The following is a 72,089-nucleotide window of genomic DNA, read 5'->3' as shown; positions in this document are numbered from 1 at the left end:
AGGTATTAATAAAGGATTGGATCATAGCAGGCACTTTCCTGGCCACATGAAAGGATGTAAAGTAAGCTTCCTCCCCCACCATTTTTATGGCCTGCTTAAAAGCATAATGCATTTCCTCTCTTTTCATTATTACAGTGGGGTGCTCTTTTCCCTAAATCACTGGTTTAAAAACTATCTCCTTCCACGAAACCCTTCCTACATCAATGGCTTCACCAAGGGACGCCTACATCTCTTCCAAGTAGCCCTTGCTTATTGCAAAGGTTCTGGGCCATATCCTTCGGTGCCCCACTCAGTCAATGTGGGGCACTGGCCAGGACTTACTTGGCCTCACTTTGCCTTATTCAAACTGACAATGGGCCAGGTCAGATGAAGAATGAATGAGTGCTACATGTGAGGAGGATGGGGTTGTGCTGAGAGTGTACCCATCCTGAGGTCACTGAAAGCCTCCCGATGTGCTGTTTGAACAGGGTTTGGGAGCACATTAAGAGGAGCAATTCAGATGAACATCATCCTCATGTGATTAAAGGACATCCCAACAACCATATGAGATATCCTTCAGTGGTGTCAAGATGTGCACGCTTTTGGCACAATCTTGTCCCATGTAGCAGCTGTTGTTCATCTAAGCCAGACCAGTGTGACTTGGCACAGTGCCCTGAGTCACTGTGTAGACAATACAGAGTAAGATTGGTCATTCTGGGCAGCCTGTTTTTCAGGGAGTCTTGCCTGTTGTTGATATTCCCATTGAGGAAGTGAAGAGGCTTATCAAAAACCCCAGGATACCTGGAATACAATGGAACCATCACTGCCCTAGAGCTGTTAAAGACAGAAAGAGTCAAGAGAATCATCTTAGCTCCAGCCAATGGGATGTCAAATCCATACATGCAGAGAATTCAAAAGAAAACAGCTTGTTAGGTTTTTCCTTCTGGGATCTTTAATTTATTGCTTGACAGTTGGTTATGTTTTGTTTTCTAAAATTAGCTGCTTCAATAAATGGCCACTCCTTGGGTGTTTAGAGAATGTTCGCATATCAGCTACACAGCCTCCACTCATACTACTCTACTTTATGACATGCTTGTTTTTTTCATTATATACAACTGGGGAATGTGACATTGATTATTTGTTGGTCATCTCTTGAAGACTGTACCCAAGACAGCAGATGGGCAACCTTGGCTCACCAGCTGTGGTTGAACTACAACTCCCATCATCCCCAGTCACTATTTATTTTGCCTGAGGATGAAAAGAGTTGTAGTTCAAGAACAGCTGAAGATCTAAGGTTGCTTACTGCCCCAGTGCAGCTTCAACTGTGCCAGCAAGCCCCACTTCCCAGGTAAAGACCTTTTTGTTCACTCAGGCCTTTTACATTTTGATTTTTAAAATTTGATTTTTAACTTATTTTTAAAGAGTTGCTTTGTATTGTATTTATATATCCCCCCCCCATTGGTCTGTTATGATTTAATGTGTTGCATGTTTTTATTTCACATTTTAATGTTGTGTTGTGAACTGCCCAGAGAACAATTTGTTATGGGGTGGCTAACAAATAAAGATGATGATGGTGGTGGTGGTGGTGGTGGTTGTTATTTATCATCATCATATCATCATCATCATCCCATGCCAATGCTGTACCTGGAAATCTCAAAGTCATTTCATATAGATAAATGTGATCCCACAGTATCTTTCAGAAGCATTGTAAGAAATTGGGTTGACTTTTAGGGGCCAAGATTTTGGTAGCATTAAGAGAAGGTGAATGGAATCATTGCAGATATATCAATTCTGCACAATTTGTGACCCATGAAGCTGAGCATAGGCCATTAACCAGTTATTATTTTTCAGTCCTGGGTAGGAAGTAAAATCAGAAAATTTATAATACACTATGCAACAAGGATACATTTAGCTTGAAGAGTCATGCAGACCTGCAGCTTATGGTTTAAGCATTCACTGAATGCCATGTTTCTCTTGTTTTTAAAAGACATTTAAAAATGCATTTAAAATGTAATTTACTCTGAACCTTACAGGTACCTTGGGAGAGAAATTCAAATTAATGTATTATTAATGAAGTACAAGCTGTGATTATCACATTCTGACCTGGAAATTGGTTGAACTGTGGAAGAAGCCACTCTGAATATTTGATGTTGAGTGCAGGACTTTAGAAATCATGGTTGTATATTCTGAAATAATGGGTGATTCAGTAAAGTAATTAGTACAATGCTTTTATCATTTCTAAAAAATGAGTGAAAGGACATGTACAATAATGAGCAGAGAAAGAATCGTATATTGGGAATTGTTCTTCAACTTTTCAGGACTAAGGATTCAAGTTTGGACAGAAAAAGGATTTGATGTCCCTCCCATGTCAGTGCCTAATATTCCCTCTCCATCACAGATGCTAACCTAATTCCCAAGCCCTCCTGCTGCATGTTTCTTAGACCTTACTGTCAGTCTCAACTTTTTGGATCACTGCCCAAACTGGGCATAGTTAGGATACATATTGCATGACACATATCCATGAGCTTTAACACTAACTGTCCAAGTAAGTGGGGAGGGGGGTGGGGTTTCCCACTTCATTTTTAATTTTAAGCTTGAAAGGTTTTCCTGCTCGGAAATTTAGTAGGATGCTCAATTTACTTTTTTTACTTTAGTGCCATGCACAGCTTTGTTCCGCATGAAAGGAGAATAAACACTGACCATCTTTCCAGCCATAACTCTTCTGGGGCAATATAGCCTAAACACCATCTGCAAGCGGGAACAAATCTACAAATACACATGGAAAAAACCCGACTGGCGTTATCAATGAATAGGCAGTGGAAGGGGATTCTGATTGATCAGAAGTTCAAAGAACTCTCAGGTAGGGATATGCATGGACTGATTCGGAGGCCCTTTTATGGGCTTGAACATCCGGTAGTTCAGCCGGTTTGAAGGTGCTGGGGATATCTTTAAAGACAGGGGAGGGTGCTCTTACCCCTCCCACCATATTTTCCCCACCAGTACTGTCTTTTAAAGTAGCCCGGCAGGGCATCAGTGTACCTCCTTGCCGCCCTGGTGCCTCCTCGGACCGGAAGTACCCGGTGCGCATGCAAACGTGGTGTGTGCGATGCACAACGTGCACACATGCACAGTTCACACAATGCACTTCTGACCACTTTCGGTCAGAGGAGGCACCGGGGCAGCAAGGAGGTATGCTGCCGTCCTGCCAGACCATTTTAAAAGGCAGCGCCAATGGGGAAATGCGGCAGGAGGGGTAAGAGCACCTTCCCCATTCCTTAAAGATATGCCCCCCACCTTTGAACCTGCAGGTGCTGGTTCCGTGCACACCTCTACTCCCAGGCAGACTTAAGAGCCAATGGCAATATGTAAAAACTTGCATGTTTTTTCTTTTTTCTTATTTATATTTTTAAAATCAATGTTGTTTTGCACAGAGTAGTATTTCATAGGAGTATTCAGGCACCTATTTCCAAGGTCTGTTTCCTTATTTTCCAAAGTATTATGAGGCAATTCTTTACAGGAGATTGACTAGAAATATTTGTTGGGAAATGGAATAAGGATCATTAGCAATGAGTCTTATGTCATATCACAAACCAGTTTGCGTTGATTGAATGAGGCGGAGTAATCATTTAATGAAAGAAGTCATTTTTACATAATAACTTAATTCAACGATCTGATCCTAGAAACCACTTATGGGACCAAGAGCCTCAGTGCTAGATCAAGGTATGATGCTGTTTTAAGTATTGCTGTTTAAATATTTTAATAATTACAATTCTTTGATGTGCTTTATTAGTTTGCTTTATTGCTAGTAGCTGCCTTGAACACATATATCATGGAAGAGTACATCTATGAGATAATAAAATAATGAAATCAAATGCCTAGCTTTACCTTGAGATAAGGTGTACTGTCTTGGCTTAAACATCTGTTAGAATTCATGAAGGTATAGGATAAAAAGTTAAGAGATGGAAAAGGACTATGAATGTGACATGTTTTTGGCTGAGAGACAGAAAACAAAAATTAACAAATATGTACAGTGCATCATTAAACAGAAAACTGAGGGATGTGACCTTGTGAATGGAGCAGTGAGTACCCAAAGGGCACTATTAAAGATATTTACAAAGTGGTTCAAATTTTCAGTCTAGGATAAAAGTTTTTCCTCAGGGCTATGTTCCCTGACATTTATATTAAATTAATTCAACTTTTATTTACTTGCTCATAGCAATCGTTATGCATTTGTGCGCTCTTGCAGCTAACTAAAGTGGTCTGGTTTTAAAAGGTCTTCAGAAGCTACTTTCCACAGACTGAAAAGACAGCAACACATCATTAAATCAATCTTGCAGAACCCCCACATCACCATCTTTACAAGGGAAATTTTGCAAACTAAGTGTGGGGAATGTTGAAGTCTATGCCAACATATATAAATTCTGCTTTTCATATTTCTTCTCAATGCCTCCCACTTTGTCCAACTCTCAGTTATATAATTATGATTTTTCAAATATGAAAAGCAGAATGTATATATGTTGGCTTAGACTCCAACATGTCCCAAACTTAGTTTGCACCATTTTGCAACCAAAGCTCTAGTTTGCAACAAAATAGACTCTCAGTCCTTCTGCTTTGGGTTCAAGACTAGGACTTCTGCATACATCTTATTCGTGCCAGCCATGTGTATCTTATGAATGTAAACCTGAATTTAATTAAAGCTTCAGCTCTAATAATGAATTCATTTTCTAGCCTATATAGAGATCCATGTCTGGGATGTAGACATTTAAATATCCTCCATGGAGATAATAACCATATTTTAAATTAAAAACACTTCACTGTGTGGATAAGACTAATCATTGACACAATTAGATGAGGCCAAGTACTTTATGATTCTTACCTCAAATGTTACATAAGGCAGCTAAGCACAGAATGAAATGAATGTTTAATCGAGCTTGAAAAGTAAACTTTGGAGATTGCATAAAAGATACAACTTTCATAATTCCAAAAGATTTCATTCCCATGACAGACATGATATGCTGAGTAAGCAATTCAAACAGTGACAGTGGAAGAATGTGGACACTTGCAATTAATTAGATGTCAGCATAAATGATAAGGATTGAACTTCTGACTACTGCTTCATGCATGCTTCTAACAACAGCATGCGTGAGTGATGTCACTCACACTTCCAAAGTGTAGCTGCTCTTGCACAAGAGTGTGATTACTTTTGGTGCTGCTCATCCCATACTCCAGAGGCACTCTGTTACCAAGGAAACATGTCCCTTTCCACTGTAACAGAGCACTTCTGTTATAAAATCCTCATTGTATTCTTAATATCCATGACATACCACCCTCTGGCTTTGTCAGTTCATTGCATACTCCTTCAGGTTACTGGTGGAGTTTGCTTCCTGGGTTCAGGGTAGATCCCTTGCCCCACATGCAGTGGTTCCAACCATGTGTCTGCTTCCATAAATGCTTTTGGCACTCCATGAGGGGAAAGTGGCTTCAGGGTTATTTGGCATAGAGATGTGGTGGATGAGGAAATCACTGTTCCAGTACCACTTCCAAAGCTGCTTTTCTTTCTAAGAACAATTGTTGCTAAGATCCACAATGAAGCTTTTGTTATTATACAGGATCTGTTCATGGCACCCTGTCCCTTCAGAAATCCTCGGGGGTGCCTCATCAGAATCCACAGTTCTCAGCTTGCTTCCTCTGGGTTTTCAGTGATAGAGGGAGAGAGTTACAGCCACCTACACTCTTCATACCCATACTCCAATGCACTGCCTTCTGACAGAAATACAGAGAACTCCTCCTTTGACCAAGTCTGCCCAACTTTAATTGATGGCAGGCCTCCCAGCTTCCCAGCTACTTGCTACTGAAAGACACATGGGGTTCCAAAAGCAGAGGTCCAGATCCCATGGCAAGGTAACTATGGCCCTCAGACCTTACTGGTCTTTTCTCCCACTTTGCCCTGGTTACTTGGGCAGCTGGCATTGTGTCAGCCACAGGCCTCGTGACTTCCCTCTACTACCACTACTGGCCAAGATCTTCCAGGTGGCTGGAGCCCAAAGTGGAGAGTCAAGAGCAGAAACCTGGGCAGTTAGACATGTGTGTATGTAGTGTGTAGTTCTGCCCTAACTGATTATTTCCCCCAAATGTCAGAATATACAAGAGTTGTAAGGAGCCCAAAGAGAGAGAACAACGGACTTTAGATAGCCTAAAGGAAGAAATTGCACATATTAACTTTGACAAGTCTTACTGAAGCTCATTTCACTTTCCTCAAAAATGGTTGATGTTTTTTCTCTCAGGCAGGAATGTTCACCCTTGCCTTAAAATTTCACTTTAGGCAAAATTCAAAAAGCAACTTCTGTTAATTGAGCAAAGAGGTAGCTTTTAAAGCAGTGGTTCTCTTATATTTAGCAACCTCTGTTCAACCCAGCATAGCAGCTAAGTGGCTGCTGATGGTGCCGTGTGTGTGTGTGTGTGTGTGTGTGTGCGTGCAAGTGTTTAGATTGTGAGGCTTTTTGAGACGTGGAATTATTTTAATTCCTTTTGCTATGTACGCTCCTCTGAAAATGTTTTGTTGAAATGAAGTATATAATATAAACACTTTTCATAATAATTATAACTGACATTCTGACTAATGCAGCAGGAAGGGCATATGTAGCTGTTGTGCTACAGAGTAATGCAGTGTAGTAGGAATGTGCAAACAGGTTTTACGTCGAACGTGTTCGACACTGAACTGGTTCGGTTCAACCATTCAGGGTTGAACCGAATGATCCTCTGTTCAGTCCGACCCCGGACCAAACACCCCCTGACTGTTCAGGGGGTTCATAGTTTGTTTTTTAATCATTTTTTCCTTACCCCCTTTGGGGGAGTTGTTGGAGGCAGCAGGGGGGTCCGTGGAGGTTCCCCCTCCACCTGCTGGCCTCCCTTATTGCTGCCACCAGCTGTTCGACTGGCTCTTCAGCCTGTTTGGGTCTTCCCCCTCTGGCATGGTGGCCATTTTGGAGGCCGCCATGCCTGCGCAGTTGGCCTCTGCGTGACCCCCAAAGGCAGTAAGTCATATATATGTGTGTGTGTGTGTGTGTGTGTGTATAGTTTGTGAACCCACTCCGGACCAGACCAAACTGGGGGGGGGAGGGGTTTGAGGGTGTGCTGGGCCAAACTGGCCCGGTCTGGTTCGGGTCTGGTCCGGACTTGAACCGAACTGGACTAGCCGGTTCCATGCACACCCCTGCAGTGTAGTCATTCATGTTTGATAATTATTTTTGTCAGTTTCTCCTTCCCTCTGAAGCACTCTGTGCCACCCTGAGCATTGCACAGCCCTCAAGGACATATTTTTGGGTGTCATACACTGATTTAAAGGGAAGGAGAGATTGGTGAAAATCACCCCTCCACAAGTACCCATGATACTTTAATCTGGAAGGCAGCAGCTGTGGATGTAATCTCCCGTGCTGCATAAATTCTGTGTTAGGATGTGAGTCAATCACTTTAGTCCCAGCTCTTCACAATTTTCCAACGAAAAATGAGTTTTTCATCACTACTGAAGAAAGGATACAGTACTGAAGAAGAACTGATGGCGAGAGGCAAAGTGCACACCCTCCCACACACAACTTATTTATAATAACCTACATGGATGGGATTTGGGGTGTGTGTGTGTGTGAATCCCATGTGGAACATCACTAAGTAATTGTACTAGTTTTATCAAAAGTATTTTTGTTCCGTTGAAATTCCTTGGATTTTCATGTTTAGGTGAATTGTAGTGGCAACTCTAGAGGGTTGAGGGACTAAATATGACATAATATGATGTGGGAGTTGGAGACAGGTAAATACCAAGAATATAACATTATGAGGAACTTAGACCCAGTGGAGGAAATATAAACCTCCTCAAGATTAAGGTAGCAATATGTTTTTAAAAGATAAATTTTACCTTTTGTTCAGTCTTTGTCAATAAACATTTTTTGACTAGGGTTGCTGAATAGGAGGAAGGTACAGTCATGGGATTCAAAGGAGTAACCAAAGAGGTCAAACAAAAAGAGAATCCTTAAGAATCTAAAATGTATAAAGGAAAGTATATATAATTTAGACTCATTTTTCAAGAACAAATCATAGAAACATGGGAATTGTAGGGCTCTAAGGAAACAGAATAGAATTTAATCCTACTTTCTACTCTCATAGAACCATCCATGCTATTCCATCCAAACTTGCTGCCCTAAAAGATATTAGGAAGGGACAAGTTTCACCATATCTGAAATATGCCTTTAGCAAAACACATCCAGATGGTTCAAGCAAGTTATGCCATTGGGAGAGGTTAATCTCAGCTGGGTTGATATCCTTCATCAATCTGAAATGATCTGCATACATAATCCATCTGTTAAATCTTCCATTTCTCTCCCCCACCCACAGATATTTTGCTAGGCTTAGATTCTCTGTAATACCAATACCAGCATGCAGTGCTGAATGACATGGTCATAATTCCAGAGGACAAACAGTTCCCAGAATTCAAAGTCCTAGTTAGGTTCTATAGCTAGAGAGAAAAGTCACAGGCAGTAGTACTAATGGAAAGAGAGCAACAAGATAGACCAACAAGTGACATTGCCTGGCATGGAAAATGCTGAACTGTTGGTTCCCAAAGCATGCTGGGACGGTTAGACCCACATTGGACATGTTGTTCGAATCTGCCAGTGGTGGCATATTCTGCCTTACATGCAGTGCTAAATCCAACATCTGTAAAGGTAAGGTGTGCTGCCAAGTTGATTTCGACTCCTGGCACCCACAGAGCCCTGTGGTTTTCTTACAGATGTCAGATTCAGAATTTCAAGTAGGGCAGAATATGTACGAATACAAATAAATATACCGTTCTCTCTCTCTCTCTCCCTACCTACCTACCTATCTCCATCCCTGTCCTCAAAGGGCTCACAATCTAAACAAGAAACATAAAAAAGAGAGACACCAGCAACAGCCTACTGGAAGGATGCTATGCTGGGGCTGGATAAGGCCAGTAGCTCTTTCCCTGCTCAATAAATAAAGTCACCACTTTAAAAAGGTGCCTCTTTGCTCAGTCAGCAGGGGACCAGGTTTGAAAGACATGGCAAATGTCATCATATTGCCCCACACAGACTAGGGGTGTACACGGAAGCACTCTGGGCAGTCCATATTGAATTTGAACTGAACCACCAGTCAATGAACCAGTTTGTTAGCACCAGCCGGCAGACATGCAATCAAACCTGGTTGAACTGGTTTGGCCTGATTTGACCTCATTCGGGATGCTTATAAAGGGGAATCTTGTGAGCATCCCCCATTATAAGCAAAGGAGATTCCTAACTCTAAAGGGGGGTTGAAAGGGCTGGTGAGGATCGGGGTGAGAGGGCACTTTACCTGCAGTGGCGGCGGCTCATCTAGGCCCCCCTAGCAGCACAGGCCAATGTTTGCCTAACAAGCAGCACCCTAGTGCACCTGTTGCAGCGGTAAAGGCTAAGGAGAAAGAGGAAATGTATAGATGCAGGAGGGGGTTGGGATATCAACCATAGGACTGCAGCCTCAGTGAATAGAGCTGTAGCAATATTTCAGAAGCCTCATAGGGAAGTATCATGCCCGAAAGCTAGGAAGCTTTGGGTTTCCTAGCTGCTGTAGGAGCCAATAGCAATGTAGCTCAGTGTGCTTTTCCGAGAACAATTTTCATCCTCTTGCACTTATGATGGGTAGGCCCCTGGGACATAGATATTTTTAGGGCACCCCTGGAGAGACTGGCATCTAAGTCACAATGACTTTGGTGACTGCACACTTAAAAGAACTTGAGGCTATCCATGGTGTTGCCTTAGGCTAATTCATGTTGCTGAACTGTGAATAACTGTTATCCATCAGAATGCTTGCTATGAGAAACTATGAGTAAAATTTTCGCTACAGAAACCTTTGCATAACTTGAAGTTGACTGGATGTATACTCTAAAGTGCCTTATTTCATATCTTACTAAATGTCAGTAGAATAATTATATTTGGGGGCAAAACACACAGACAATTGTTATAAAGCTTTAAATGTGTATATATGTCAGATTAGAATATTCTATCATCATACTAAAAAATCCAGATATTAATCTGATAAATATGGCTGCCACTTGGCATTGGTGCCAATCATTCTTAATAATATGTACGCATTACTTTTATATATATTTGTTTCAGGAACAACTCATGTTGCTGGTCACACACTCAATTTGGCCTTTTGTTCGGATCAGGGGGTGTTCCATGGGTGGGGAATCTTGTGGTTTCCCCATTGTCATGGATGGCCCACCGGTTAATGTTGATTTCACGGCTGCAACCCAGCCCTGCAGGGGTGGAGGACCTATTAAGATGGTCTGCCTGAGATGGCTGTTGGATCCAGTAGGATTCCAAAAAGCCTTGGAGGGTTCTGATGTTGGTCTTGCCAGTGATTCTGTTGATGCCCTGGTGGGAACCTGGAATAGGGAAGTCACCAGGGCAATAGACATGATCGCTCCTAAACATCCCTTCCAACCTGCTTTAAAAGTGGCTCCTTGGTAAACAAAGGAGTTGCAGGATCTGAAACAGCAAGGTAGGCGACCAGAGCGCAAGTGGAGGAGAACTTGGCTTGAATTTGACAGGACACAGCATAGAGCCCGTTTGAAGGTTTATTCAGAAGCAGCGCATGCAGAAAAAACCAATTCTGGTCTGCGCGCATTGCTATTGCAGATTGTGTTCAGCTTGTGAGAAGCTTGATCCAGGCTTCTTCCATTTCAAGCCAGTCCCCAGAGACTATGTTCTGCTGTGATGTCTTTAATGGGTTCATTGCAGACAAAATCTCTTGTTTTCAGGCTGACTTGGACTCCACTATTTTTGCAGAGTCTATTAAGGTGGTGTCCAGCAATCCCTCTTGCAGTATTAGATTGGATCAGTTTCAATCCATGGACAAGCTACTTGGGGCAGTGTAGCCTACCACTTGTTCTTGGGATCTTTGCCCAACTTGGCTGCTTCTCTCCAGCAGGGAAATTTCTGGAGATGGCCTAGTTAATATCATTAACCCGTCGCTGCGGGAGGGTAAGATGCCTTCTTGTTTGAAGGAGGCAATGATTAGACCACTTCTTAAGAAGCCTCCCTAGATCCCTCAGCTATGGATAGTTATAGGCCAATCTCCCATGGTTGGGCAAGATGATTGAAAGAATGGTAGCTACCTAGCTCCAGGCAGTTTTGGAGGAAACCAATTATCCAGAACCATTTCAAACTGGCGTTAAAGCAGGCTAGGAGGTTGAGATGGCTTTGATCAGCCTGTTGGATGACCTTTACTAGGGAATCGACAGAGGGAGTGTGACTTCGTTGGTTCTTTAGGATCTCTCAGCAGCGTTCAATACCATTGACCATGGTATCCTCCTGGAACACCTGAGGGAACTGGGGATAGGATGTTTTGCAGTGGTTTGGCTCCTATCCCTCAGGAAGATTCCAAGTGGTGGAATATGGTGACAGTTGCTCTTCAAAACAGGAGCTATTATATGGAGTCCTTCAGGGCTCCATTCTGTCACCAGTGCTGTTTAACATCTACATTAAACCTCTGGGTGCAGTCATCAGGAGATTATGACACCCAAATTAGGGATGTGCAAAAAATTTCGGGCATAGATTGATCTGTGCCAGAAACGAGCAATTTCGGGGCTGAACTGAATCACCCCCGATGCCCCCTGATATTTTTCAGGGCCGAGCCGAATAAGCCAAATTTTGGGGCTGAAAAATTTGGGTGATTCGGCTCATGACCGATTTTTGGGGAATTTTTGAAGTTTTAGTGACTTTGGGGCAGTTCGGGGGCATAGCATTGAATCTGGGCAAAAAGAGTGGGGTGGGGTGGTAGTGCCTAATGGGTGCAGGCTACCACCCCAATTTCAGGGGGATTGGGCAAAGGGCTGATTTTTGCGGAATTTCTGAAGTTTTCGTGTCTTTGGGGCAGATTGGGGCAGATTGGGGTAGAAAGTGGGGCCTGGGACAGAAGAGTGGGGTGGGGTGGCTGTTCCCAAAGGGTGGAGGCTATCACTCTAATTTCAGGGGGATTGGACAAAAGGCTGACTTTTTGGGAATTTTTGAAATTTTAGTGACTTTGGGGAAGTCTGGGGGCAGAAAGTGTATCTGCCCCAAAAGAGTGGGGTGGGGTGGTAGTGCCCAATGGGTGGAGGCTACCACCCCAATTTCAGGGGGATTGGGCAGAGGGCTGATTTTTTGGGAATTTTTGAAGTTGTGGTGTCTTTGGGGCAGATTGGGGGCAGAAAGTGGATCTGCCCCAAAAGAGTGGGCTGGGCTGGTAGATAGTGCCTAATGGGTGGAGGCTACCACCCATCCCCAATTTCAGAGTGATAGGGCAGAGGGCTGAATTTTGGTGAATTTCTGAGGTTTTTCTTCAGAAGGTGCAGTGTGCTAGATTGATCCAATCATCATATTCTTAATAAATGAGTGTGAAAAAGTGAAAGTGGGGTCATGAGAGTTGTTTAATTGAAAAAAATCTCATTTGCTATCATAGAATGAGAATTCACACCTCAGAAAATAAGGGAATAACATCCCTTCAGAAAAACTTCTGAGGGGATGGGTGAAATTGGGTAGCTGAGGTAGATGAGACGGGCCAGGTTGAAGGTTCAGGATCAGAAGGCTCATCAGGAGTAGAGGAAATGGGGGTTGGAAGGCCAAACCCTGAGCCGGAGGATGATCAACCATTAACCCCCCAAGAGCGGAGATGTGCAAAACGCTGACAGCAGGTGCAGGCACTCATAGGGATGTGCAAAAAATTTCGGGCACAGAACGATCTGTGCCCGAAACGAACAATTTCGGGTGATTCGGGGCCGAACCGAATCACCCCCGATGTCCCCCGATATTTTTCGGGCACGAGCCGAATCACCCGAATTTCGGACCTGAAAAATTCGGGTGATTCGGTTCATGGTTGATATTTGGCAATTTTTTTGAAGTTTTAGTGACTTTGGGGCAGTTCGGGGGCATAGCATGGGATCTGGGCAAAAGGAGTGGGGTGGGGTGGTAGTGCCTAATGGGTGCAGGCTACCACCCCAATTTCAGGGGGATTGGGCAAAGGGCTGATTTTTGGGAAATTTCTGAAATTTTCATGTCTTTGGGGCAGATTGGGGCAGAAAGTGATGCCTGGGGAAGAATAGTGGGGTGGGGTGGTAGTGCCTAATGGGTGGAGGCTACCACCCCAATTTCAGGGGGTTTGGACAAAGGGGTGATTTTTTGAGAATTTTTGAAGTTTTAGTGACTTTGGGGCAGTTTGGGGGCAGAAAGTGGATCTGCCCCAAAATAGTGGGGTGGGATGGTAGTGCCTAATGGGTCGAGGCTACCACCCCAATTTCAGGGGGATTGGGCAGAGGGCTGATTTTTTGGGAATATTTGAAGTTTGGGTATCTTTGGGGCAGATTGGGGGCAGAAAGTGGATCTGCCCCAAAGGAGTGGGGTGGGCTGGTAGATAGTACCTAATGGGTGGAGGCTACCACCCATCCCCAATTTATGAGTTATTGGGCAGAGGGGTGAATTTTGGAGAATTTATTTTTATGAGGTTTGTCTTCATAAGGTGAAGTGTGCTAAATTGATTACTTCTTCATATTATTCATAGTAATTGAGGTGTGAAAAAGTGAAAGTGGGGTCATGAGAGTTGTTTAATTGAAAAAAATCTCATTTGCTATGATAGAATGAGAATTCACACCTCAGAAAAAACTTCTTGGTAGGCACTACCACCCCACCCCACTCCTTTTGCCCAGATCCCATGCTATGCCCCCGAACTGCCCCAAAGTCACTAAAACTTCAAAAATTCACCAAAAATCAGGACTTTGCCCAATCCCGCTGAAATTGGGGTGGCAGACTCTACCCATTGGCCACTACCACCCCACCCCAAAATTTTGCCCCTGGGCCCCTTTTTACCACCCCGAATCGATTCAGATTCAGATTCGGATTAAATCCGAATCCGAACTGAATCAAGGGTGATTCGGGTGACCCAGATTCAGGCACAAAACAGAACAGGGGTGATTCGGTTCGGGTCCGAGCCGAATCACCCAAAAACCCGAATTGCACACCCATAGGCACTCAGAAGAAGTCAGCGCCTCCTCGGCTGGCAAGATAAGCACTGAATCTCTAACAGCTGGCTGAGGGAGGAGAGCAATTAAGCCAAGGACTATAAATCAGCTGGCAGGCAACAAACAAGCCGCTGGAAGCAATGTGTCGGTTAAACTTCCTGCATACCAAACCTTCTTTTATGTGGAATTCTGAGCTTCGTGGTGGAACTCTTGAGTCCCAAGCTTCCCCTACTTGTAACCTGATCCCTGAGCTGGGCACTGGACGACTTCATCTGGGACGGGCTGCTGCTGATGCCTTGGACCCTTGGCTCAGGATGTTTGGGATCCAGTGAGTGACCTGGGGGACTCAGTTTGGACTAGGTACTCCATAGTGATTTGTTCTTTTGTGCTTCTTTGCAGATGCGGAGCGACTCCTGAGCGACCAGCTTCTCTGGATAGAGACCAGGGACCAGAGTGCAGACAGACAAGCTCGTGGCAGTTATTACCTTTAAAGGCTTAGGTCCGGGTTACCTTAGAGAGTGCCTTCTTCTGTATGATTCCCATCGCACATTGAAATCATCTGGTGAGGTCCATCTCCAATTACCACAAGCACGTCTGGTGGTGACTTGGAACCAGGACATCTCTGTAGTTGCTCCTGGCCTGTGGAATGCACTCCCAGTAGATATCCATAGTTTGGATTCTGTTGTTGGCCTTTAAGAGAGCCATAAAGACTTGCTTGTTCGGCCTGGCCTTTCAAAGTTTTAAAATTGTTTTTAAGTATTTTAATTTGTCTTAAATGTCTCTGAACTGTTTTAAATTTGTTTTTATATTGCTCTGATCTGTTTGTTTTAAATGGTGTTTGTTTTTGTATTTTATTCATTATGCACCACCCAGAGCCTTTGGATGGAGAGGGATAGAAATGTAAGAAATAAGTGTGTGTGTGTGTGTGTGTGTGTGTGTGTGTGTGTGTTTGTGAAAATGTCAAACCAATCGTCCTAGTTAGTTCAGGCTACAATATGCTTTAACTTCAAACAGAGAGAGAGAGGAGGTTCAGTGAAAGAAATAAGAATCCACTGTCATCTTTTATGTATACAAATATTTACTACTTGTTATATTAAAAACAAAACCAGTATAATCTTTGTTAATATAAAGGTTGTAGATTCTGTATGCAATCCATACAACTAAACTGTATTTGGTGCAAGGAGCTGAAGCATATTAATTCCTGGCTGCAAAGCTTCCAAGTTCAACATCATCATGACTGGAGATAAATACAGTATACTTGTTGATACACACAGAGGCTATTCCCACGATCCCTGGAAAGAGGGCTAAGGGAGCTTAGCCTGCTTTCCAGGGATCGTGGGAACCACCAGGCTCACAGGTGAGCCCGGTACTCCCAAGGTGGCTAGCCTGCCTAATTCCCCCTCCCTCATTTTTTTGCTCGTGTGTCACCGCGTGCTGTGGTGACACATGGTCTCTCCAGGATCAGTCTCTCCAGGATGCCCAGTGTGCTCACTCAGGGTAACCTGGAACTTCTGGGGACCACCTGGCCCCTGATCCCTGCAACCCCTGCCAGCTCTGTGACATCTGCGGGGAGAGTGGACTAAGCCCACTCTCCCCACAAGCCCAACAAAAGCTCTTCTCACCAATCGTGAGAAGAGCTTCATAGTCAAAGCCAATCTCTGCATTGCCTGTATTCCTCTATGACCATATGTTGTGGAAATTTACACACACTGGTGAGTATTTTGGTTCCACTTCATGGCAAGCACAGAATGGAATTCGCAGCTAGGCTAGGAAGCTTTCTCACGAGACCAGTCTTACTCAGCTGGCAGTAAGTACTCATGAGGGGACTTCCACCCCTTTGAGTTGGTTGCAGATTCTCCTCATTCCACAGTTCAATAAGACTTCTGTTCATGGACACAGAGCTTTCATATATAAAGTTTGCATGGAGGCAGGATCTGTGTAGACAGTAAAGTCAAGGTAAAGTGTCCCCTCGGGTCAGTGTCAACTCCTGGCGACTACAGAGCCTTGTGGTTGTCTTTGGTAGGGTACAGGTGGGGTTTACCATTGCCTCCACCCACACAGTATGAGATTATGCCTTTTAACATCTTCCTATAACACTGCCTGATATAGGTGTTTCTTCCTATAACATCTTCCTATAACACTGCCTGATATAGGTGTTTCCCATAATCTAGGAATCATACCAGCAGAGATTCGAACCAGCAACCTCTGGCTTGATAATCAAGTCATTTCCTCACTGCGCCATTAGGTGGCTGTGTAGATAGTGCTGACTGGGTATGCATAAGTAAGGGATCAAGGCCTGCCAGCCACCTCCCCCCCAGGCAGGATGTATATTCAGACACTGAACATCTTCACAGGGCTAGTTCAGGGGCGTAACAATAGGGGGGCCAGGCAGGGCACGTGCCCTGGGCACCACTCTGGTGGGCCACGTGGGGGGGGCGCCAACAAGTGGCATGCCCCCCGACCCCCCCCCCCGGATCGCGCGGTGGCTGGTGGGTGGCGGCGGAACTCAGGAGTGAGCGTGGCGGTGGCTGGCGGGCGGCGGCGAGACTCAAGAGTGAGCGCGGCGGCGGTGGCTGGCAGGCAGCAGCGGATCGCCGCCGGGTGCAGCAGAGCGACGCTGAGGCCTGCCTTCTGGCCCGGCGTTGCTTCCCAACTGCACAGGCGCGCCTCGCAGTTGGAAAGCGATGCCGGGCAAGAAGGCAGGCCTCGGCGTCGCTCTGCTGCACTTGGCGGCGATCCACCGCCACCCGCCAGCCACTGCCTCTGCGCCCACTCCCAAATCCCGCCACCGCCCGCCAGCCACCGCCGCGCTCACCGGGGGGCGCAAACAGGTATGTGGGGGGGGCAGGGGGGGCACAATTTCAGGGCCAGAGCTTGCCCTGGGCGCTGTTTCCCCCCGCTATGCCACTGACAGCCTGAAGTAATAACAGGTACAAAGGTACCTGGGCAACAGTTGGACAACCTTGGTTTCGGTTGACGAAAGTCGCTGCTGTGTTGGACAAGGTGAGGGGCGCATACAGGGACAGTAAAATAATACCTTTGAGAACCAACCAAATATCATGACATAGTTTGCAAGCTTTCAAGTTCACCAGAACTCCTGTCCAAAGTTCTTGTGAACTTTAAAGCTTGCACACTGTGTCATGATATTTAGAGGGGGAGGGGGGAAGGGAAGTGGAAGAGGTTTAGTTATCAAACCACTCTTTTGGGGGTTTTACTGTTGTGCCATTTGTTTCCTTGGCATCCAGTTCTGATGAACTGGAAAGCTTGCTAAAACTGAAACAGTTCCGTATTTCTGATAATCCCATAAGGCCTTAGGATCAGATAGGTCATCTGAGAAAATTGGAGAAATAAAGATGTATACATTGGTGAAATACATACCTGGCATCATGTCCCTATTTTCCCATTCAGGTGAATGGGAAAAGAGGGATATGTTGGCAGGTATGCAAATACAATCTGTTTTTCTGCCCTGGGTATTTCCAGAGAGTTTGAAGCAATAAATAGTTATTAGAAGGGGGCGTTCACACAACCTAACAAGTGGGCAGGTGGCTAGGGAAACTGCTTCCCAAACCTTGCCTTCCCCCCAGACAATAGTCATTTTGTTGGTGGGAGTGCACACCACACAATCAACCCTGCTCTGTGCATCCTGGAGCAGGTTGGGTTGATCTGAAGCAGGGACTTGGAACAATTATAGAGTAGCAGTCTCCACCTTCTGCAGTTGTCCTGAGAGGTATGAGCGGAACCACTGCAAAGCAGTGCCGCTACACTCAGTCCCCACAGGCAATCCAGAAGGATACCATGGATGATGGTATCGAAAACTGCTAAGAGAGAGACCCAAAAGGACCAACAGAGTCACACTCCCTCTGTCAATTCCCCTTTGGAGACCATCCATCAGGCCAACCAAAGCAATCTCCACCCCATAACCTGCCCAGTTTGAAATGGGTCTAGATAATCTGTTTCATCCAAGACTGCCTGGAGTTGAGAGGCCACCATCTTCTCAATCACCTTTGCCAACCACAGGAAATTGGAGACAGGCCTATAATTGCCCAACTCTTAAGGGATCCAGTGTAGGCTTCTTTAAAAGAGGTCTAATAATTGCCTCCTTTAAACAAGGAGGCATCCTACCTTCCCTCAGAGAAGCATTTATGATCTCAACCAGACCCTCTTCAACAATCTCCCTGCTTGATAATATAAGCCATGTTGGATAAGGGTCAAGAGAACAGGTGGTAGGATGCACAGTTCCAAGCAGCTTGTTCACATCCTCATGAGTCACAAACTGAAACTGATAGAATATAACCATAAAAGAAGAGTTACTGAATATCCCTGCTAAAGACTCTGCACCAACAATTAAATCTAGGTTGGCTGGAATATAAGAGATTTTGTCCACAAAAAACTTAAAAATTAAAATCACAGTTGCTAACTGATTATTCCAAAGCAGGGGCGTGACTAATGGTAGGGCAGGCAGGGCACGTGCCCTGGGTGCCACTTCGGTAGGGGGCGCCAAAAAGTGACATGACCACCCCCCGCCGATCCCCTCCCTTACCGAAAAAAAATATTTTTTTAATAAAAATTTATTTAATGGCAGCGTGCGTCCTCTGAGGCGAGGGGATGGCTGTGGGCGGCGGGGGAGCAAGCGGAGTCCAGACTCAAGTCGTCCCCATAGCGGCGGCCGCCACCAGAGCAACGCCGAGGCCTGCTGTGTGGCCCGGTGTCGCTAACCAACTGCGATGGGGCCGGAGTGGGGGTGAGCAAGCGGCAAGCAAGGTCCTTGACTTGCTACACCATGACGGCTGAGCTTGACGGTGCTGAGCTCCTTGGAGAGCCTGGAGCTGAGCCAGTCGTCGCTCTTCAACAGCGGCGGCGGCGCGGGGGACAAGTTGAGCTGCTCCAACGAGAAGGAGCAGCTGCAGGGCCTGAACGACTGCTTCGCCGGCTACATTGAGAAGGTGCACTCACTGGAGCAGCAGAACAAGGAGCTGGAGGGCGAGATCGCGGCACTGCCATTCGGCCTGGCATCGCTTCTGAACTGCAAGGCGCGCCCAGGCGGACTCCGCTTGCTCCCCCGCCGCCCACAGCCATCCCCTCGCCTCGGAGGACACATGGCAGCGGGCGGCTGCCTCCTGCAGGGCCAGGCTCTCTCTTGCTAGGAGAGAGACTAAAAGAAAATTTTGGTATTTATTATTTATTTTTATCCATCCAAAGGCTCTGGGCGCTTGTGGGGGGCGCAATTTCAGTGTTTGCCCTGGGCGCCATTTTCCCTAGTTATGCCTCTTGGCTAGTCTCAAACACTGTGTCACCTGACGGAGTAGATTTCTTCGCTCTTCACTTCCATGTTAGCTGTGAATTTGTTATATGTATTACATACTATCATTGTTTGATCATAAGGCTATGCACACAAGAAGCCCTATCCAGGTGAGGGCTGCCCTACTTGGGTAGGGCTGCTTGTGTGCAGAGCTGGGATTGATCCCAATCCCAGTGCTACCTCTCGTGCAAGCCCAGGTTTTGTACCTGTGTTTAACCTGAGTTAAAGGGTGCAAGTGCGCCTTTTACTGCAGGTATGGGGCCATGGGCATGCCAGGGCTGTAGGCAGCCTGTGCAAAAACAGAGTCGGGCACTTAGCATGCCTGATGCCTGCGGGAATCCTCCAATCCACCACGCTCATCATGCAATGCATTGTGGGATTCTTGGAAGCCAAGATTCCTTCAGGAGTCCCCCAGTGCCTCAGACAAGTAGTGAGGTGCACTGGAGGATCCCCCTGGGAGTCGGGCACTCTAGTTGGACTTTGTGTATGCTCAGATTGAGTACAGCCCTTGCAAGTAGAAGGCCTTGTACCTGGGGTAAAGGGCGTGAATGTGCCCTTTAACACAGGCTAAAGCCCAGGTACAAAACCTTGCGGTTACAGGTACAAAAGCCAGGTACAAAAGCTTGCGGGTGGAGGCAGCACCGGGGCTACTGAAGAGGAGGAAGATTCAGCCATGGAATTCAAAGGATTGACCAAGGAGGTCAAACAAAAAGGGAATCTTTAAGAATTTGAAATGTATAAAGGAAAGTATATATAATTTAGACTCATTTTTCAACAACTAGTCAACACATCATAGAAACATGGGAATTGTAGGGCTCTTAAAGAAACAGAATGGAATCTGAATCCTACTTTCTACTCTCACAGAACTGTCCGTGCTATTTTATACAAACTTGCTGCCCTAAAAGATATTAGGAAGGGACAAGTTTCACCATATCTGAAATATGCCTTCAGCAAAACACATCCAGATGGTTCAAGCAAGTTATGCCATTGGGAAAGGTTAATCTCAGCTGGGTTGATATCCTTCATCACTCTGAAATGATCAGCATATATAATACATCTGTTAAATCTTCCATTTCTCCTCCCCACCCACAGATATTTTGCTAGGCTTAGATTCTCTGTAATACCAATACCAGCATGCAGTGCTGAATGACATGGCAATCATTCTAGGAGGACCGTAACAGTTCCCAGAATTCAAAGGCCTAGTCAGGTTCTATAGCTAGAGAGAAAAGTCACAGGCAGTGGTACTGATGGAAAGAGAATAACAAGATAGATCCATGCTGAATTGTTAGTTCCCAAAACATGCTTGTGAACCCGACTTCCTGTGTTGAGATGGCTATGCTGACATTGGACATGTTGTTTTGAATCTGCCAGTGTTGGCATATTCTGCCTTACATGCTGTTCTGAATCCAGCATCTGTAACCAACTTTAAATCTTGGTTAAAGATGTCAGATTCAGAATTGCAAGAAGGTCAGAATATGCAGACACTGGCAGGTTTGGAAGACAAGACAAATGTCAGCATAGCGCCCCACCACACTAGAGGTGTACAGGGAAACGTTCTGTGTGGTTTGAAGTGAATTCAAACTGAAATTGAACCAAACTGCTAGTCTGCAAACCAGTTTGTTAGAACCAGCCAGCGGTTTGGTTCGTGCAATCGAATCAGGTTGAATTGGTCTGGCCCAGCTCTATGTGGTTTGGGATGCTTGTAAAGGGAAATCCAGTAAGGATTCCCCATTACCATTAAAGGGGAATCCTAGTTTTTAAAAGGAGTTGAAAGGGCAGGTGAGGGGCACTTTACCCATGGCGTTGTGGCAGCTCTTCTAGGACGGGCTGATGCTGCCCCCGCAGCAGCGCAGACTGGTGGGGACCTGCTTCTGGCCCCTGCTTTTGTCGTGGGTGTGTGGCAGCTCACAGAAGATGATGCGAGGGATCTTCTGGAGAGAAGGTAGGTCCCACCCTACCTTCCCCTCTCCCCCACCCACCTTGTCTTGAGCGTAGCTTCCATGTCTTATATAGTAAATAACATTATGGCAGAGTGCATAAATATTAGGGTAATGCTGAATTTTCACCCATGAAGATTTGGGGGCTATCAGACCTCATAGGGGGCAATCAGGGGCACAAGCTTTCATAATTCCTCATCATCTTTTTTGAATGCTGTTTACCACATATTCATAGCTTCTTCCTCTGATCTATTGCTTTAATGCCATGTTTTTAAAAGTCAGACTTTAAATTATTAGTGGAAGTCACCTCATTTAAAAACAAAACAAAACACACGGGCTTCTTCCCACCACAGTGGATGTCCTGGCAACTGAGGATAATATGGCCAAAATGCTTTTGTCACATTGGCCATATTACAGTCAATTTTAAGTACATGATGATGTCCCAGAGCCACAACAAAGTGATGGCAAGTATTAATTTCACCTACTTTTTCAGTCTCATGAAAACTTTAACAAAATGGATGAGAAGTGAACATTTTGAGAAACGTGCTTACCATTTTGGCTCTGCCCAAGTAAATATCTTTGTATGACAAGAAGCAAGTTGAAAACACTATGTAAGAGATGTAACAGATCTGAAGAAATTGGTTCATGTTGGCAACCAAGTTGGTAATAGAATATTGACATCTATCCATGCTTTGTATGAAGTCACACAGCTGGACAAAAGCATCTATTTGACTTGATCTTGCGAGCAGCCATTGGAACAGAGCCCTGTACAGTTGTACCAATACTTAATTTTGTGTAATAGTCAAAATGAGATCCTGCTTCTGCTCAAGAAATAATTTTATTGCTCCCACTTATTGCACCTTTCAGCATCATTCATGAATCTTATCTGTATAGTTCTAATTTTATGTATTATTATTCTCTGCTGAAACAGTTTCATCTTTTTGACATATAAACTTGGTTGACATCCAGACTAAGGAAACGCATGTGAATCAATGGAAGCATATATTGCAGCATGCTGCGTTTCAGACTAAAGCAGTGTGAGTGCTCATGGTGGGGGTGGGGTTCACTGATCTTCCCTTCTCCCTGAAGCACTTTGTGCCACCTGGAAATATTCCCTGAGGATTGTGCAGCTCTCAAGGACATATTTCCACACGACATGACACAGAGTGCTTCAGAAGGAAGAAGAGATTAGCAAAAACCATCCCCTCTGTACAAGCGCCTGCACTTCTTTAGTCTGTACACAGGCTTCCTTGAACTGGATGATAACCTTTGCCTTTACAAACCATGCATTGCCTCCTGAAGAGAAATGTGTTAGACTTAACACAGAAATCTGCACTTGCCAATCTACATGATGGCTCAGCAGCAGCTACAGTACATGACTCTAATGTGTGCATCACTTTCTGCTGTCAATGTCCAAGATGAGGTTGCCAATACACAATCAGCTGTCAAGTATCCCATCAGTACAATCCTTAATTGCTCCATAAAGCGTTCCGAAGCCTGTTTTTGTCCTCTTCACAGCCCTATAATTACTTAAAGCATTACATATTAGCATATAGAAGATCGTATATATTATTACATCTTAATTTATGTGTACGTGGAAATAAAAGAAATATACAATTTTAACCATTGAGACACCTTGGAAGAGAACCTAATGTTGTGAAATAGACACAATTTTGTCCATATTTGCCTATTTGGGAGTGGAGACCATATTAGTCAGTGTTCCATATAATAGGGATCAGTGGGATTTTTACTGTAACGGGATGGATACTTTCTTCCACCAGTATGCTAATATTCAGCTATATAGTAATTATTGGTAACTTTTCTTAGCATTCTGCTGACAATAACTGAATTCATTTGTTACGTTTAATAAAACAGTGGACTGGTAATGTTTCAAAATTCTCATTGGCATGCAAATGCTGCTGAAATGAATCTCTATTGTGTCATTTATACCAAGAGGAGAGTATTGATATTTTTTTTCTGTAAGTGGGAAGATATGGTTTATGTCCTTTGGCATCCCTCTGTAAATCAAATCCTAATTAGAGCATAAATGCTGTACCTCATAGAACATAAACGAATCCATCTTTATCTCTATAAATCCTGGAGGTACTTGTTCTTTGGCTCTGGTCATCTCTTTATTCATCATTTAAAGCTGACCATCTTCTTTTATGTTCTGTACCCCCCCTTATCCCAATAAAGCAACTCTTTAAGGCTATTCTGACGATCAGGCGAAATTGGGCTAGGAGAGCCTAGCCCAATTTCGCCTGACTGTGTGAGCCACCGGGCTCACAGGCGATCCCGGTGGCTTCCAGGCAGTTAACCCGCCTAACTACCCCTCCCCTTAAACCAGATTTAAGCGCTCCGCAAACCCGGTTTTTAAAATCGTGAAGCTACTCACGAGTAGACCCCCAGCTGAGAGGCTTAAAAGCAGCCTCCTGGCTCGGGGGTCTCTCCAGTATGCCCTGCATACTCGCAGAGACATAAGTTTTGGGCGGTATAAAAAATATGTAAATAAAATAAATTAAATTAAAATAAATACTGGAGCTTCCGGGGGCTGTGCAGCCCCCAATCCTCCCAGCCCCCTCCAGCTCTGTAACGGAGCTGGCAGTAGTATCTGGCTTAGCCCGCTCTCCTCACAAAACACCCTAGAGGCTCTTCTCACTGATTGTGAGAAGAGCCTCTTTATTTTCAATAACACGTGTCCACTCTGCTTTGTCCTTTCTAGTGTGTCCATGTTATGGCCAGCTTTCCTGCAAGGCTTTAATAGTAAAATTGCTGTTGGTTGATCTGCACCTATTTAAAGCTAATTTTCCCCACTTTGAGCAAGGCATAGATATGGAGCATGGTAGTTGAAATGCATCCATGCAGACCTCTTAGGACTAGAAAACCGAAGGGTAGGAATCTATCATCCATTTCCTCTAAATCAATTTCTCTAACCCTGCCAAGGAATATTTAAACTAAAAGCACCCCCGCCATACTTTGAGTTACAAGATCAAAATGACCATTTTGAATATTTCTAGCTCAAAACAAAATGCCTTTAGAATAAAGAGCCTATTTCAAGCTCAAAGAGAAAAAACAACAACCGCACTTTGACTCAAAATATTCCAGGTATTTTAAGGCCTTTTTTCACCTTGCTGATTTGTTTTATAGAATTGGCTTCTGATTGGCTTATGATCTCCTTGCTTCTTGGTTGGCTTGTTATCATAGAAATCAATTGCTGTCATGGGCAACTGTGACCCATTGGTGGGGGGAGCCGAAAGAAGGGATTTTCAAAATGTATTTAATGGACTGGGAGGCTATCTCTCTTATAATGTGCCCCTCAGAGGAGGAAGGATCAGCAGCACAGACCGAGATTGGTGGACTGGGGCCTGCCTGTATGGAGGAGAGACAAAAACAAATAGAGGAAAATAAAAATATAATAACAAGCAGTTGCCACTGCAACGGAAAAAAGAGAGAGAGGAAGGAGCTATTCCCATGATCAGTAGAAAGTGGGCTATGGGAACCTAGCCCGCTTTCTACTGATCATCGGAACCACCGGGCTCACAGGTGAGCCTGATGGTTCCATGACGGGTAGCCCGCCTAATTCCCCCTCCTCTTAAATGAGGTTAACAGAGTGAGCACTCCGTCAACCTCATTTTTTTGCTCATGTGCTGCTGCGGTGCAACAGCCAGACTTCAAGTCTCATGGAGCTGGCAATTCAGATTCTGCAGCTGCAGCCAGCCTTCCAGCCTCAGGGGTCTCTCCAGCATGCCCTGGCATTCTGGAACTTCTGAGGGTCGGGTGGCCCCTGATCCCTGCAGCCTCCACTGGCTCTGTGACAGAGCCGGCAGTTGTGTGGGCGGCCAATTCCGCCACCTAGGGCTTGGAGGCTGCTCATCTGTGGGGAGAGTGGGCTTGGAGGCTGCTCATCTGTGGGGAGAGTGGGCTCCCCTGCCAGAAGCTCTTCTTACTGATCGTGAGAAGAGCTTCAAAGAGTGCCTGTGGCTTATCTTTCTCTTTTTCTTTTTTCCATTGCAGTGGAAACTGCTTTTTATTTATTTAGTTTTGATTTGATTTTAATTGCACCAGCCCCAGTGGCTTTAACTGGGTGTTGCTGTGTGTGTCCCCCCCCCCCTTGTGTGGGTTTCTTCTTTTTGTTTCTTCTTGTCAGATCATTGGTCCATCTAGCTCACTATTGTCCTCTGTGGCAGGCAGGCAGAATGGAAGGAAGGAATGATTCTGTGGTTTTCTTGTCAGCACTGATTATAATATGCTGTGCTGTTGCATAACTATGTGGTTTTGCTGGATCTCAGATTGACAAAGGCGGGTACTTGCCTTCCTTGAGTTGTGGTTTGTTTTGTTTGAGATAGTGTTGTGGTGAGAAATGGACAATGGCAACTTTTTATTTCTTGGTGATTGCTCCATGCCTGGCCTTGAGACTATCTTGTGCATGACTCACTGCTCTGGTCTGCTCTGCAATCTGCAGTGCAAGGTTTACTCATCAAAATGTGGCTCAAGTTGCTCTGGTTGAGCAACTTATGGCTATGTTTACTGATAAGGGTGATGATGTGACAGCTGTTGAAATACTAGGTAGTAATGTAAGGAGTCATAATTGTGTGAGAGAGAGCAACTTGTGCCCAGGGGCAGATTAAGCTTTTTGCCACTCATAGGCAGCCAAGGATTTGCCGTCCTTCTCTGAGGGCAGGGGCAGCCACAGTGGCGGGAGAGGGGGCAAGGGGAATGTCTCCTCTTTTACCTTTAAAAAAAACATTGCAATCCTCTCCCCTCCTACCTAACCTCCCAAATCTGCATGGGCCAGTCTACAGCCCATTTTGGGCCTCTCTGCACACACATGCATGTGGAGAAATGTCCAGAATGGGTTGCAGACTGGCCTTTGCAGTCATTTGGGAAGCAGGAATGGGCTTTCACCACCCCTATCCAATCATGCAGGGCCATTTTTTAAAAGGTAAAAGGGGGAACTTTCACCTTTCCCAGAGCTGATGCATTGCTGCTGCCACCACCACCCCAGAGAAGGGTCACAAAATTTGCCACCCCTCAAATTTTGCTACCATAGGTAAGTGCCTACTTTGCCTATCCATTAATCCACCCCTGCTTGTGCCAATGATGTTACTGCAGTGTAGGCACTGTGGCTGGCAGTTGATTCTGGGTCAATGATCCCTTTTTTGGCAATTTCTGGACTGTATGAAATGTGTGTTCTCTGTTGGGAGGGCCAGATTCCCTTTTACTGTGTGCTTTTGCAGTGTTTTTCAAGGCAGATTTGCAAAATGTGTGCACTCTGCTTGTTTCAGCCATATTCACCACACTGTTCCCCATGGGTAGTTCTTAGAGACACCAAAGCGGGTTGTGTGGTAGGGCATGATGGTGCTACCTACCTATGAACCCACCAAAAAATAGGCAGGCAGGTAATTTTTTTTTAAAATTAACCTTTCCCCCATAGAATCCTATGGGGGTTTGAGTAAAGGTTAAAAACTGTTTTAAAATTGCCTGCTTGCCTATTTATTTTGTGGACTGAGTGGTAGGTAGCATACATTATGCTCTACCACCCAACCCAATTTGGTGTCCCTAAGATCTACTAATGGGGAACAATGTGGTGTTTTGAATTACCCATTGTTCCCGATAGCTGAAACACTCATAATGCTTGTTTCATGTACAGCCCTACCCCATACACAGAGGGAGTTCTCTATGATTCTCAAGCAGTGAAATATCTCTGCAATTGCTGCTATTCAGGATCTCCTAACAACATTTTGTAGAAAATGTAACTGTTAGTGGTAGTGGGTAAAAGTTGTGAACCAATGTTTTTTAGCAGTTTGGGTATGCCAAATTGCAAAACGTCAGGTCACAAGCTGAATTGTGAGTTTTTGACCTTCCAGTTGAACTGTGTGTGTGTGTGTGTGTGTGTGTAGTTTCCTATTATTTTGAATTGTGTTCTTTTCTGTACGTATAAGAATGTGATTTAAACTTGTAAAATGAATGTATACTTAGTCCTTTTGATAGTTCCTGGGATACTTTTAGAGTACTGGGACATAATCGTCTGTCGGGTGGGTGATCTGTCCGCCCAGGAAAGGTGGAATGATAGTCTGTGGGAAGGTAAGATCTTTAGGGCTTTCTCCTCGCAAACCCTGTAGCCCTTTCTCACTGCTTGTGAGAAAAGGCTCGTTATCTAACTTATATTCTAATATCTATGTATGCGATCACATATGTGCCATGTCATCTAGACAAGCACTGAACTTACCTGTAAATTGGGAAGAAATGCCTCCTGCCAATATTTTTCAGTTGGCTTTGCAGTCTTAGTTCATCTTTCTCTTATGTTGACCCTTCTAGATTTTTCTTGATAATAATAAAAAATGGCATATATCCTCTGATATCTTGATTCAGTTTGCAGTTGTGATCTGACAAATGTGTCTTCTAGATCCCCAAAAGCCCCTGCATTGGCAGGCTTAACAATTATAACTATTAGTGCTTGTCCATCTATAATTAGACACAATGATGGATTGTGATGATCAGTTTCCTTAGGGAAGCCACACCTTCTGTTCATATATCTGTCTGAAAGCACGGAATTGTTTACTACCTGAAGTGTGCCATTTATTTCAGCAGTTGACATGGCAATTGGCGTAAGTTCATATTTCAGAACCGTCAGATGGCAAATAGCTTGGTATGCAGTGATGAGACACTGCAGGACATTTTTATTTCTTTTCAATTTAGGTTTCTTGTGTTTTTCTCTGCTGTGTTTTGCAAATAAAAGGCTGAGCTTCATATAAAACACATTAAACCAACAGTTCTGGCATATTATCAGATGCAGTAGAAGTTTAGTCATCAGATAGCAGACGTGGTATAACCTCTCAGGTCAACACACAAGGAACCTGCCACAATGTCTTCAGCATCCCTCACAAAATCAGGTTGTTCTGTTGTTGGCACATTTTCACTGCTACATCTACATGGTGTAGAAGCCTCTGGATGATGCCAAGTATACCACAAGGAAAAAACATTGCATACTCATTGAAGAAACTACCAAAAGATTCAGCAGCAGCACTGCTAATTTTTTGTCAATGCAACATTCATCCTACATATCAAATCATACCAAGCAAAGATGTTGGAAGGTCTTCAGAGAAAACCATCATGTACTTGATAATTTGGGAGGAAATGAGCTTAGAAATAAAGCTGTCACATCAAACAAGAAGTTTCTGTGCAGAATGTACAACATAAAGAAAACTGCTTCCATTGATATAGCATCACTTGTTCTCCAAAACAAGAAAACTAGAAGAGTTGTCACCACTAACAAGTAACGTCATCATCTTCACTTAGTACACCTGTATTATCAAGCCATAATCTGGAGAAATTTTCATTGTGTCACTTTAGGGTTGGAAGTGCTGCAAATCAAGTCTGTAGCCTATTCTGCTGTCTTTGTTCTATTCCAGTCATTTCTATGTTCTGTTCCAGGTTTGAAAGAAATCTCTTGCTCATGTCAAATGCACTGTATTTGCACTGTATCAAGTCTGTAGCCTATTCTGCTGTCTTTGTTCTATTCCAGTCATTTCTATGTTCTGTTCCAGGTTTGAAAGAAATCTCTTGCTCATGTCAAATGCACTGTATAACTCAAATACTAATTCCACAAAACTGAATTATGGTGTACATCACGGCCACACAACTTTGACTCTCCTGCAGTTGTTGGACAACTCCTATCATCCCTCACTATTGGTCACTGTGGTGGGGGATGATGGGAGCTGTAGTCCAGCAACAGCAGGAGGGCAAAAGTTGTACATCCCTGGTGGACATCAATGTGTTGGTGCAATGGATACATAGATAATGACAACTTATGCATTAATATTATCCAATGCAAAATGTCTGTCTCAATAACATTACTTAGTTACTGACGAAGGAAATAATATGCAATCCCTTACTTAAATAATTAAAATGTAATATTAAAAAATTAGAAATTATATCCTAATTGTATGTTACATATTTTAAGTTCAAATATTCTTTATGACATCCATTTGTTGTATTTAATAATAAAGTGCTACATCAAATGACATGTAGATAGTTAAATAATTAAACCATTAAACTTTTGTAGGACAATGTGCTAGAAGGCCAAAGATTTCAATTTCAGCTTGGGAATCAACATTTTTAGAGTCAGCATATGCGAAATGTGTTTTATAGTCCAATTCACAACTCTTCTCCTCATATACCCCTTGATCTACTCTCCTCTCTCCCCTTCTAGAAATGTGCCTCATGGCTCTCCATTTCACAGATTGCAACACAAGATCAGGCTACAAGTTCAGCAGTCCACAAATACGGTCACCATGGCAACCAAGCATTTAATTATGGTGACCAGGATTCGGAAGCAGTCTGCAGCTGCAAGAGACCATAGTATTTTTGCTGTTTTGTTTTAAACTTCCAGCATTTTTCCTATTTGCACCTCAGCCAGGTTGCCAAAGTAGCCTCTGTTGCTATCAGTAATCTTGCCACACCCTGCAGTCCTCAAATTGACTGATTGAGCTGGTGCAAGCAATAGTATTTTTAAGTTTCATTTTTTGATCTGTTTTAGTTCCCACTTCTATGCTTTTCCTACATCGCATCACTAGGGATGTGCATGAAACAGTTTGGAGGCTCTTTTACGGGCCTCCAAACCGGAACAATAGACCAGTGGTTCTGCTGGTTCGAAGGTGGGTGGGTGGGGGGATAGCTTTAAAGATGGAGGAGGGTTCACTAAACACCACCCCCCCACGCCATGCTTCCTGCTCCGCCGGCCAAAAAATAGTCTGGCAGGGCGGCAGTGTGCCTCCTTTGCTGCCCCATTGATCTCCCGGCCAGAAGTGGCATGCCGGGCACTTCTGGTCACTTCCAGTCAGAGGATCAACGGGGCGGCAAGAAGGTATGCTGCCACTCCACTGGACTATTTTTACACAGAGCACCGGAGGGGGAAGCGTGGCGGGGGGGGAGCGCGGGGGGGGGGAAAGTGCCCAATCCTTAAAGCTATCCCACCACCATCATCAGTTCGAAGGGTGCAGGTTCTGTGCAGACCACTACTACTCATCAGATTCCTTCTTTAGTCTCTTCGTCAGTCTTTTCCTGACATGCATTCCAGGCAGGTCAATCCTCCTCCCACTTCACACACCCCAAAGCCAAAACAAAAAACCCAGACTTTAATCAACCTTTTTGTTCAGAGACCAGTTAAAGATTTTTTAAAAAACCAATGAGCTGCTGAGAACGACGGTTTCCACAAAAAACGGGTGGATCTGTCTTTCTTTTTAGTGGGAAAGATTGCCATCCCAACAACACTGATTAAAGTGAAGGTGGACGGTGGAGGTGCTCCAAATTGAGTTTTGTAGGGGAAAGAGGTTGTCCAGAAAACCTGGCATGGGTACCATGGCTGATACCTAGACTAACAAAGCACACATTGCTTTGTTGGAGCATTTTCCCCACTGGAGGGGAAATGCGAGAGCGGCTAGTTGGGAACTGGGGAAAAACCATGGGCTGGTTCAAATGATACAGTCAGCAGCTCCTATGAAGAACAAGGGAGTGTTCAAAGAGTGTGCCCAAGAATGTCCCAATGTCCTCCTGGTGTGTCCTGTGATCACATGGGAGAGGGCTGTTTAAACAGGTGTTTGAAGATTGTGTTTAGAGATGGCATTGGGACATCCATGGAGGACGTTCTAATGGGGGCACTCTTGGCATGCCCCCTTCTTTTTCTTCTTTACGTGTGCTGCTGGCTGTATCATTTGAACCAGCTCCAGGACTGGAATTTTTGGAAGAAGTAGTCTATGTCCTCTGGTTATGTATGGTATGTTTGCTAGTAGTGAGATGGTGGGGCATTGTTTGAGTTCTAGAAAGATGTTAAGGGATTCAGACATATGGGGAAATAACACTTTGTATCTTATAAACTCTTCTCCATAATGCTGTTGGGGAAGGGGCAAGCTCCACTTGCTCAGTGAAAAGGGAAAAGCTGTCTGCATGTGCTCAGATACACTTTTACTATATTCCTTTTGGATGAAAAGGACAATTTTTGGCTACCATGACTGGACAGAATTTGTGGGCTCCAAATTTGGGGGCTGTTTTATGCAACTCTATTTGGATGCCAGATTTTGGGGGGGGGGGCACAGATTGATGCTTGGCTAGTAAGCCAAAAATAATGTAACAGGAAAAGAGAGGAGAGCTGGTCTTGTGGTAGCAAGCATGACTTGTCCCCTTAGCTAAGCAGGGTCTGCCCTAGTTGCATATGAATGGGAGACTTGATGTGTGTGAGCACTGTAAGATGTTCCCTTTAGGGGATGGAGCCACTCTTGGAAGAGCATCTATGTTCCACATTCCCTCCCTGGCATCTCCAAGACAGGGCTGAGAGAGATTGCTGCTTGCAACCTTAGAGAAGCCACTGCCAGTCTGGGTAGACAATACTGAACGAGATGGACCTATAGTCTAACTCAGTATATGGCAGCTTCCTATGTTCCTAACCAGAGAATGAGATGAAAGACAGCTATGAGTTTGGTTTTCCCACTGAAGCAGGCATTATCAAAATGTTCTGTTCAGCACTATTATCTGCAGCTAGCAATAACTTAATCCATCTCCACATAAACTATATATACAGACTGCTAATTGCTTTAGAAACATCAAGATGCTATAAATGCTGCTGTTCTCACCCACCTCTAGTTTGAAAACAAAAATAAAATTTTTGTTCATCTTCTTTCCTACTAAAACAGGAAGCTACTTGAAGCAAGAAAAAGTTACAGAAATAAATGCCTTCCCTCTTTTATTTCAACAGCAAGCCCAACACTCTTTTTAGATACGCACCAATCCTGGCCTTAACCCCTTTTATGATTTTCTATTGCTGCATCCTTATTATGAGTTAACTGTGATCAGCAAGCGCTATGCGCTTCCATGGAGTGTGGAATGAGAACCTGGATTTTTCGGACTATCTCAGAAAATCTCTGTGGTTAACCAGCATTTAACCAAGATAGATAACCACAACTGGATTCTGGTTATCTATCCTGGTTAAATGCTGTTTAACTGCAGTAATATAACTGGGATAGCTCAGAAATTCTGGATTCTCACATCATGTTCCATAGAATTTGCTGAGTGCAGTTAACTCTTTAACCATGATCTTACTTATTGCAAGAAAGTGACCTACATATGTTTTTTAACTTATCCATATAATCCCTGAGAAAGTGGTAGTGACGGTGGGGAATCTGCTCAATATCCAGTACAAATTGCATCATATCATCACATTTCAAACAGAAGTTAACATCCTAATTCACTAGATGACTTCTGTAGCGACCATATTTGTACACCAAGATGAAGTCACCTTTCAGGAGCCTTTATTTTATAGATATCCAAAGAGGAAGATACCTGTCACTCTGTTGTTTTATCACCTGCACAATCCAATTCTTCACTGTATATTTGCCAGTTCAGTGCATTCAATTTCAGATCGGCTCAAGCTTATGTGTCTACTATCAACTCTCCAAAAATAAAATAAAATAAAATAAAATAAAATAAAATAAAATAAAATAAAATAAAATAAAATAAAACCATTTTATGAGATTATCCGGAGAGGAAAATGATCACAGAGATACAAGATGTCAATCTTGAATCTGGCATACCCACACTCAGCTCAGACCTTACACCCCAAGGCTAGAAGTGGCCCCCTTCTCACCCTTTCTGCAGTACGTCCTAACAGCAGCTCTTCCTAACATAGCATAGTTGTATTTCTCTTCCCCCTTGTTTTTCTCTCATTTTATTTTCATTTCATTAATTTTCTTTTCATATATGATCACAGTAGTTGCTATAGAAAGGGGGAAGTGATGGAAAGTAGTTTTCAACCATTTGCTTTTCATGATATTCTGCATAATTTTGCAAAATATCCCATTTAATTGGTGGGCTGAAGGGGAAAAAGTTAATTTCTTTCCCCCTTCAGGTATCCAAGATAGTGTTTTATCTGCTTACACTAAATAATATAATTATAGCTATAACAACTATAACTATCAGTAAAGGATCCAGCAGTCAAGAAATACGCAGCAGACTAGCACTTGATAGGGTTGCAATGAAGGCCTTGGGAAGGATATTTAGATGCTGTGACGTGTCTATACCTACAAAGATTAGAATCGTTTGGACAATGGTTTTTCCCGTGACACTCTATAGATGCGAAAGCTGGACTTTGAAGAAGCAAGATAGAAAAAAGTATTGATGCTTTTGAACTCTGGTGCTGGAGAAAGACTTTTGAGGATACCATGGAGAGCCAGGAAAACAAACAAATGGATCATAGAACAAATCGATCCAGAATTTTCACTTGAGGCACAAATGTCCAGGCTCAGGCTATCATACTTTGGACACATTATGCAAACACCCAGCTCCCTTGAGAAGTCCATAATGCTGGGGAAAGTTGAAGGAAAGAGAAGAAGACGACCAGCAGCAAGATGGATGGACTCGATTACGAGAGAAATGAATGCACCACTGAGATATTTTAAAGGCCAAGTTGAAGACAGATCATCCTGGAGAGACATCCAGGTTGTCCCTAAGAGTCGACACCGACTTGATGGCACTTAATCTAATCTATCTATCTATCTACTCTTTGTAAATATAAGGCCTAATTCAGATTCAATGGTCAGCTCATAGTTGCATGTAACATAAGCAAAGCCATGCTGGATCTGACCAATAGTCCATCAAAGGGCTCACAATCTAAACAAGAAACATTAGACAGACACCAGCAACAGCCACTGGAGGGATGCTGTGCTGGGAATGGATAGGGCTATTTGCTCTCCCTCTGTTAAATAAAGAGAATCACACTTTTTAAAGGTGCCTCCTTATCCAATCTGCTTTTAAAGCCAGCTACCATAGTGAATTCCATAAATTAATTGTGTACTTTGTGAAGAAGTACTCCCTTTTATCTGTCCTGAATCTCCTGTGTGTGTGATAGAGAGAAAATAATCTTTCTAACAATTTCCTTCACACAACAATAACTCTGTAAATCTCTATCATTTCCTTCCTTAGCTAGCTTTTTCCTAAACTAAAGAGTCCCATATATTTTAGCCTAGTTAGAGAAGGTACTCCAAGTGCCAGATTTTTTGGTTACCCTTTACCACACAATTTCTTGCTCTACAATATCCTCTTTGAGATGTGGTAACTAACTGTATACATTATTCCAAGAGCAGACACATAATGGATTTGTATAAGGGGATTACAATACTGGCAGTTTTATTTTATATCGCTTTCCTAATGATCCCTAACATGAAAATCACCTTTTTCACACACTGCCACACACTGAGTTGACATTTTCATTGAGCTATTCACCACAGTCCTAAGACCTCCCTCCTGATTAGTCACTGCCAGTTATTATTATTGCTCATCCTAACTCCAGATTATTTAGGAAGTTGAAAAGCACCAGTTCCAATACAGATCTTTGGGGAACGCACATCTTACTTCCCTCCATTGTGAAAATTGCTTATTCATTCCTACTTTCTGCTTGCTGTTCTTTAGCCAGCTACCAATCTGCTAAGAAGATCAGTTCTCTTATGTCACAGCTGCTAAGTCTTCTTGAGCCTTTGGTGTGAGACTTTGAGGCTCTTCTCACGACCGCTGGAAAGCGGGCTAAGGGAGCCCAGACCACTTTCCAGTGGTCATGTGCTGCAACAGGAACCGCATAGCTCCCAGCATCAAACCCCTCTAAATAACCCCATGTTAAACAAGGTTAGTGGAGCAAAAGCTCATTTCCCTGATGGTGCACCATCATGGTGCAGCTCTGTGCCTCATGAGGAGACCCCCAACCAGGAGGCTCCAACAAGCCTCTTGGCACAGGGTCCCCCTAGAATGCCCCATACACTGGAACTTCTGGGGGCTAGGCAGCCCCCGATCTCCTCCACCCCATGACAGAGCTGGTTATCATGTGGGTGGCCAATCTAGCCACCCAGGGCTAGTGGCATGATTGTCCACTCTCCCCGCAGACAAAACCCACTCTCCCCAGCAAATGCTCCTCAGCTCTCCACGCTGCTCATGTGGAGAGCCTCTTTGTCAAATGCTTATTCCAAGTCCACATGTAGAATGCCAATCAAGGCACTCCTATCCAGTCAAAATGCTAGCCACTGCTTCTCCTCTGCAAAGCAAATCTCTGTCCAGTTAATGTACCTCAAAAAGTTATGGTGAGAATAAAATGGGATATCCCCCTGTGCCTGAGCTCCTTGAAGGAAAAGCAGGATATGAATGCAACAGATAAAGGAAAAGTGAAGGGATTCAACAGTCAGTTTTGTTCAGAATACATAGGGTGCTCCAACCGATTCACACATTATTTTTTGCCACTTCAATTTTTTATGAGTGGCCTGTTCGCATAGCATCCCCTCTCAAATTCCCAGACCCAAATCTGCAAAGTGTTCCTCCCTGATCAGAGAAGCTTCTCTTAACTGCATGAGTTCCCTTGCTCCCACATTCCATTGCTATTGTGAATAGGCCACTTCTTGAAGAATAAGAAGGAAGAAGTAGGTGCAAAAGGTATTGGCCCTGTTTCAGCTCTGGTGACATTGCCATGATGTGAGTAACCATGTGATGAGCTAGCCAACCTCCATTCAAATATGTTTTCTGACTCAACTTCTACATGGGGCTCTCCCATCCTGGACTGAGATACACAGGTGCAATATGACTTACTTTGGTTGTTTCAGCATTAATTCTTTGGAATATTGCCACACCTCCAGAAATAGGTCCAAATGATAGCAAGGGGCTATGTCTGGTACTCCTCCTGGGACTTCAGCAGCCTCAAAGGCTGAACAGCTTGTGGAGGGAGTGTGGCCTTCAAAATAAGTCTGACCCCATTTGGGGATGGCAAAGGGGAACAAGGATCTGCATTGTTTTGATCCACTGCTTCGAGCCAGGGCATAATTGCCCTGAAGACTTTGGGGGAAGGACATTATGTATTATCTGACCTCCTGTCTGAGTGTATGCCTGCATTCTCTTAGTATGGAGAGGTAGACCTGCTGCATTCAGGTTGATTGATAATGTTGAACAAAGTTGTGGCCCTTTTCCCCAAATCAGAGTTGTTCATGTGTTTATTCCCTCATGTCTTTTGGTGTGCAGGCAAAAGACTGCTGCTGCTACTACAGGCAATATGAAGCATTGTTTTAGGCATTTCGTGCAGTAATTTCACTGAAAATGTAAAGCAGGAAAACCACATCACATGTGACATTAAATGAATCAATGTAGCTCTATCTTTCTAAAACAATACTAGCTGCGGGGGGCAACCCTTTGCCCTGCCATGGCCTCTGACATCCAGTTCAGCCCCTCAAGCTGATATTTGCCCAGAAGGGACAGCTTCCCTTTCAGGCAAATAGCAGCCATGGCAGGGAGGATTCAGACCATGGCAGGTGCAATGGGTTAACCCACATAGTGTCAATCTAGATCGGACCCTCTGCAGCTGGTATTAGAAAAGAAAATCCAGAAGTTGAAGATACAGTGATACATGTGTCACATGTAATCCCCCCCTCTGGCCCCAGAGTCCTTATTCTGAATATAGTCACAGATTTGAAATCTATTTAATGCAGACTAGTGTGATTCAATACACCTGAATGCCAATTTTATTCAATCTATCAAGGGCAGTGAAAAATAATGCCAGAAAGTCAATTCCAAAGCTGTCTCTTCCAGTGTGTAGTAATTAACTGCACATGGGCAATCTGGAGTGCTGTTATGTCTGTGATTATAGTGAAAATTGCCCACTGGCCCTGTTAAATAGCAAAAACAAAAAACAAAACCTTTCCTCTGACTACTCTGACTAGTGGTCAACATATCAAGTTTTAAAAAGTCATCTGTGTTAAAATGATCATGCAAGCAGCCACAAAGTTGATTTTACATAACTACAACATTCTCACAAGAATCTACATTTGTCATAAGCAGGAAACAATATTTGTGTTAACAGGTAAAGGATTCCAAGTACCCTGAAAATACAATTATGCTCCGTGGATGTTGCTTGATGGTTCCAAATCTCAGCTTTAAAATTCCATTCTTCTTGCCTACAGTTCTTATACTAGATAATAACTATTGCCTGGAGATTAGTCTTCCTTTACTGTCACTCAGCTATCTTTGATTTAGCTGGAAATGCTGCCCAAGACTCCATTTAAAAATTATCCATCCATTTCTGAAATGAATCACTTTCTCACATCCTGCAAACAAAATTGCATATGCATTTTCTGTGGTTTGATCTACTCCTGTACTATAATTTGATTCCTGGTAACAATGCTTATCATCTAGACTCTGACCTATTTTTTGGGGGGGGGAATCCTAGCTATTCTTGTAGAACAATCTTAGTGCTAATCAATAAAATCTGGTTAGATTTGCAAGTTGTATTTGTTTAAAATGAATTCACACTGATTAATGGCATTGCTTCCAGTATCTAGAAGAGCTAATCATTTCAGATCTTGTCTCAATTGTGAGCACGTGCACAGGCCATCAGCCATATTATTAAGCTGCATTTTTTAAAAATCCAGCCACTCGCTGCCCAAATGGACGGCGCGGCTTGTTTGCCCCAGCCCCCTTCCCACAAGGAGCACGGACACCGGGTGAGTGCTTCCCATTGGCTCCCCGGGTGCTCACAGGGTGGGGCTAGGGTGGCAAGTGAGGGAGTGTGCACACGCCCGCTCAGTCCAGCTCTCAAGGGCACCCCCCCTCCCATCCCTCAGATATAGGCTGGGCTTTGCTGGTCGCCGTTTGGGGCTGGGCAGGAATTTTTTGGGTCCACGCCTAATTGGCCACTGGTGTGCACCTTTTTTCGCCTGCCTTGTATCTGTATGCCTGGTAGTCAGTTAGCACCATAACTTCCCGTTCACATTTGGCAGGTACAGTGTGGAGGGAAAAACAGCTTAAATCAGGTGATGCACCTTAGGTAAGCATTTGGCTTCAAGATAGAGGAGGAGCGGATCCCTTGAGGCTTGACAGATCAGGGATGCCGCTGAGCCCTTCTTCTCTGTAAAGCGACATCCTTCCGTATGGCTGTGCAGCGTCGGAGGGGTGTCATTAGTAGCAGAGACCTGACCTAGGTCGGCTACGATGGGCGGTGCCCGCTTTTTAGTGACGGAGCCGCCCGGAGCCAAGGTGCTAATGCCATTCATCTCTAGGCCAATGCGGCCATTCTGTGGCCGGCCTCCTAGGAACTGCACTGTGGTGGTTGGAGCACCAATCCCAGCTGAGTGCCATGTCGGCACACAATTATGTCTCAATAAACGTGGCCAATTTCACCAAAGAATCATGTGTCTGTGTTTCCTTGGGTCTGGGTGCAAAGCAACAATTTTTCATGCACAATTCCTCATTCAGCAAAGGATGGACCAGCTTCCATGTACATATGATGACTAGCTTGATATATTTATTTGGGGTTTTGCTGTGGGAAAGAGTAGCTGGGATGATTATTTTCCTAAATGATGTTTTATGTTTTTTTGATAAGTCCTTTCTACACATTGCTTTTGCAAGGTTTTAAAAAGTTCAGCCAGGTGTGTAGGGATGCCAGCAGTGCCCCCCCCCACCACACCTCCTGCATCTGACATCAGATGCAGCATCTGATGTCAGACACAGGGGACAGGGTTTTGCTCGCAAACAGGGCCATGTGTGTTTTGCTCACAAACATTAATGGTGTGGCTGGGAGCAGCTCTCCCTGCTTTAAAAGGCAGGGAGACACATTCCCAACCAGGCTGGGAAGCCAGCTCTGGGCTACGTTGCTCCAAACCAAGTCACGTGGATCCATTTTTGAGCAGCTTAGCCTAGCACCAGCTTCCCAGTCTGGCTGGGAATGCTTCTCCCTGCCTTTTTAAGCAGGGGGAGCTTCTGACGTGTGACACAGGAAGTGTAGCTGGGGCATGAGGCGCGGCCCCAGAGGGGTGCGGCCTGGGTACTTTGGACCCGTTCGTGCAATGGTGGCTCCACCCCTGAGTTAAGCCTAAAATTGTTAGACAGATAGGAGGGCATGCTCATGAGCAGCCCTACTGGGTAGGGCATGCTCATGTAGAGCATCAGGATCAGTCCCAACCCCAGCGCTCTTTGCTGGAGCAGCTGGGGTATTTTTCCTGGCCTTATGCTGAGGTAGAAGGGTGCGAGCAACCAGCTCCCGATTACATGCCACTTAAATCCCTCCACCCAAGGTATTGATATGGCAGACAAATATACAAAACAAACAGCACACATGCCTGTGGTGCTCCACAACTCACCTCACCTTTGCATGATTGCAAGTCACACAATACTTCCCATTATTGGGAATAATGCTAGTAGCATGTGACCTGTGAACTCACAAGAGTGAGCTGTACCAGAACAGTCCCCTTCTGCAGCACCATGAGCATGTGTGTTAGTGGTGTGGGCAGTTCCAGATATCTGTGTTATGCTGCGGGGCATGTCAGCTGGCTTGTTCTTTCAATCTGTGCAGATGGCAACTTGCCTTCATTGAGTTATGCATTCTCTCACAGTGGAGGGAGTATTTCAAAATGGTACTTATGCTGAGCTTTTGACATAATGCAAATGCCTTTAAATTTATTTTTGTTTAAAGGGCATAAACTGTCTAAACCTTTAATTGGTTATCAGTCCCAACATAAGCACACTGAACAATGATTGTGCCATCTTACATTTTCCGATTATTTCACCCAGATCTATTCTTGTATCTAGCATTTAATAGGAACAGCTGTGGAAAAACAGATTAAGTCTTTTCTTTGTTATGGAGGAACAACAGTGATGTGCTGTTTACGAAGTCCAGAAAATATTGGTCACAGCAGAAAAATCAATTTTTTAAAAAAGTATATGTACATGCAACCATTTTAATTTAGTTAACCAATATCACATGTTTGGACTGAATCATATGATCTCTTATTCAATATTGCCAAGAAATTTAAGACCAAACAACGGAAGTACTTTCTCACACAACGGATAATCAACTTGTAGAATTCTCTGCCACAAGGTGTGGTGACAGCCAACAACCTGGATGGCTTTAAGAGGGGTTTGGATAACTTCATGGAGGAGAGGTCTATCAACGGCTACTAGTCGGAGGGCTGTAGGCCACCTCCAGCCTCAAGGGCAGGGTGCCTCTGAGTACCAGTTTCAGGGGAGTAAAAGCAGGAGAGAAGGCATGCCCTCCAGCGGCATGTGGGGGGCCACTGTGCGAAACAGGATGCTGGACTAGATGGGCCTTGGGCCTGATCCAGCAGGGCTGTTCTTATGTAATATTTATATATTTCATTTATAATACATAATCCCCCCTTTTATCAGATTTGTAAGTAAAGACTATTTTTACTTACCAAAGAAAGAACAGAAAACAGCACCCTGCATCGTCTGCTGTAGAAATAAGGTGCATCTGTAAAGAATTTAGATGATACTCCATTGATATTGCCTTTTAGCAAGGACAAATTCCCCTGAGGCTTGTGTAGAAGTCAAAATGTGACAGTGAGCAGCTATTAGGCACTGAACTGATAATGGAATTGTTACCATATAAAAAACCTGAAATAATAAGTTAAAATCAAGTTCCTTGAAGACACAGTAAGACAACTCATGCTGGAATCCTTACGGAAAGCAGGATAAAAACAGTTTTATAATGTAATTATTAACCTATGTTAGTTCTCCTGTCTCTTGAAATGATGAGATTCAATTTCTTTAATAGTAAACCCTCAATTTCTATCATTTGGATGTAAATATTTTGCCTCACATTCCATTCATTTAAATGTATGCAGACATACTGTATTAAAAGTATAGGATTTCAAAACCTGATTTCTAACCTGTACACGGATTATTATTTTTTTAATTTGGGGAAGTTTATTTCAGCATTTCTGAATCAGCAAATACTTCTGTTTTGGTGACAAGTCTTACACCTTTATCAAAAAGAGACCCTTACACTTAGAACTAGAAGATATGTTATGGCAGCTAAATAGAGGTCATTTTATTTACATGAATTTTTCACATGCCACGTTTTGACCGTCTTATGTTCTGCTGCACAGTAGCAGGATAACAGAATTGCAGGCAATATAAAAAGATAGATAGGGATTTTGTTTCCTGCTTTAAAGTGCAATATTTTAAATCTTCACATCATGAAAATATTACATTTTGAAGATATTCAGGAAGTTGGTTTATAGAACAGAGGCATTAACTTGGATCCAAAGAACTGTGAGTGGAAAGAACTTGCATTTGTGCTGTTCTGTGAACTCTTGAGTTAACTCTAGCAGAAACATCTCATAGTGCAGCATCACACTGTATCAGGTTGTGTTACAGTACAAGAAACAAGGTAAATAAAAGAGATACAGGCTGGTATCCTAAGTTACTCAAGAGTAGTACTCAGAAGTTACTCTAAGGATGACTACATTCCAATAGAACTTCCTCTAGTAAATTTAATTAGAATATTAGCCATGGACTGCAGCATATAATCTCTGTGTCCTTAAAAAATTCTTGCACAAAAGTTTGTGCAGAAGAATTTATTTTGATTTAGAATCATGTTGTTCCACAGAAAGGTCTAGCACAAGATCTTGTGCAGAATCAAGATTCTCCTCCTGATTTATAATGTTCTTCTTTGACCAAAAGAGGCTTTATGGCAGAGGAATGGCACTTTTACATTTACATGTGAGAGTTGTATTTGTATGAATAAATATTTAACTTTCAAAATTTTCCTTAGGAGAATCATTTTATTTAAAAATAATAATCTTGTAAAATTTCAAGTATCAACTTGCCAAAGTGCAATAAGTTCACAATTTTGGTTCACTGCTGCTCAATTACATAATAAACGCTCTGAAATGGTGAAAAAATATATTTAAATTAGGAGAATATAGATCTAAACATTTCTGCAAGCAAATTTAAGACAGAAATATTTGCTTTAGATTTTTCTTCTTCCCCCCCCCAACTCTAATGACTAACCTGATTCAAATCACATTCACATCATGTTTATACCTTGCCATATCAATGCTACTGTGGTAGGAAAAGCTGGGACATAGTTACAATATGTGAGCAGCTAGGAAGCGACATGGTTACTAACAGAAATACGAAAAAGCCATACCTGCATCATCATCAACGTTTTATGCTCACATAAACACCATTCAGAAAGCTGCTCTCCATTATTGCTTGGAGTGTCATACATTATGAAAGACAATCACGGCCTCTGACTATAGTATGTGATTTTTTTAAAAGATGGAACTTTCCAAGACGTCTCTGATAAAACACACCAACCTCCTGTCTTAGGGAGGCGGCGGGGTGGAGTTGGAAACTAGAGAAGTGCACAAAACCAGACAGGTTGATTCTGTTCAAATCAAAACCAGATTCAAACCAACCTGGCCCAGTTTGGTTCTGGTGGCCACACAAGTGGGCTCTGAACATGTGTGGAGGTCACTAAAATGGCCCCTGTGTGTGCACAGAGGCTCGAACTGGATTGAAGAAGGCCTGAACTGGGCTGCCTCTTGCATGGGCTACTCTGGGGGAGGCTGGAAGAGGTGGGGGAGCCCCCACTACCCCCCTAGGGCTGCTACTGCCACTGCAACAAATGAGACTTGTAAGTAGTATCAGATTCCCCTCCTGCCCCCTCTAGACTTAGGGAAGCCCCCCTGCCTTTACTGGTAAAGGGGAATCTTCACCAGTAGAGCTCTGAACTGGCTTGGTTCAAACTGGGCCTGGTTCAATTTGAACTTGTAATGGCCAAGGCTTATCCGGTCCTAACTCAAACCTGTTGAGTCAAGCTGGCTCAACGTTGATCCTGGCTTGAACCGAGCTGGATTGCACACCCCTCCTGGAAACTGCAATATTCCCAGCAGAAAAATTAACTGAACATCTCATTTTAAGGAAAATGAAGGAGTAAAACTTAAGTGGCGCAGTGGGGAAATGCTTGACTAACAAGCAGAAGGTTACCAGTTTGAATCCCCGCTGGTATGTTTCCCAGACTATGGGAAACAACTATGTTGGGCAGCAGAGATATAGGAAGATGCTGAAAGGCATCATCTCATACTGCGTTGGTGGAGGCAATGGTAAACCCCTCTTGTATTCTACCAAAGAAAATCACAGGGCTCTGTGGACACCAGGAGTCGAAATTGACTCTATGGCACACTTTACTTTACCTTTAAAACTTAATGCAATGTGGAATGAGTCAGAGGTGGTCATAGAAGATCATATTTCCCAGAGAACAAGTAAGTTGGGGGAGAGGTAGTTTTCAAAGTCACATTATGAAACTTGAAGACCTTAATAAAGAACAAACTGACAGACCCCCATGGAAAGATGTTGTTGCTTTTAAAGGAGCACTCAAAATGTCGTTCTCTGAACTAACAGTGTTCTTAATGAAAAGAGCATGAGAGAAATTCTAGGAATAGGATGGCAATAAACCTGCAGAATATTATCCTATCAGTTTGGAAAGTGAGCCAAAGGAAAACTGACCAAACTAACAGAAATCAAGGCAGTCGTTAAATATTTTGTACTGGTACACATTACTCCCAGACAGTCATAAACAATGCTCAGATTGATAACATCCTCAGCAAATTAGAATTACTTATTCCCATAATAAGATAGTAAATCTCTGCAGCTTCTCCCGAAGATTGCTTCATTGGTAAATGCAGATCTCCTGGGTAAGATAGATTTTTATCTAGCCACTAATGGATAACTATTCTTGCTTGGAGAGATTTCTTAAATGAACTATTTTGTAGCCAAACATTTTCAGTGGTCTCCTAGGAAAAGGTTAGAGTTGCAAAACAGTAAAAATCATAATCTAATGGGTAACCATTATCAGGGTCTGAATACCCACAGATTTCAGAAATGGCCCAATAGAATGTATGCTTTTTTGGTTACTGGCCCTGGCCCTCAGATTCTTCTAGACGTTGAAGCTGTTCTCACGAACAGGAGAAATTGGGCCAAGGGAGCCTAGCCCGATTTCTCCTGGCCATCTGCTGCCACGGGAGTCACGCAGCTCCCAGCAGCAAACCAATGAAAGTACCCCTCCCCTTAATCAAGGACTTTAGCGAGCACTTGCTCCGCTAATCCCATTTGGTTGATCATATGCTGCCATGGCACGGCTCTGCACCGTGGCAACACATGAGGAGATCCCAGCCGGGAGACTAAACCAAGCCTCCCTGCCCCAGGGGTCTCTCCAGAATGCCCTGAGCACTTGCGCGGGGCATCGTGGAACTTCCAGGGCCTGGCTGGCCCCCAATCCCCATTGCCCCTGCTGGCTCTGTGACGGGCAGCCGAACCAGCCACCCAGGGATGGCTCCCTGCCCAAGTGCGGGGAGAGTGGGCTAAGCCTGCTCTCCCTGCACTAACCCTAACAGCACTTCACACCAGTCGTGTGAAGCGCCTCTGTATTGAACTCCATGTTGGATCTATCATAACTCTACCTGACGTGGCAGACATTTTTTGGATTCTCTCTGAACCCCTCCAATTTGGCTAAAATCAGACCATGCCCAGTTTTACCAATCCAATTTTGCAGAGGCCTAACATTTAGTCAGGATGTCAGTCAAAGTTACCAATTACTTTGATTAGCAAATAGTTGCCAAGCAAAAAAGGGGGGGAGGGGGAGGGAATGTAGCCACTTCTAATGCTGCAGCTTCAGCGATCTATAATGAGGCGGTTCCCACAATCAGTGGGAACCGCCAAGATGGGGTTTGTGAGGAGAGCAGGCTTAGCCCACTCTCCTCACAGACGACCCAAGAGTCAGCTGCGGGCGGCTGAACCGGCCACCCACACAATTGCCGGCTCCATTACAGGGAGTTCGGGGGGGATGTGCCCCCCCAGAAGTGAGCGCGCAGGGCATGCTGGAGAGACCCCCGAGCCAGGAGGCTGCATTTAGCCTCCCTGCCGAGGGTCTCCTCATGAGTTGCTGCGGCATGGAGCCATGCCACGGCAACTCACAATTTTTTTAAAAATGGGTTAGCAGAGTGCTCGCTCCACTAACCTTGGCTAAGGGGAGGGGGAAATAGTGGGTTCACTAGGCTCTCTTAGCCCGATTTTTGTTGATCATAAGAATTGCCTCAATGTGTACCCACTAAAAGTGCAATATGTGAAGTTACCCACTGTTTTCTCTTTGCTATGAGGCATGATTTAGAAGTCTGCCAAATCTGGAATCAAAACAAGCTATATTGCATTGTTCCACTTCTATTAAATTATAAAACCTTCCTCATAAATCCAAGTTTTATTCCAGCTTCATCCACAAATAAGCTCACATCATATTCTGAGAATGAGGCATTTCCCAGAATCAGTAGAATGCTTTCAGTTATGTTTAAGATTTCGGGTAAACATGCCCCCCCCCCCATATTATCCAAAATTTCTCAAGGGAATCATATAGTGGGGGAGGGGGGAATTGATGAATTCCTACTAAACTCTTACATTTTCTCAAAAATTCTCATGAGGGTCTTTTTCTTTAGCACAACAGCTGACATTCCAGAAATGAAGGTTTTCTTTTTCCAGCATGATGCTTATTCAGGAGAAGAACATGAAGAAAAAACAATAGTGGCCAGCCATCACTGAGGGGAAATGAGACTTCTTGGATTGTTGCTTGATAAGGGCAAGGTAATCTACTCCAAAAGTGGTTGGCGGATTTTTCACATTAAGGAAAATTCACAAAAGTGAGGCGATTCTCACGATCAGGCGAAATCGAGCAAAGGGAGCCTAGCCCGATTTCGCCCATGCGTGAGAACTACCAGGCTCGCAGCCAAGCCCGGTCTCACCAAAGCTGGTAACCTGCTAAAGCTACCCTCCCCTAAACCCAGTTTAGCAGAGCTAGTGCTCCGCTAACCCGGGCTTTCGGATCGTGTGTTGCTGCGGTGCAACTCCACACCACGTCAACTCACAGCATGCACTTGCACAGGACATGCTGGAACTTCCGGGATGTGCACAGCCCCCAATCTCTGCAGCCCCCGCCGGCTTCATGATGGAGCCGGCAGTCGTGTGAGTGGCCGATCCAGCTGCCCAGGGCTCTGTGGGAGCTCGTCTGCTTAACCCCATCTGCTTAACCCCATCTGGCAGTTCTCACTGATCGTGGGAACCACCTCAGAACCTTTTCACTCTAGTCAGTTTGATATCACAGCTTACCATAACATGAGTTCTAAACATGCTCTGTAAATGAATCCAGCACAAGCCTTTCAGTACTTCTTCTAAATAACCTCACTGAAAGACTGAAGTATGTTTGCACATTCGGTTTGCTGCTGTAGAAGCTTCCAAACCCTACCTCATTGACATCAGCAGTGTAACAAGGCATTAAACTAAACCATTAATTATTGTGTAGTCATTAGCATCCCTAAATTGCACTGCAATTAGTTTAAACGTTAAAGCCTCCATGGCACAAATAAGTGAATACTAATTTGTCATTGTTATTATTGCCCCAGTTCATGTAGCTTGACAAACAGGGGGAAAATGTAGTTTGAATCAGAGTGGCAATTTGCAGACAATATATTTTTAATACATAACTTCAGTTATTGTGCTTACGTTATGTGATCTTTCATTCCATTAAGCTTCCATGGTGCATTCTGATTAGCACCACAAGTTCCTTCCAAAGGGGTAGCCCTGTTGTTTTTGCCGCAACAGGCTAACAAAGCTTACTGTTGCTCTTTCAAGATTAACACATCTGTTAGTCTTTTTAAAAGGTGCCACCTTCATTTTTAAAGTTTCTTAATTCCCCAGCAAAAACTGAACACATAGAGGCTATTCACACGAGGGAGGAAAACCGGGTTAAGCGAGCCTAGTCCGGTTTTCCTCCATCGTAAGAACCACCGGGATCACAGCCAAGCCCAGTGGTTCAACAGCGGCTAGCCCGCCAAAGTATCCCTCCCCTTGAACAAGGATAGCAGAGCAAGTGCTTCGCTAACCCCATTTTTTTTTAATTGTGAGTTTCTGTGGCACAGTGGCTCACAAGGAGACCCATGACTGAGGGGGCCTCCCGATGTCAAGGGGCTCCCCAGAATGCCCCGTGCACTTGCACAGGGCATTCTGGAACTTCCAGGGGCTGGGTGGCCCCCGATCCCCCCCACCCCAACTGGCTCAGTGATGAAGCTGGTTATTATGTGGGCGGCTGATCCAGCCGCTCAGGGACCACTCAGCGATCATCTGAGGGGAGGAGTAAGTTAGACCCATCTCACTGATTAGCTCATCACATCTCAGTTCATCTCACTGATCATGAAAAGAGCTTCATGATCTTTGATAGCACACAGTGCAATCTTAATCCGTTTTTCAGAAGTGTTTTGCATTTTAGATGCAAAATTCCTAATACATAAAACATGAATCCCACACCCAAGTGCCAGGAACTCATTGCAATTAGCATGCACTCATGATTTTCCCACAATGTGTAGGTATAGAGCCGGGTCTCACAATCAGTGAGACCCAGGTTGTGAAGATAAGCAGGGCTGCAGACGATCAGGGAGGGAGCCCTGGGTGGTTGGATTGGCCGCCCACACGATTGCCGGCTCCGTGACGGAGCCAGTGGGGGCTGGGGAGGTTGGGGGCCAATCTTGTGGCTACTCACAATCGGGAAGCCTGGGTTAGCGGAGTGCTCACTCCGCTAACCAGGCTTAGGGGAGGGCTAAAAAAGCAGGAGACCCGCTTTGACTCAACGGGGCTCGGCTATGAGCCCAGTGAGTCTCACGATTGGTGGAAAGTGGGCTAAGCATCCTTAGCCCACTTTCCACTGATCATCAGAATAGCTCCATGGTAATATGTAGCACTGTGCAAAACTGGAGTTAGCTCACATACTCCGCTGACATTCAAGTTTCATAATTAGTTTTTGTCCTAGTATGTTTTAAAAGAACCTGAAAGCCTCAATTGATCAGGCCCAAGAGCTATCTGGAGTTCTGTACCCTGTTTCCCACAGTAGCCCCCAATTGCTTCTGAGAAGCCCACAACCACAAGATGAAGGCATCCCCCCTCTTCTGCCATTGGCTCCCTTGCACTGGTATTTGGAAGCATCCTGTCTCTGAACCTGGAGGTAGCCTATAGCCATCAAGACTATCAACCATTGATATTCACGTAATCCATGAATGTGTCTAAGCCCTGCTTAAAGCCATCCGAGCAAGTGGCCATCACCAAACCGCATGGCAGAGAATGCCATAGATTAATTATGTGCAGTGTGGAAAGGCACTTTCTTTTGTCGGTCCTAAATTTCCTGGCAGTCAGATTCATGAGATGAACCCTGCTTCTAGTGCTGTGAGAGAGGGAGAAGAAGTTCTCCCTATCCACTCTCTCCACACCATGCATAATTTTGTAACTCACTATCATGTCTTCCCTTAGTTGCCTTCATCCTACGCTAAAAAACCCCAAGTGCTATAACCTTACTTCATAAGGCAGAGCATTCTCTGTATCCCTAACATCTTGGTTTTGCTCTTCTGCACCTTTTCCAGTTCTATAATATCCTTTTTGGTATATGGTGACCAGAACTATACACAGTATTCCAAATGTGGCCATCCCATAGATTTGTATAAAGGCATTATAATATTGGCAGTTTTATTATCCATCTTCTTCCTAGCATGGATTTTGCCTATTTCACAACTGTTGTGCACTGAGTTAACATAGGAGGCTGCCTTATACCAAGTCAGACCAAGTTATCTAGCTCAGTATTGTCTAGACAGACTCATAGGCGGAACTAAGGGGGGCAGGCAGGGCACGTGCCCTAGGCGCCACTGAGGGGGGGCGCCATGCCAGTTCCTGCCACCCCCACCCCATTGCCCACCTGCCCAGCCCCAGGGCCCCTCAGCCACTTGCCTCCAGCTCCGGCCTAGGATCGGCGAGGCCTAGATCGGAGCAGCCTGCAAACTGCAGAGCTCCCCGCCTCTCAGCTGATCGGCGGGTGGGCGGGGCTTCCAGAGAGGCCTCCAAGTAGGCCTCCCTGAAGGCTGAACTCAGCAGGTCCCAGCAAGCCAGGAAGGAGGCTGGCAGAGCTCCCTGCAGCAGACCAGACCATCCAGCACAGCTTTTGCAGGTAGGCTGTGAATTCCTTTTTGTGGTTACCCCCATATATAGGGATCTGCTTGCCATAGGGCTTTGATATGGGTGGTGGGGCAAGACTGAGAAGTCTCTGAATATTTAATTTAAAACAGACTGAAAAATGTGCTGGCTTTAAAAACAAAAACTATCTAAAAAGGCCTATAAGTGTGGCTTGTTTCATGTCAGAAAATTACAAAAACTTCTGGAACAAATATTTATTCATTCATTTATTCATAAATGCACTTATGTTCAAGTTGTTTTGCAACTCAGAAGGTCTGAGTGAGAACTGTGAAGCATGTGTTGTGCTTTTATTTTATTTTATTTTTCTTGTGTGTGAACTGCTCTCCAATAACTTGCAGGGACTTCAGAGTAAATCTGGCCAACATGTGAATGCAGCACCTCCATTCCAGAGGAGATGTGTGTTAAAGAGCTTTAAAAGCCTCGTGTGAAAAACCTCCTGGAATCAAACTTTACTGAATTTGTTCAGAATTCTGAGAAAACAAACATAGGCTCACTCTGCATGGTTGAAAGTCTCCTTTGCTAATCTGCAGCGAGGGGGCCATTTTAATAATTAGCATTGCTAGTGTGTTCTAGGCATTAAAAGTAGCACAAATATATAGTACTCAATGTATATCACTATATACTGTGAAGTGTGCATGTGTGTATTCAGTAAAATGTATTTCCAGGCAGCATACTTATTTTGAAATATCAGACTTAAATCCTTGGGGACCTGGGATGTGTGGAGGCCCTGGACTTTGAGGGGCTGGGGGCCCATTTTAAAATCTCATCTTGGCCCATTCCAACCTTGCTATGCCCCTGGCGGTCACTACACATGGGTTTCTGCACAACACCTGCACAGAAGAAACTTCCATGTAGAAAATGTGTCTCTTGTAAATTGACCCTGAATTTTCCATCCATGACTGGGATATCTGAGAGTTAGAGTCAATAATAAAAGAACAGTACACTGCTTGTGACAGGAAAGGGCAAATTACAATGATTTCTTAGTCTGGCAGGGGCTGGTTTTAGCCCTGGCAGAACTTGGCTGTCTGCTCCTGTTGCAAATGCCTCTGTCTAGTGTGGCAAACTAATGTATCCTCCTCCCTCTTTTAAGCACTGGTGTGGTGAATGCACATATACCCCATCATGAGCCAACAGTCATCATAAGACAAAGGCTGGCAGGAATCATTTACCCACCACCACCACCTTCTTCTTCCCCTATTTTGCTAGTGGCTATTTGGGCAGGTGATCCTCTAGGACAAAGTCATGTTTTTCTAAAAAAAAGAATGAGATGAGACAGAGAAAATGACACTTGGAATCCTCACATAACTCCTGACTGTTGTTCTAGGTATTTTACAGAGATGGCTCATGTTTTCAGGTTTTGATCAACAACCATGTCTAGATGGTACAGTGTTCCTTTTAACAAGGATTTCCAAATATTGTTGACTACAAGTCCCATCATTCCTGTTTGGACAGGGGCGCAATTTCAGTGCTTGCCCTAGGTGCTATTTTCCCTAGTTACACCTCTGGACAGACTGGCAGTGCCTTTTCCAGGGTTGCAAGTAGAAGTCTCTCTCAGACCTATCTTGGAGATGTCAGGGAGGGAACTTGGAACCTTCTGCATGCAAGTGCTCTTCCTAAAGTGGCCCCATTCCCTAAGGGGTATATTTTACAATGCTCAGACATGTAGTCTCCCATTCAAATGCAAACCAGGGTGGAACCTGCTTATCAAAGGGGGCAATTCATGCTTGCTACCACAAGACCAGCTTTCTTCATTTTCTGTGAGCGGTCTACCACAACACCAAGTCACAGACAGCTCAGACCCCATCAGTGAATATATGATGGATCCAGGATTTTTTAATTTATTTTTTGCCTCAGCGAGCAACACTTTACACTTACATTTGCCATTTTTGGCCCACTCATCCAGTTTGATGAGATCCTTTTGGAGCCTGTATGTGGTATCCCTTTCCCAGTTTCAGTTGACTGATCTCTCTTGCGGCCATTTGACCTCTTTTAAATTAAGCTAAATTCTGTACTATAAGGCTTGTTTTAAAGTTTATGGTGGAGGTGGTGAGGGCGTTTTCTGATATCTTCACCTTGTTGCCAGATTTCTGCAGGTGCTTGGATACTAACTACACCCATTCCTGTTGTAGCCAATTAGTTTAAAGTAAACGTAAGGTGTGCTGTCAAGTTGGTGTTGACTCCTGGTGACCACAGAGTCCTGTGGTTGTCTTTGGTAGAATACAGGAGGGGTTTACCATTGTCATCTCCCACACAGTATGAGACGATGCCTTTCAGCATCTTCCTATATCGCTGCTGCCCGATATATTTGGATATCTATATATAGATATATTTCCAAGTTAATGTATGGCTCAACTTGTAGTTTTAAGGCTATTCAGCCCAGCCAGACAAACTAGCCATTATTAAATATATTGGACTGTGATTAGATGTGGTTAATAGGGAATGGAATTGTGTGTGTGTGTGTGTGTGTGTGTGTGTGTGTGTGTGTGTGTGTGTGTGTAAAAAACAGAAAACATAAGAGATCCCAGAGAAAATCAACAAATACAGACAAACCTCACGATTTGCGAACACAACCGTGGTTTTGTATATCCATGGTCAGGTAATTGACACCTGACCTCGGCATATGCAGAGGGAAGTCTGTATAGAGTTAATTCTGCTTATCCATGGGTTAAGGATGGCTGGAACCTCCATTTCCAGCCACCATTTGGAAGAGTGGAGCATTTTGGAGTTCATGTGTGTACTTTTTTAAAAACATGACTTTTCATGGAAGAAAGCCAGATTTGGGACTTTTGTGGGGCATTGCTAGACACCCGGAGACCCGTGGAGCATGGTAGGGCACCCTCCCCACCCAGTATTTGGGACCTTTTTTGCCAGTGTTTTGGGCAGTATATAAATATGTTAAATAAATAGATAGATTTTCAGCAGTTTCTGGAGCCTCCAGGAACCTAATCCCCTGAGTCCCATTGACTCAATGACTTTGTATCCACAGTTCCATTATTGGTGGTTGTAGTGGAGAACGGAACCCCCACTGGGTTCCTCACTGGGTTACTCTTATGTGAGAGTAAGCCCCACTTAATACACATGACCTTTAATGGTGTGCAGTATAATCCTATATATTTTTAGTCAGCTGTGAGATTTACTTCTGAGTAAACATGTAAGGATTGCACTGCCTGCTATTACTACAAATATGTATACATCACTTTCAACTAAGCTCTCAAAGCAGTTTACATAGAATAATCAATAATAAATAAATAAGATGGTTTCCTGTCCCCAAAAGGCTTACAATCAAAAAGGAAATATAAGGTACACACCAGCAACAGCCATTGAAGAGATGCAATGTTCGGGCTGGATCGGGCCAGTTGCTCTCCCCTTACTGAATATACAAGAATTGTCACTTTAAAAAGTGCCTCTTTGCTTACTTAGCAGCCAGGGTTGTGGGAAGATTACGTGGGACCACAAAAGGCACATTATGCCTGGCTAGTTCACAGTTTAATTTTCAGTATTTCTATCCCTTAGTCTTCCAGGGTCTATGCTTAAAATCTGTTCTTCTGCTTAGAGAAAAATATTAGTTTAGTTTAATATTAGTTTAGAAAAATAATAGTTTAGCCCTTCCCATTTTAAAGTTGTGTACTAGCTTTACCCATTTGTATACTAGCTTTACCTGTTGCTTCAGCCCAAGTTTAGCTGTAGCTTCAGCACAGGTAAAGTGTGCCATCAAGTCGATGTTGATTCCTGGCACCCACAGAGCCCTGTGGTTTTCTTTTGGTAGAATACAGGAGGGGTTTACCATTGCCATCTCCTGCGCAGTATGAGATGATGCCTTTCAGCATCTTCCTATTTCGCTGCTTTCCGATATAGGTGTTTCCCATAGTCTGGGAAACATACCAGCGGGGATTGGCAACCTTCTGCTTGTTCCCTGGTCTGGCAACATACCAGCGGGAATTGGCAACCTTCTGCTTGTTAGTCAAGCATTTCCTGGCTGTGGCAAAATGACATGACTAGCAAGCCAGAGGTTGCTGGTTCGAATTCACACTGGTATGTTTCCCAGACTATGGGAAACACCTATATCGGGCAGTAGCAAAATAGGAAAATGCTGAAAGGCATCATCTCATACTGCGCAGGAGATGGCAATGGTAAACCCCTCCTGTATTCTACCAAAAGAAAACCACAGGGCTCTGTGGGTGCCAGGAGTTGACACTGACTCGATGACACACTTTACCTTTACTTTAAGCTAATCAGGCCTTAGTGCTACAACCAAGCTGAAAGGCTATAAATTGTAAAAGAATTAACTCATCAGGACTCAATTCTCAACATGTTATATTAGTACTCTCTTCCTCTTTGCACAGGTGCTTAATTCACCTGGCTCCTTACCCTTTTCTCTCTCTCAATACATTGTTACTGGATCTTCATTGAAGGGGTTCCCTCATGTTTGCAGAGCTGAAAGGGGGGAAAAAGCAACATGTGTTTTTCCCTTGTATAAAAATAGGAAGGTAAAATGCTACGTTATGCTCTGTTGTGACAAGAGAAGCCATAATTCTACCATAAGGAATTATGTCACCCCTTCAGCAGCACATATTCTGTTTGATTCATATCACATTAGATAAGGAATAAAAAAAAATCCCCTCAACCTGCCTGAGGTGAAGCTGGCCAGATTGCAGATTCTAGCTTTATGTTCTCCAAAATATTTTTAAAAACCCTCTGTCGGAGAATTATTTCTCTGCAGCTTACATGCGGTTCATGCAGGGTTCAGTAAACTGGGCTGTCTCAGTGAACAGGAGCCATCTGTAAGAGAGGAATAAACAAAGATTTTCATGATGTGGGGATGTAAGCAGATAGCGCAGGCTACCACAAATTCTTGGGGTATCTCCTCAAATACCAGTTGCTGAGCAAGAATGCTTGCCTTCATTCTCTGCTTGTGGGCTTACCAGAACCTATCTGGTAAGTAACCTATCTGGTTAGTCTTAGTAACTTAAATAACTTAGTAACTTATCTGGTTAGTCACTAATAGAGAGGATGCCAGACTAGATAGGCCCTTGGTCCTGCAAATACTTAAAGTAGTCTACCCACACCCTAGAAGTGCTTCTTAGTAGGGATGTGCACGAACCTATTGGCATTCTATTCCTAGACCGGTTCAAATGGTCTATTCCTAACTGGTTCTATTCCTAACCAGTTCAAACATAGGGGTGGGGACACCTTTAAGGATAGGGGAGAATGCACTTACCTTCCCCCCTGCCAGTCACGTGCAGACACTACTTCCAGTCACTTCCGGACCGAAGAGGGGATGGGGCAGCCGGGAGGTACTCTGCCACCCTGCCAGTCTGGTTTCCAAGGGAGTGCCAGCAGGGAAAACATGGTGGGGGTAAGTGCACCCTCACCTTTGAACCAGCCCCCACTTTTCCATACACATCCCTACTTCTTAGAACAAAAACACATTGCTGACAATCAAGGATGTTTCCAATCTAAGTAGCACCTCAGCAGCGGGCACCACTACTTTAAGTATCTGTGCACTCAACATCATTAGGAGTCCACAGCTGGTCATTAGGAGTCTACAGCAATGCAGGTGAATCAGCTCTGCCCACTTTACACTGAGGAACATTGGCTAGTGGCCAAATACAGCAAAAGGCCCATGTGTTCAATAATGGCACATGACAAACTACCAATGGGTAACACACTATTTGCTACTCAATAGGGCAGTTCAGAATAGGGATGTGCATGGAACCAGGTGGGGGTGGGTTGAAGGGGTGGGGGTAGGACTTTAAGGGTGGGGGAGGGCACACTAACCCCTCCCCCACTTCCTCCCTACCAGTGCTGGAGTTTTGTAAAATCCCTTGGGGCGGGAGGGAAGAAAATGCAAGACCCGTGAACAAAAAAAAAAGGTGAAAAATGAATGAAAAATAATAAATAATGAAAGAATGATTAATTATTGCTTGTGTTCAATACTCATGTTGAGTTCTCCATTAGTAAAGTGTACCTTGAGTCTTTTTAACAAGCTTGGATAAGCTTAATTGCATTGTATCTTAACTTTACATTTAGTGAGTGTTTTGCATCCAGTTTTTTCCTTACTTTACAGTGTTATAGATATTGTTTTATATTCTCATTTCATTGTTTGTTCTAGCTTGTTCTAATGGGAACCAGCCCCTGATGAAGCTCCTGGCGAAACGGCTCCATATCCCGGAGTGGCTGTCGTGATTTTCCCTGGTGTAACTTGTCTTTCACCACCAATTATTATTAGCCATTACCGAGCAGGTTGCTTGCTTTCTTCGCATGAAGGACTCATGATTTGATCTACATGCATTTTCACATCTCACTGAGTACATCATTTCCTCTCTTTGGATTTGAGGACTCCTTACTTTGTACTGTATGTGCTCTTCAATTTCTCATTTTGAAGACATCTTGGACTGTGTGTGGACACCTGCATATACTGGTTTCTCATTTTCTCATTGTATTCCGTAATTCTACTTGTTATTTTCTCATTGTATTTTTATATGTATTTTTACATGTATTTTCATATGTGTCATACAGATGTGTTTGATTATTTTTACATGTGTTGAGAGCTGGTTATTCATTCTTTCATTATTTATTATTTTTCATTCATTTTTCGTCTTTGTTTTTTTGTTCATGGGTCTTGCATTTTCTTCCCTCTCCTATTCTGTGGACCCCAGTTTTTTTCCTAAATCCCTTGGGGTGGCAGCATACCTCCCAGCCGCCCCTTCTTCTTCTTTGCCAGAAGTGCCAGAAGTACTGGGCACACATGCGCATGCCGAGAGTGCGTGCACACATTGCACATGTGCTCACGCACATCAGATGGACTTGTACATGATCATGGCGTGCACATGCGCACCAGCCACTTCAGGCCAAAGAAGAAGGGGCAGCAGGGAAGTATGCTGCCGTCCCTTTTTTTTGCATTTTAAATTTTATTGGATCTTACAATAGCTTTTACATTCAAATTGCATTCATTTATCTAATTTCTACACATAAGTGAATATTGACTTCCATATTGCCTATCTATCTATCCTATTGCAGTTCACAATAACCATACATATAATGATTGCTATAATAATTCAAAACATACATACTCCACAATATTACTTGATTTTACCCAACCCAACCTGCTGTTATTACTATATTTCAAACCCTACTAAGAAGTCCATATTAGAAAAATAATTCTTTAAGTAAAGCAAAAATGTTTCCCAACCTTCTTTAAAACATTCTAAATTAAAACTCTTTCCTATAAATGCTATAAGCTTTGCCATCTTGGCATATTCCAAAAATTTTATCAACCAGTCTTCTTTTGAGGGCATTTTAGTGTCTTTCCATTTTTGCGCATATACTATCCTGGCTGCCGTAGTTGCATACATAAAAAATGTTGAATTTCTTCTGGAGAACTCTCTTTCAGTTATTCCCAGCAGGAAGGATTCTGGCCTCTTAAGAAATGTCACTTTAAAGATTTTCTTCAGCTTATTGTATATCATATCCCAAAAGGACTTTGCCTTCCTGCATGACCACCACATATGGAAAAAAGTTCCTTCACATTGTCCACATTTCCAACATTTTGAAACATTTTTATACATTAACGCTAATTTTTTTGGTGTCAGATACCACCTATACACAATCTTATAATAATTTTCTTTTAAAGTATAACATGCAGTAAACTTTAAATCAGTTTTCCATAATTTTTCCCAAGCAGCCATATCTATATTATGACCCACATCTTGAGCCCATTTTATCATAGTACTTTTGACCAGTTCATCTCTTGTCTTCAGAAGTAAGGAAGTATGCTGCTGTACCAAGGGATTTTACAAAACTCCAGTGCTGGTGGAAGGAAAGCAGGGGGAGGGGTAAGTGTACCCTCCCCTGCCCTTAAAGTCTTACCCCCCACCCCCGCTGAGTGTTCAAACCAGCCAGTGTTCGATCTTGTTTGGAGGCCTGTAAAAGGGCCTTTGAACAGGTTCGTGCACATCACTAGTTCACACAATCATGATTTTGGGTGCTGAGCATGTTTCCATTTGCCTGTCATCTCTCAGTTAAAATCAAGGTCGGAGGCACTGTCTGTGCTCATGTGCTAAGCAGCAGCTGGTTGGAGGACGTTTCCTCCTACCTCATTCAGCAGCTGGGTAAACACAATCATCATTAGGAGTATGCACACCTCTCAAAATAGAGGCTTTGCCTACCCTAATTATGATTGTGTGAACTGTCCTGTGTGAGAAACAGCCCTAATTCTGCATGGCTTTAGGCATCTCGAAAAATGCAAAATGTGCCATCCCTCTGCCTCGTGTTGTGGCAGGGGGTGGCTCTTTCCCTCACCCCAGTCTTTGGCCACCCACCAAGGCTGCCCTGATTGGTTAGCCTGGGAGAGTGGGTGGGCTTAGGCAGACCGTTGGCCAGGGCTTGCCGCTCCCTTCTCAATCCAGCATTCATATGATTTCAGAAGGGAGTGTTTTCTGAGCTCTCCTTCCCTGCTGTGTAGGAGTGGCCTACAGGGCCATGCAGGGTGCATTTCAGCGAGGCATGTGCAGCCTCTAGGTAGTGATCGTTTTGGTCATAGGAGGCCCAGAGGGTGGCACATAGGTGTGGATCTCAGTGCAGGCCACACATGGTTTGCCCCAAATAGGGGAAAGATTGGGTGGGGTTGCAGCCACAGTTTGGGCCTGGCAAGTGGGGCCTGGCTGCTAGTGGAAGCAGTAACCATCCAGTTTATCTACAGCTTCACATTCCCCGCCCCCCAGGTTGAAGACCAGCTGGGCACTACCATGTGGTTTGGCAGGGTTCAGTGGGCCACTCCCCACCACCTCTCTTGCTCCACATTATTTCCTTTGGTTTGGAACCAGTGAATGTGGCCTTATTTCTGGGTTGTTTGGATGGTGGTTGGGGCTAGATATGACGCCACTCTTGCCTTTGAAAGGCTACTCTGGTTAGGCCTATCCTTTGGGGTGTTAGGCTACTTCTTTGGCATTCCTGCTTCCAGATCTGAAGCAATGAAGGCAGTTTGCTGCAATTACTTGGGGTTCTTGGGTCTGGTTGGGTGTGTGTGGCTTTCAGCCAGGGCCTAGTGCCTAGTGGACTTTGCCTTCTTGTCACGTGATTTACCCTGGTCTGCCAATTACTCCCAAGAAAGCTTTGGGCAAAAAAGGGGGGCACCCTGTGAAAGATCCCGAGATCCCAAGGCCTCAACTTTCCTCTTTGGAGGATGAAGATGATATAGACACACTCACACTTTGATTTCCAGAATGGAGGCACTGGAACATGCTAAAAAGACCCCTCAAGATCCATGGGCAGGCCTTTGGGGGTGCCTGACAGGGGGAGAAAACCAGGGTGTGGGGCCATCCATCCAGTCAGCATAAGCGCCCCTCTTCCCCGTCACCACCTGGAAAAGGGTCCAAGTCCAATCAGTCTTAGAGTCTTGGCTGAGCTATTGGTGGATTAACCGGATAGACTGGCTGCTGCTTTTCTATTAAGGGGTTTGGGGGAGGGCTTAAAGATTACTTCAGCTTCCTGTCATGAGACCTTCTACACACCTAACTTGCAGTCTGTGGTGGGAATGGAAACAAAGATCAATAAAGAAGTAGCTGCAGGATGTGTGCTGGGCACCTTTGCACACACACACACACATCCTGCACATGCACATTTTACCACTTGGGATGCTGCCAAAGAAGGCACCTCATGAATTTCACCCGATTCATCATCTGTCTTATACCAAGGGTTCCTCCGTTAATGATGGTATTCTGGAGGAGCTGTGTTGGGTGCACTATATTTCATTTGATGAGGCGGTGCGGGTTGTATGGGGGTGTGGCACAGGGACCCTCCTTGCTAAATGTGACCTTGAGTCAGACTTCCACTTGCTACCCATTCATGCCCAAGGGATTCTCACCTGTTGAGCTTTGCCTTTGAGGGCTGGTTTTATGTGGACAGAGCCCTCCCTATGGGGTGCTTGATTTTCCTGTGCTGCTTTTGAGGCATTCAGCACATTCTTGGAGTGGGCAATGAGGCACAGGGCTGACTGCAATAGCATGACACATTTTCTTGATGACTTCCTTTTCATTGGTTCCCATGACAGTGGCCATTGCCACACGCTTTTGAGCTGTTTCCCCCAATTGACTCGGGCATTAGGGGAATGCCCTAAGGTAAGCCAAAGGTAAGACTGAGGGGCTGTACACCCACCCGACTTTTCTTGGCATTGAGCTTGATATGGTTGCTGGGTATAGCTGCTTTCCAGAGGAGAAGCTTGGGGCTCTTTATGAGCTCCTTGGGGCTCTGGGGGTGGCCAGGAAGACAACTCTTAGGAGATGCAGGTGATTTTTGATCATCTTAATTTTGCCTGCTGTGTGGTGGCCCCTGGGCAACCTTTTTTAAGGTGACTGTGCGATGCCTAGTGCTGGGTTCAGGTGCCACATCATAGGCTTTGTATTACTGAGGTATGAGGACTGACATTTCAATTGGGATGCTTTTCTGAGGGAATCTAATGGTGTTTCCTTCTGGCAGCTGGAGTTACTAGAGGCAGAGCTCCAGTTGCAGTCTGACAAAGTGGGTGGTTTTGGTTTTGGGGTGCATTTCCGGGGGCGATGGTGTGCCGCTTGATGGCCCAAGGGGTGGGTGGAGAGTGGAGTGATAAGGAATCTCACATTCATTGAATTGTTTCCCATCATTGTGGTGGTCCATCTGTGAGTCAAGGAGCATTGCAATTCTACCATCTGCTTTTGGTGCAGCAACCAGGCAGTGGTTCAGATGGAGAATTCTCAGACCTCCTGTTTCATTTGGGTTATGGGTCTGCTGAGAGTGTTTGTTCTTCGCTACTTACAATATAACATTCTTTTCTTGGCCCAGCACATACCTGGGCTCCAGAATGACATCACCGATGCCCTATCTCATTTTCAGTTAGGGTGTTTCAGGGAATTAGCTCTGGAAGCCAGGCTGGAGCCAGAACTGAAGCTGGAGGCCCTTTGGAGGCTTAGCGAGTAGAGGCCTACAGGGCTATCAATGCGTCCATGGCTCCCAGCAACAAGGCTAGTTATGTCAGCAAGGTAGCCTCCTTCAGTTCATTTAGGCAGCAAATGGGTATGCAGGATCACTGACCCATACCACCCGGCCACCTTATATGGTCTTTGGTCCACCTGCACACCTTGGAGCGGGTAGCTTCTACCCTGTTGGCCTATGTGGTTACCTTGTTATTTGAGTCTCAGGCCCATGGAGTTAGTGACTATGCTGGGGATAGCAGGGTCCAACACATGTTGGAGGGGTGGCCCAGAGAGTTTCCTTCAGCTCCAGAAGAAGGTGACCTATCACACCTGACCTGCTGGAAGCCCTCTTGGAGCTGTTTGTGTGCCTCTTCCTGGGAAGCTGCAATTTTCCAAGCAGCAGTAGTAGTTGCCTTTCGGCCAGCTGAGTTGCTGCCATGCAGTAGGCGCTACTCTGGTGCTAGGTGCCTGCAACGGAGGGACCTTTTTTTTTTTTTTTACAGGGACAGTGGTGGCATTGCTATTTCGCAGTTCCAGGACTGACCAGAAGGGTAGGGGCCAGAGGGCTTGCCAGTCTCACTCAGAAAACAGCCTCATTTGCCCAGTGCAGGCCCTGCATAAATATATAGCTTTGGATCCCCCCAATGGAGGATGTCTCCTGGTGCATGCTGATGGCCCACCGCTGACCCAGTATCAACTCTGGGCTGTATTATGCAAGGCTCTCTCAAATCTTGGTAAGCCTACCCATGTTTTGGGTTTGCACTCCTTTCAAATTGCAGCAGCTTCTGCAACGTGGGTTTCTCCAATACAGAGATCAGGCATATTGGGCGATGGAGGTCTAAAATGTTTATGTGTTACGTTCGCTGATAGCTGTTCTTTGTTTCCTGTGCTTGTTGCAGGGTGTTGACTGTAATTGATTTCTTGGCAGTTGCTGGTGGAGCGGTGGCTCCTCTGCGTTTCTTGATATGCAGACACTTCATTGTTTTCTGGGCCCACAGATGAGACAAAACCTCTTGTATGGGAACCCTAACTGGTTTGTGGAAGTGTGCCAGTGTGTGCTGGTTGGGTATGTGTGGGATGCTTTGGAGCAAGTTGCTTCCAGCACTGTGGGAATTAGTGTTCCTCCCAGGATCCCCATAGTGCATTCAGGTGAGAATGACATGGCCAGGCAAACTGGCCTTTTCTTGATTCAGCAGGCAATGTCAGATTTCACTACTATTCGTAACTGGGTGCCAGGGTTGGCTATATTGTGGGCAGATCTGTTACAGCATAAGGTTTGGAGGGGGTTCAAAGTGTGAAGGGCACAGAGAGGGCAAGGGAAAATACTGATGCAACCATGGGTCGGTATGTAATGGCTCTCAAGGGCTGTTTCATCCCTCAGTCTGGGACTGAACACTCAGATCCTCTTCTTTTTTGGCCTGAGGGGGTCCATTTGTCTGTGAAGGGTCGTGACCCTTATTTGTCCAATCTGCAGTGGGGGCTTGCCAGATTTTTGGGAAGGTGGGTAGGTTAAGCCAAGCTAGGCTGACCTTCCCTTGTGGCAGGTGCAGTGCGGGCTGGGTGGATGTTTAGTTGAGTTCTGGTATCGGTGAACACCCTAGGGCTTTAAAAGGTTTAATGGTTCATCAACCCCTAGAGGTTTCGCGACTCAGGGGCTGCAACTGGCCGTTACACCTGCTTCAGGGCTTCACAAACCTTAAAGGATGAGCAGCTTGGAGGAGGTGAAGCCCAAGAAGTTGCCCTGACCCCTTTGACCCACATCCATTTCTCCAATTGGTTAATTAATAAAGTTGTGGCCCTTTTATACCCAATTACTTATGTTGTGACATCCTTGCAGCTGGGGTACAGGGACAATGTGGCTTTTAGCAATCTTGGGCATCCATAAAATCCTGGGAGCATCAGCTTTCTCTTTGAAACATTAGCAGGTATCTATATTAGTACTCACTAATGACTGAAAAAACAGAAGCCATCTGGATATAGCTTCCACATAATCTCCACACTCCTCCTTTTTCTTCATGGACCTTATTTTTCCTTCCTGTATTCCTCTATTTAGCCAGTACCCCTTGCCTACTTCAAGGACATATTTTTGGTTGGTGCAGGCAGCTGCAAAAGGAAGGGGACACCATTTTTACTCCCCACCTGTGCTTCCACAGTCTTAGTCTGGAATGGAGTACTGCTGCAATGGCCTTTCATTAGTCAGGATGTAAGCCATGTTTGAATGTTTATCAGCACTCTCTCTTCTGCATAATACTCAGCAGAGCCAGAATTATACATTTACCTGATTGTTTTTTCTCACACAAGGTTCTGGACACAGCATGCAGCTCAGCAGGTGCAACACACTTGTCAGATGAAGCAAAGTGTCTGAATTCTGCAAGATAATCGTTATAAAGCTAATGGAGTTTCTTTCCACATTTAGTTATCTTCTTGCTTGGTCCTGTTGATCTCAACAGAGATGCCTAAAAAGAATAACTGCCATTTCAATTTCATTAGGACGAGGCCAGGCTTGAATTATAGGAGAAAAGGTAGGGAGGCCTAATACAATCCACTAGTCCCTGACTCCTCTCAGTTTTAGCCAAATCATGCCCCTCATTGCATATATAAAACTGATTTCCAGTGTTATTTATTTTTTAACACCTGCTCAAAAAGAGGATAATACATGGAAATAATTGCATGTCAAAGTGACAGTTTACAAAGTATTTATTCTTGTCTGTAATTTGCTTATGTTCCTCAACTATCACAGATCAAACTCCACAAGCAAACTTTTCATATCCCTCTCATCACCTCAGACATAAACATTTCCAAATGAGTTAGTCAATGTATTTTACTGTAAGTCTATCATCATCATCATCATCCTACATACTACACAGAGAATGGATGGTAACAGATGCTGTGTGAGGATGTTAAAAAAAAAAAAAAAGACACTCACACTGCTGTGTAGCCGGGTCTGTGCCGTTCCTATGAACTCCTGCACAATCGCAGGAGTGGAACAGAACGACTTATGCAGTGGAACAAGTGGAACAGACACACTTAGACAGCAGCACAGGCAGGTTTTTACACACTTGCAGCCAGGGCGGAGCCACAAAATAACCTGGGCTGCCAATGAAAAGGGAACCCCCATTGCACATGACGGCATGCACAAAGGGGGCACGGCCCGATTTCCAGAAGGCCTGCCCCAGTCCTCCCCCTCTTATTTCCAGGCAGTGCTTGCTGCCTGATAGAGTTTATTTCTCTTATTCTCCCTCCATCGAGGGAGAGGAAGGGAAATAAATGCTGTCAGGCAGCAAACGCTGTCTGAAATGAGAGGAGGAAAGTTCACTTGGGGCTCGCTGGAGCCAGCGCCATGACCCTGTGCACATGATGTCATGTGCATGGGGCATCACTGGCAGGGCCACCAGGCAGGGAGGAAAACCGGCCACCATTCAGCAGGCTATGCTATTGCTTGCAGCAGTACAGGTGGGTCTGTTACCATCCTCTGTTCTCTGAGTGGTATGTCAGGGGCTTATTATTATTATTTCTTGTTTAAACATTATTATTATTATTATTATTATTATTATTATTATTATACTACTACTACTAGTAGTAGTAGTAATATTTATATACCACTCTTCAACCAAAGTTCTCAAAGCCGTTTACATAGGAAAATACATAAATAAGATGGTTGCCTGTCCCCAAAGGGCTAAAGAAGAAACATAAGAGACACCACTGGAGGGATGCTGTGCTGGGGATGGATAGGACCAATTGCTCCCTCTCTGCTAAATATAAGAGAATCACCACTTTAAAAGGAGACTCTTTGCTCAGTTAGAAGAGTTGCTGTTGTTGTTAGTGGAACTGCTCTGGGGTGACTGGAGAAACATCCCTAAATGCGTTCAGGCTTGTGTAGGGGAATTAGCGAGCTAGAGTGGAGCAGTTCCACATCAGAATAAATTTGTACAAAGTTCTGGTCCCAGGGAAATGAACTGACAGAGAGTAGGTTGAGATTCATGTATACAATCAGTTTATTGAAGGGCTTCGGGTTACAACGGGGGGAGGGGAGATGATTAAGGCAATATTATCACTAAAATACACCACAGAGATTAACCAGGTAACTTGCAAAGAGGCAATTTGAGCTTGTCCGAATTAAATGAACTCCAGACTGGTTATAGAAAGAAGACTTCATAGAAACAGGTTTTTTGAATTTAGAGGCCCAGAGGGGCACAGTGGTTATTATACTACTTCGCTCTTTATGACCTCAATAAAACCAAAGGACATCTTTCCTTTGGAACGCATTGGGAGTCAGGAGACAGCAGTGGAGAACTGAATAGGCAGCGGGGTGGATCCCAAAAGGGTCTGGTCTCATGTAGCCAGCTTCTCATAGCTGCAAGGCATGCTGGGCAGATCAGGTCAATGAGGAAGGCCAATCTGGAGGCTGTGAGCAGGAATAGCGTGAAGAGCAAGACATGGTCAGATATTATGGCATCAGGTCAGTCACCCAAACAATTATGATGTCAGGTCAATCACCCAAACAGTGGTGGCTCCAAGGTGTAGAGACCAAAGGAAGCACACTAGTTCATGAAACCAGGGCCAGTTATAGCCAGAAATGTGCCCTGAGGCAAAATGCTGATTTCTCTCCTTCCTGAGGAGTAGAATTCCTGTGGATCTCAAATTAATCAATTGTCTTTGTTGGGTATGCTAGCATAAGCACAATGGCATGAAAAGGTCAAGAACAACCTGTATGTAAATAGACGGACTGGATGTACAAGGACTTATTTGTCATGCCAGAAAGACCCAGTAAGCCGGACAGTATTTTTAACGAGTGCATCTCCTGAGTTCCTCTGGCCCATCCACCTCCTTTGTTGGGGAGGGGAGCAGTGTTCATAGTGCCTTATCTGCTTTCCTGCTGAGATTATTAGTTTAACTTGTTTGAAGCAACCAAGAAGGAGAGGTAACAGGGTCAGTGTCTGGGCAGAGAGACCTTGAAGTTAACTTGGAAGCTAACTCAGGTCTGCTTAGATATTCCTAGTAGAGGGAGGGGTGCGAAGATAATCCACTTTCAATTCACTTGATAGGTGGTGAACCTTGGGGCAATTGTCCCACTGCCTGCTAAGTGACCTGTCCCAATGTGCCAACAAATGGTGAGCCCACGATCCTGTGAGGCTCTGAGCATGTTAAGAGTGGGAACTACAAGCCTGTTGTCTCAGACATGAGCAGAGAGGCTTCTGGGAGCCCACAGAATGGCAGTGCTGGCAACACTATGATGATGATGTCATCTGTGTACATGGTACTTCAGAAGTAATGTAAAGACATGCCCCTGTCCCATTTGGCCCCAATCAAAACAGCAAAGTGCTGAGTGATCATATGATGTGAAGTAATGCCTATGTAAACCAGACTTTAGTGTGAGGTATTACCAAATATCTTGTACTATTTATTCATAGTAAGGGTTGATTGAAACATGTACTAAAAGCATGTGGCTGAATGCTCCTTAAACTGTATTATTTTAGATTTGGGGGAATAAATCCTATATTTTCAGGCTTCCCTCTGTTAAACCTTGCCCCAATCTCTTTGCAAAAAAGACGGCCTAATGTTCCATTTTCCATGTCTAAACTTTGTAGAAACTGTGCTTATGCAGTTCACTGCAGCATTCAGTTCCTTCCATTTATTTTCATTGTTTTCCACTTTCTGTCATCAATGCACCTATGTACAATGTGCAATAAAGCACTTTTGTTGTGATTGTATTATGATTGCATCAATATTCTTTTTATGCAGTGCTTCATTGGTGTACACCATACTCCTGTACTGTGACCAAACATCATGCAAAAAGAACCTTGATGCAACTTTAAGTGCAATTGCTTTTTTGCAATGCTTTTATCAATGCACAAATGCACTGGTAATATATGGACTGAAAAGACATCAGTGAACTGCGGGTACTGAAAGCTGCAGCAAATTGTGCTGGTAACAGTAGACTCAGTAGCAGCGTTGAACAAAGTAGAAGCCTGGCAGTTCACTTATGATTTCCTGTCATCCTATAGTTCCCTGGAGCGTTCTGGGTAAAACATGGTGGCTGGTGGGAGACAGACAGTGGGAACATCTCCAGCACTTCTAGCTCTCCTGCCATGTCTCCCCTCCTGTTGCCTGAGCAGGTGCAGAGTTAAAGGGGAAAACATTAGAGATACCCATTGGCAAATCTTCCCCAAAATATTCTGGCAAAAATATACTGAAAATGTACCCCCAAACCCCACATTTTTGCTACCTGCATGTGAATTGAATAGAAAAAAAATGTGAGTGTACTTTTAAACCAGGGCTAAATTTTTCCTCTGTGGAAACAAGCAATGTGATTGAGAACTCCAAAATCTGGGAGAAATTCAAATGAGGATTTCAAAGCATCCCGAAAGAGAACTGATTCTTGTGAAAAATGTAAAACCAAGGGATACTGCTTTCCACCTGCATTTAGCAGAAGGAATTTTCAAAGTAAAAGGAAGTTGTGTACGAGTACAACTTCTCAGCAAGGATGCTGATTACCTTTAAAAGAAAGCTTTCTAATCATGGTAAAATATAGAAGAATAGTTTATTGTAGAATATTGGAAGAGAAGAATGTGATGCTCCATAAGAATTTGGCAGAAGATGAAGAAAAGGAATTACCATAATTCTAAAGAAAAGTGCACCAATTTATTCGGTAAAGCCAAAATGAAGAAATGGAATAGTATTCACTATAATGATTACAAGTTCAAGATCCTGCAATTTCTGGTGATTAAAGCCTGAAATTCGAGTTGACATTTACTATGCCATCATTTACTCATCAGCTACCTGCTTTGTCCCCTGGAGAAAGCCCGTACTGACTAAAAGAAAATTAAAGAAGTGTGTTCTTTTCTTTTCAATTGCTCCCCATGAAGACAAATGTTCTTTATTGTAACGCCTAATTTCCTCCTTCAGTATTCAAATACACAATGGGATTTGAAAATAGCATAGAGATTGTGACAGAATAATTAACATCTGCAATGAAATTTTGTGCAGTTAAACTACAGTCAAGATCTATCCTAGGCTGGCTTAATTCTTGTTTAAACAGGATGGCTCACTAATAAGTTGACTATAAAGCCTTGGGTTTGAATTGAGTAGGGATATGCATGAAATTGATTTTGCATTTCGTTTTGAGCTTGAAACAAAATACGGCTGAAATGTTTGGTTGAAACAGCATTCAAACCCAGCTGTACTGACGGAACAAACTCAAAACATTTCGGGTTGGGCCATAGGGAACAATGGGAAGACTTGAAACACAACATTCTTCCCCATGGGTAGCTGCTACAGACACTAAAGTGGGTTGAATGGTAGGGCATGATGCATAGGGCATGAACCCACAAAAGAAATGGGTAAGCGGGCAATTTTAAACTAATTTTGAACCTTTCCACCAAACCTCCAAAAGATCCTATGGGAGTTTGGGGGGAAGCTTAAATTGTTAAAAATCACCCACTTGCCCATTCCTTTTGTGGGTTGGTGGTAGGTAGCACGCATCATTCCCTACCACACAATCCACTTTGGTGTCCCTAGGAGCTATCCATGGGAACAATGGGGTGTTTCAAGTTCCCCCATTGCTCCCTGTGGCCAGAACAAGCTGCACTCAGAGTGCCATGCATTTTGCAACACTGCCTCAAGAAATACTGCAGAAGCACACAGTAAAAGGGAATCTGCCCCTCTCAACACAAACACAGTCCAAATATGGCCAAAAAAGAAACACTGATCCAGAATCCATTGCCAACCAAAGTGCCTGTGCTGCAGTTGCATCATTGGCACAAGTTGCTCTCTCACACACAATTATTACTCCTTACTTCCGAGCATTGCAACAGCTGCTACAGCAACACCCTTAGCAGCAAGCATAGCCATAGGTTGCTCAACTAGAGCAACTTCAGCCACATTTTGACTGAGTAAACCTTGCAATGCAGATTGCAGAGCAGAGCAGAGCAGTGAGTGAAGCACAAGTTAGTCTCAAGGCCAGACATGGAACTCATCACAGCAATCACATACACAGAGCTACCAAGCCATTCCATTTCTCGCCACAACACTATCTCTCAAACAAACCAAATCACAATTCAGGGAAGGAAGGCACCCAGTTTCTGTCTTTGGCAATCTGAGATCCAGCAAAACTAGGTGGTTATAGAAGCAATAGCACAGCATATTTTCTCAGTGTACTCAATGCTGAGAAAAGAAAACCACAAAATCAAATCAGCCTCAAGCAAATGCCAAATACTTTCCACTACATAAACTGTTGATGCTTTCAAGCTACATTCCTAAACATGCTTACTTGGGGGTAAGCTTTATGGAGTACACAGGGGCACACATTTCTGAGTAAACATACATAGGAAAGCACTGCAGGACAATTATCCGAGGAAATTTCCGAGACAGAGGACAATTTCCGAGGACAGAGAATAGCCCCCCTCAGAGAAGAGGCAACTGACAGAGAGAGTTACACTTTGCCTTTTGGGGATGCTCTCTGCGTGTGCCTGCTTGCTGCTGCTGCTGTTCCGGCTCACTCCATCCATGGCTATCGCTGCTGCCCAAGCAGGACCAACTGGCTCCCTTTCGCATCTGTCTTTTGCTGCCACATATAGCTTGGCCAACTGCATTGAACTGCTGCTACTTGTTAACAGGACAAGCCAAGAGCTCTTCATGGCTCCTGATGTTGCTGATCCTATCTGAGGGTCAACAAAAAAAAAAAGTCCCCATGGGCTGTATATGCACCCTGGACTTTATGTTGTGCCCAAACCCTGGTGTAGGCTATGGCTATTTACAAGGCCTGTTCTTGGAGTCATCCTGTTAGTTATCTGTGCTGAAATACAAACAGAACGATGTTTGTCATCATGCCTAAATGTGATGGCTAATGAAGCTTTACTTGTCCCTGAGAGCCCCTGGTGGCGCAGTGGTAAAACTGCTGCCCTGTAACCAGAAGGTTGCAAGTTCGATCCTGACCAAGGGCTCAAGGTTCACTCAGCCTTCCATCCTTCCAAGGTCGGTAAAATGAGTACCCAGAATGTTGGGGGGCAATATGCTAAATCATTGTAAACCGCTTAGAGAGCTTCCAGCTATAGAGCGGTATATAAATGTAAGTGCTATTGCTATTGCTATGAGCCCCTCAATCTGTAACTCTCTCCCTCCAGATAGTGGTATTTTTACTTCTCTCTTCAGCTTCAAATAGGACCCAAAGACATTGTTACTTTCCTATTAGAGTGACTGCAGATGTTAAAACTACACACCAGTTATGAAATTTTGCTGCCAGCTAAACCCAGAAATAATTGTACATTGAACTAGTTATGTGATATTGTATTATCTATAACCAGTGTTTTTCATTCATTCATTCATTCATTTGATTTCTATACCGCCCTTCCAAAAATGGCTCAAGGCAGTTTACACAGAGAAATAATAAATAAATAAATAATGGATCCCTGTCCCCAAAGGGCTCACAATCTATTAAAAAAACATAAGATAGACACCAGCAACAGTCACTGGAAGTACTGTGCTGGGGGTGGATAGGGCCAGTTACTCTCCCCCTGCTAAATAAAGAGAATCACCACGTTAAAAGGTGCCTCTTTGCCAAGTTAGCAGGAGTTAGCCAAGTTAGCAGGAATCTTTCCTTTCCTCTCCACTTTATATAAAAGAGTTAATGGTATTATTGTATTTTGGTGCACTAAAGCACCTTGAACAGCATATATATGAACAGTGTGCAAAACCATCATAGACACCAAACTGGCAGGCATTATTATTGGTATTATTTTAAGATATTTATATCTTAATAGTATAAATTCTCAACAAAAAAGTTGAAATTTTGTCAACAAAAGAGTTCTCAAAACAGTTTATGAAGCAAAAGTTAGGAGAAAATGGTTCCCTGCACCAAAAGGGCTCATAGTCTTAAAGCAGGGTCGGAGCCACCATTGCGCGGACGGGTTCAAAGAACCCAGGCTGCATCCTTCAGGGGCCACATCTTGTGTCCCAGCCACGCCCCCTGCATCTGACATCAGGTAGGGAGAGGTGCTCCGGCTATGTCGTGAATGTGGCGCTGGCCAATTTTGCTCCCAAACAGGGCCATACAGCAGTGTTCCCTCTAACAGGGATTCCCAGATGTTGTTGACCACAACTCCCATAATCCCCAATCAAAGGATATTGGAACTGGGGATGCTGGGAGTTGTAGTCAGCAACATCTGGGAATCCCTATTACAGGGAACACTGTTGCACGGCCCCATTTGTGAGATAAACTACTCCCCCTGCACCTGACGTCAGACGCAGGGGAGGGGCTAACCTTCTCTCCCTGCGGCTGGCATAAGACGCTGACGTCTGATGCAGGGGGTGAGGCTAGGGGGGCCGTGGCGGTGGGCTGAACCTGCGCCACTGCTGGCCTCCCTCCATGCCTGCTTAAAAAACAACACACACATGCACAGAGGAGATACCATCAACAGCCACTAGAAACATTATGCTGGGCTTCCCCTGCTAAATATTGTAGGCTACCACTTTAGAAGCCACCACTTTAAAATATGTGTCTTTTGCAAATTATTATTGTTCACACACACACACACACACACACACACACACACACACACACATTCATGAAAACAAAAGAACAGCCCTGCTGGATCAGGCCCAAGGCCTATCAAGTCCAGCATCCTGTTTCACACAATGGCCCGCTAGATGCCTCTGGGAAGTTGACGCACAAGTGCTGAGGGCATGCCCGCTCTCCTGCATTTGCTCTGCTGCAACTGGTGTTTTGAGGCATCAGGCCTCTGAGGCTGGAGGAGGCCTATAGGCATCAGACTAGTAGCCATTGATAGACCTGTCCTCCATGAATTCAACAGATATGTGATCCCCCCCTGCTCATCTAACTAGTTAAACGCATTATCTGTTCTGAACATTTTGACTCAACAGCTGAATTATAATTCCATTACAATCATGAATAAAAGACAAAAGAAGCAACATTCGAAAAAAGATATGCTATGCTTCATAGAATTATTAATATGCCATCCTTCAAAAAGCATTAATATTCCAGTTCTAAATACCTTTGTGCTAATTCAGAGCTACATGTGTACTACAGTGCATAAACAGAGCTGTGAGTGTTTTGATTTACTTCAGTGAAGAGGCTTCTTTATGCCAGCTGAGCTACTCCCCTGGAGAAGTGAATTGGAGGAAGTTGTAAGTTAGGTAGCTCAGTGTTCACACTGAATTCTCGTGCATCCATTAGAGATCTCTGAACAGGGGCAATTATTCAAAAACAAATACCATTGGCTTCAATGAATTTGCTTCTATGGTGGGCAAAACCCACCAGCCTTATTCAGAATGGGCCAAAATAAAATTGATTCTTTATCAAAAAGATAATTCTAAAATAATTCATCATTCCCTGGTTTGATTTGGATCGGGCCCTGTCACACTCCTAGTGTTGTCATTAGGAACCTGATGAACAGTACAGACCTACCTTCCATCACCCCCTGTCACAAGCTCTCCCTACTCCCCCCTCCCCCTCTTTCCTAACCTACTTAGAACAAACAGTAGTGCAGAGGGCTCAGGGTAACTGTACTCCTATAGTATGCAGGATTGAGGCCTGAATGCAGCTCTAAGCATGTCCTGGCAGGGGCTCTTAGTGCTGAGAAGCATATGCTTCCTGGCACCAATTAATGCTGGTGAAGGGACAGCAGGAAGAACTTGCAGCTGGGTTTGAGGGCAAAATGGACCAAGCAAGCTTATTGCATGTTGGCCCGTACTTCAGTGGGGTCTGAACCTGATTCATGCTGGGCTCAGTGGTTTTGGATCCATGAAACACAGTGTCCAACCTCCCTTTGCATTACTTCCAAGCATATGATTGGAACCCTCTTCAGGTGTTATAGAATGCAGCAGTGCTCATGCTTACAACAGGAAAAACAGGGAGGAAGTCCCACCCTACTGCTGTCACTCACCTCCTCCTGATCGGCGAACAAGCTTTACAGTGCTGTTTTTCTGAAGGGGGTGGTGCCATAAACATATTCCACAGCAATTCCATGAGCTTCAACCTCCTGGATCAATCCAGGTTG

General features: G+C 44.2%; 1 long non-coding RNA gene across 1 annotated transcript; it reads right to left on the bottom strand.

Annotated features, from left to right (window-relative positions):
• Positions 1-36,774: 36,774 nt before the first annotated feature.
• LOC128340889 (uncharacterized) lies at positions 36,775-53,564 on the bottom strand. The gene is made up of 3 exons (XR_008314062.1): positions 53,495-53,564; positions 40,480-40,535; positions 36,775-37,374 (listed from the first exon to the last, which is right to left on the bottom strand). It is a non-coding gene; the product is annotated as an uncharacterized LOC128340889 (long non-coding RNA).
• Positions 53,565-72,089: the final 18,525 nt, after the last annotated feature.

This window comes from Hemicordylus capensis, chromosome 1 (genome assembly GCF_027244095.1).
Source record: "Hemicordylus capensis ecotype Gifberg chromosome 1, rHemCap1.1.pri, whole genome shotgun sequence".
NCBI classification, from domain to species: Eukaryota; Metazoa; Chordata; class Lepidosauria; order Squamata; family Cordylidae; genus Hemicordylus; species Hemicordylus capensis.
This window is presented reverse-complemented; position numbering and strand designations above follow the sequence as displayed.